Genomic DNA, 72,089 nt, shown 5'->3' with positions numbered 1-72,089 from the left:
CTCAAACTTTGCCATAAAAGTATTAGCAAATACTGGGGCCCCAGTAAAGCCCATTGATGTTCCATTCAATTGCATATAAAATCTTTCAGACCACTGGAAATAACTATTCTTTAAGCAAAACTGTGTTAGTTCTAATAAGAACACTGGGTTAATTTCCATTTCAGGATGTTGAAGCAACATCCACTCTTCGGCTTCAAGACCTTCAGTGTGACCGATCGATGTGTATAGTGACACAACATCTATGGTACATAAAATGTACTCCCTTCCTGCATTCAACTTAATCGATGCCAACCTCACTAAAAAATCCGTTGTATCTTGTATATATGTATGCCACTTTTAAATAAATGGTTGTAGGAAAAAATCAATTACTCGCCCAGCTGGTTCAAAGATAGAGTTACAACCTGCCACAATAGGTCGAAACGGTGGGTCTTCCAGTGACTTGTGCACTTTAGGCAACATATAAATCTTAGGTCTATTTGGATTTTGTGTCATGAGAAAATTTGCCATATTTGGTGTAATCCAGTCTTCGTCTATTGCTTTATTTATCAAAGCTTGCAATATCTTTTTTATCTCATTCGTTGGGTCTTGTTGTAACAACAAGTAGGTGTTGGTGTCATTAATGTGTTCTTCTACTTTCCTTTGATAGTACTCAGTGTCCATCAATACCAATGCACCACCTTTGTCCGCTTTTTGAAATGTTAGCTCAGTTTTCTTGGATAATTGAGTCAGGATGCTTTTCTCCAGTCTGTTTAAATTGTTCGGTGTTTTCCTGTTATGTTTGTAGTTCAATTTTTTTAAATCCTTAGTTACCAATGTCTCAAAGAGATCCAGTGTTTTATGTGAAGCGGGTGCTTCAAATGTGCTTTTTGGTCTGAAGATTTCTAACTTTTTCTCTCCTTGGTTTTCATCAGTAGAGACCACATTATCAAAAAAGTTCCTTAATCTCAAAATCCTCATAAACTTGTAGAAGGCTATCTCATCTTCAAATTTCGAGCCCATGTTGGTAGGGACGAATGTTATGCCCTTGTTAAGGATTCTCTCCTCGTGAATGGTTAAAGGATGTTTAGAAATATTTATTATGAGGGTTTCCCCTGGCTCCGTAGTCCCTTTTTCAATTGTTTTTCTTTTTCTTTGTCCTCTCCTTGTTTTTTTGTTGTTTGGTCTTGTTCCGGTGGTCGATCTATTTCCACAACCTCGGTTAAAAAAGACACCTGCGGACTTGAGGTACTGGCTTTATCTGTTTGAGTTATGCTTAGTGCATGTGTTGTCTTTATTGGTGGACGTGATGCATCTATATCTTGATCTGTGGCTAGACTTTCCTCTGAAGAAGTTGTAGTTGTGGTTGGTCGTCGGGTAAAGCGTCTTTGGGCATACACCTCTGCCCAGGTGTATGCCTCATTCAACTTATAGTCGATTGTGTCTCGCTTAAACTTCCTCAATTTTGTCTCCTGCAGTTCTTTGCCATATTCATCCAGTTTGATATTCAAATCGCTCAAAAATCTGCCAAGTTCATCCTCAGTCATTCGTTCAGATAGATCAGACCTGATGGTTGAGATCTCAGTTTTAAGTTCATCTATTGTTTTCGCTAACTCTTCGATAATGAGAAGAATTAAATCCAATGAACATTTATTCAGTATTTGATACCATTTTTCCATAAATTGTGGATTATTTTTTAAACGATATAGCATGGGTTTAATTGATAATCTGAGTCCCCTCGGGATTCGTTTGACCTTGTGGTATTGAACCAAAGTTGATGCATGTAATCTCTGATTGAGTTCGCGTCTAGATGCAAATTCCAATTGTTTTAATTGATGACCTATAGATGCACTATGCGCCTGTAAATTGGTGACTTCACTGATTAAACCATATACTTCTGCTGCTTGTTCTGTTGTATATCCTCTTGTAGTCGCCCTATTTTCTGTTAATGATGCTATTGCTTCAAAGGACATCTTGATTCTAACGTGGGTGCTCTGGTGCTATAGTGGGTAACGTGAAAGGAATTGAACTGTTGTGTACCGAGCACACCTGATTGATAAAAAAACTTTAACTGTTTTATTCTGATCTGTGTGCTGTAACTGAAAGAGTATACCCTAATACTCTACTCATAACATGGAAAATTTGGCTGGCCAACACACTGTTGACGCAGGCTCAGTTACGCACAACCTTAATACAATTTAACGATCAAACTACACTTTAAACATAGTCTTCATATTTTTAATTCATATGCATCTTGACATTCAGTCAAATTTTTCAAAGGTATTATGTGTGCATATAGTCATCACAATATTAACAAAAAATTCACTATAATATATACAATGTAGAACATTCATTTTTGGTAGCCTATGCCTGTTGTTATCTATAGAGTTGGAGGTTGCGTAGCGTCGTATTCGTTTACATAAGTTTGTTGAGGAGTTGGTATATGTGGTAGAGTGATCGATGTAGACTCACGTTCTACTAGTGAATATCAAATGTTGCATAAATAGAACACGGCATAATTACGGGATTTAAGCAACTTTTTGATTAATATATGGCCGGTACAATATCGATGTTTGTATTTTACTTTTGTAAACGGCGACCTAATGAGAGTCGTGAGGACGGTCACCATGGTTACCGGTGACGTAAATAGCAGGGATTGAGAACTCGTTTGCCATTGGCGCATACAATCAGGGTAGCCTCCAATAGGGTGAGACGGTTGAATTTTTATACTAGGAAACGAGATATCTCCACACACGCCGGTGTCTTCGAATGCTGGATAGTTTACACGGAGGTCTATATACGAGCTACGTCTTTGGAATTTCGGTAAGAACTGGTATTTTGACACTAAACAGTTTGGAGTGTTTGAACGCGGTTATGTATATTGACGACCTTTAAATGGGTTTACATTACACACAGGTCTTGAAGAGAAAGCACGTGTCTAGTGGGAGAGTGTCTACGCATAGTGTTTTGTTGGATTGAAAAGCAGGTATGCATTTTCATTGAGCTTTGTGAATATACTTTTGATGGAGCGTTTTTGTCTAGCTTTTTTGTCTAGTGTATCTATTGATAGACTGAGTTGACATATTTGTTGTTTTTTTCGTGTATCTTTTAAGAACTGTGTTGGACTTGGGAAGCTCAGACGAAGACACGATTTAGTTGTGTATATGTGAGTAGCATTTACTGTTTTCTTGAGGCTATTGTTTTCTCTATAGACACACGTTGGGTGTTTTCTTTAGGTGGAGGTTTTTTTAAAGTGTAATGAACCATGAAACCTGGTCTTATTCATACAACTGTACTTATGCGTCTGTATATGTTATTTTACAGCATTGCCCCTGACGAAGGGACCCTACTTTTGTCCCGAAATGCATTGGGCGAATTATGATGTACACCAAAGAATCTAATGTTCTACATTGTATATATTATAGTGAATTTTTTGTAAATATTGTGATGACTATATGCACACATAATACCTTTGAAAAATTTGACTGAATGTCAAGATGCATATGAATTAAAAATATGAAGACTATGTTTAAAGTGTAGTTTGATCGTTAAATTGTATTAAGGTTGTGCGTAACTGAGCCTGCGTCAACAGTGTGTTGGCCAGCCAAATTTTCCATGTTATGAGTAGAGTATTAGGGTATACTCTTTCAGTTACAGCACACAGATCAGAATAAAACAGTTAAAGTTTTTTTATCAATCAGGTGTGCTCGGTACACAACAGTTCAATTCCTTTCACGTTACCCACTATAGCACCAGAGCACCCACGTTTGAATCAAGATGTCCTTTGAAGCAATAGCATCATTAACAGAAAATAGGGCGACTACAAGAGGATATACAACAGAACAAGCAGCAGAAGTATATGGTTTAATCAGTGAAGTCACCAATTTACAGGCGCATAGTGCATCTATAGGTCATCAATTAAAACAATTGGAATTTGCATCTAGACGCGAACTCAATCAGAGATTACATGCATCTACTTTGGTTCAATACCACAAGGTCCAACGAATCCCGAGGGGACTCAGATTATCAATTAAACCCATGCTATATCGTTTAAAAAATAATCCACAATTTATGGAAAAATGGTATCAAATACTGAATAAATGTTCATTGGATTTAATTCTTCTCATTATCGAAGAGTTAGCGAAAACAATAGATGAACTTAAAACTGAGATCTCAACCATCAGGTCTGATCTATCTGAACGAATGACTGAGGATGAACTTGGCAGATTTTTGAGCGATTTGAATATCAAACTGGATGAATATGGCAAAGAACTGCAGGAGACAAAATTGAGGAAGTTTAAGCGAGACACAATCGACTATAAGTTGAATGAGGCATACACCTGGGCAGAGGTGTATGCCCAAAGACGCTTTACCCGACGACCAACCACAACTACAACTTCTTCAGAGGAAAGTCTAGCCACAGATCGAGATATAGATGCATCACGTCCACCAATAAAGACAACACATGCACTAAGCATAACTCAAACAGATAAAGCCAGTACCTCAAGTCCGCAGGTGTCTTTTTTAACTGAGGTTGTGGAAATAGATCGACCACCGGAACAAGACCAAACAACAAAAAAACAAGGAGAGGACAAAGAAAAAGAAAAACAATTGAAAAAGGGACTACGGAGCCAGGGGAAACCCTCATAATAAATATTTCTAAACATCCTTTAACCATTCACGAGGAGAGAATCCTTAACAAGGGCATAACATTCGTCCCTACCAACATGGGCTCGAAATTTGAAGATGAGATAGCCTTCTACAAGTTTATGAGGATTTTGAGATTAAGGAACTTTTTTGATAATGTGGTCTCTACTGATGAAAACCAAGGAGAGAAAAAGTTAGAAATCTTCAGACCAAAAAGCACATTTGAAGCACCCGCTTCACATAAAACACTGGATCTCTTTGAGACATTGGTAACTAAGGATTTAAAAAAATTGAACTACAAACATAACAGGAAAACACCGAACAATTTAAACAGACTGGAGAAAAGCATCCTGACTCAATTATCCAAGAAAACTGAGCTAACATTTCAAAAAGCGGACAAAGGTGGTGCATTGGTATTGATGGACACTGAGTACTATCAAAGGAAAGTAGAAGAACACATTAATGACACCAACACCTACTTGTTGTTACAACAAGACCCAACGAATGAGATAAAAAAGATATTGCAAGCTTTGATAAATAAAGCAATAGACGAAGACTGGATTACACCAAATATGGCAAATTTTCTCATGACACAAAATCCAAATAGACCTAAGATTTATATGTTGCCTAAAGTGCACAAGTCACTGGAAGACCCACCGTTTCGACCTATTGTGGCAGGTTGTAACTCTATCTTTGAACCAGCTGGGCGAATAATTGATTTTTTCCTACAACCATTTATTCAAAAGTGGCATACATATATACAAGATACAACGGATTTTTTAGTGAGGTTGGCATCGATTAAGTTGAATGCAGGAAGGGAGTACATTTTATGTACCATAGATGTTGTGTCACTATACACATCGATCGGTCACACTGAAGGTCTTGAAGCCGAAGAGTGGATGTTGCTTCAACATCCTGAAATGGAAATTAACCCAGTGTTCTTATTAGAACTAACACAGTTTTGCTTAAAGAATAGTTATTTCCAGTGGTCTGAAAGATTTTATATGCAATTGAATGGAACATCAATGGGCTTTACTGGGGCCCCAGTATTTGCTAATACTTTTATGGCAAAGTTTGAGCAGGAACATGTCTTCGCTCACAAAGAATGGACAGAAAATCTTGAATTTTTTTGTCGTTACATTGACGATATCTTTGTTATATGGTCTGGAACAGAAACTCAGCTACAACAAAATATTGACATTTTGAACTCAAGGAATCCACGGATTCAAGTAACGCATACAGTCAGTAGATCCCAAATAGCATATCTGGATGTAATGGTTAAATTGGATGGAGTACAGATTAATACGTCCTTATATCGAAAACCTACTGATAAGAACAGTATGCTCCTTTTCCAAAGTTTTCACCCACAGAATTTACTGAAGAACCTTCCTTATTCTCAATTTTTGAGGATCAGAAGAATAGTTACCAAACAAAATGAATGCCTTGATGACATCCATGAATATAAAGAAAACTACAAAAAGAGAGGATATCCGATGGATCTTCTGGATGCAGCACAAAGTAAAGCAATGGATAAGAATCGTACTGACTTATTAGTACAAACACATAAGGGAACTCAACAACGGAATGTATTTGTTTCAAAATTTTCTGTGAATTCACAAAAGATCAAAAACATCATACATCAGAGATGGGAGCTTCTTCAACAAGAAAATGATTTTCAGAACAGCTTTAAAGATAAACCCTTGTTTGCATACACTCGTTCTAAGAACTTGAAAGAATTGCTCAAACATCCTGAGACTACAAAAAAGAAGGACTTCAAAGGTATGAAAAAATGCACAAACTGTGTGCATTGCAATAATGTTATTGTCGGAAACATGATCACTCACCCCCATTCTGGAAAAACGATTCAACTGAAATTTGAAGGGGATTGCAACAATAACCAGGTCATATACACTATCAAATGTCCGTGTGGACTTCTATATGTTGGAAAGACTGAGCGTAAACTGAAAATACGCATTTCAGAACATAAAAGTAGAATTCGAAATAAATCTCTAACATCACCCTTAGCAACACATTGGCTAGACAAAAAACACACTATAGCACAAATGAGATTCACTATTCTTGAAATAGTATCATTAAAAGAGGGTATTGACAAACATAAAAAACTACTACAGAGAGAATCGTTTTGGATTAAAATGTTGGGTACTCTGACCCCCGGGGGACTGAATGACCGGATTGAATTGAGTAGTTTTTTATAAAAAGTAATCACTGTGTTTCTAATTGACTAAACTGATATCTTTGTCTGGAATGTAAATAATTAATTGTTATGATTGATCAGAACACATATATGCAATAACGTTGGTTCATGACTTGTTTTATTTTTTCTACACCTTTATTTACTTTTTGTATAATGCGTTTATTTTTTCCTTTTCCTTTTCTTTTTCTTTTTTCCAATGAAAGTACTTATTTGAGGTAGCCAAGGCTTGTTGTTACCTGTAGAGCTGTAGGTAGCGTTGCGTCGTATTGATTCTATAAAGTTTGTTGATGTGTTGAAACACGTGGTGTAATGACCCGCGTACACTCGCGTTCTATTTTTGGTAGCCTATGCCTGTTGTTATCTATAGAGTTGGAGGTTGCGTAGCGTCGTATTCGTTTACATAAGTTTGTTGAGGAGTTGGTATATGTGGTAGAGTGATCGATGTAGACTCACGTTCTACTAGTGAATATCAAATGTTGCATAAATAGAACACGGCATAATTACGGGATTTAAGCAACTTTTTGATTAATATATGGCCGGTACAATATCGATGTTTGTATTTTACTTTTGTAAACGGCGACCTAATGAGAGTCGTGAGGACGGTCACCATGGTTACCGGTGACGTAAATAGCAGGGATTGAGAACTCGTTTGCCATTGGCGCATACAATCAGGGTAGCCTCCAATAGGGTGAGACGGTTGAATTTTTATACTAGGAAACGAGATATCTCCACACACGCCGGTGTCTTCGAATGCTGGATAGTTTACACGGAGGTCTATATACGAGCTACGTCTTTGGAATTTCGGTAAGAACTGGTATTTTGACACTAAACAGTTTGGAGTGTTTGAACGCGGTTATGTATATTGACGACCTTTAAATGGGTTTACATTACACACAGGTCTTGAAGAGAAAGCACGTGTCTAGTGGGAGAGTGTCTACGCATAGTGTTTTGTTGGATTGAAAAGCAGGTATGCATTTTCATTGAGCTTTGTGAATATACTTTTGATGGAGCGTTTTTGTCTAGCTTTTTTGTCTAGTGTATCTATTGATAGACTGAGTTGACATATTTGTTGTTTTTTTCGTGTATCTTTTAAGAACTGTGTTGGACTTGGGAAGCTCAGACGAAGACACGATTTAGTTGTGTATATGTGAGTAGCATTTACTGGTTTCTTGAGGCTATTGTTTTCTCTATAGACACACGTTGGGTGTTTTCTTTAGGTGGAGGTTTTTTTAAAGTGTAATGAACCATGAAACCTGGTCTTATTCATACAACTGTACTTATGCGTCTGTATATGTTATTTTACAGCATTGCCCCTGACGAAGGGACCCTACTTTTGTCCCGAAATGCATTGGGCGAATTATGATGTACACCAAAGAATCTAATGTTCTACATTGTATATATTATAGTGAATTTTTTGTAAATATTGTGATGACTATATGCACACATAATACCTTTGAAAAATTTGACTGAATGTCAAGATGCATATGAATTAAAAATATGAAGACTATGTTTAAAGTGTAGTTTGATTGTTAAATTGTATTAAGGTTGTGCGTAACTGAGCCTGCGTCAACAGTGTGTTGGCCAGCCAAATTTTCCAAGCTCCATATTTCAAGTCACGATCCTGGAACTGCTGAAGGGCAGAAGTGCCCTGATGTTCCTTAGAAGCAGGGTCATTAATGTGCCTGAGAGGACGACTTCTTCCAGCGGCGGTTGGCCTAAAATGGTGGCCGCAAAGCTCTGAAATTTTTCCGATTCGGGGCGTGTTTTTTTGCTGAGTGATGGATGATGTCACAGGTAGAAAGAAGGCAAAAAAACACGCCCCCGAATCCGAAAAAGACGGGGCTTCAACCGAGTGACGCCCCTCTCCTCCAATGGCTGGCCTCCGTTTAGGAAGCCAGCCAATGGAGAAGAGGGGCGGGTTCAAGCCCCCTTACTAAAAAACATTATTTCTTCGGAGCTCCGCCCCCACTGCTTACAGCAGTGCGACGGAGTCCTCGACCTAAAAACCTCAGGGGCAGATTTCTGTTTCCAGGCGCATCCCTGCAAATCAACAGGGATGTGCTAGGAAAGATGCGTGACGCAAGTTTAGCCTTGCGCCACCACAGATGTGCTGCATTTACAATGTGGCGCATCATGGCGCGTGGATAAACAGATGCGTGTCGCATCTGCTGGCGTAAGGTTGGCGCAGTGCTGGAGTTGTGTCGCAGGTGAGACGCAACTCCAGCACTGTCCCAACCTGGCCTATCTACAACATGGTGCGTCACTCCTTACGCCAGCTTCAAGCAGGCGCAGGGTTTTGGCGCAACATAGCCGTAAAAGTGACTAGTGAAATCTTGTAGATTTCACTGCATCACTTTTACGTAACGTTCCAGTGATAGAACGCCCACCATGCGCCGGTACGCTCACATGAAACCTAACGCAGGTTGCATGTGGCGCAGGGGTTTACAACGTGACGCATCTTCCTAGATGCGTCACGTTGTAAGTAAGGCGCAACGTGGCGCACTGTTTATGCCTCCGCTGTGTCACAAAAGTGACGCAACGGAGGCGTAAAAGTGTAGCAAGGGGCTTGTAAATTTTCCCCTCAGTGCCTCCACAAAAACTGGAAGCAGCAGCGGGACTGGGACATTTCATTTAAAAATACATAGAACTAATACATTGGAACTAAATCACTTTCAAGGAGAGTGTCAGGACCTGCGGCCCCACAGCTACAGCACCCTGCATGATGAACTCGCCAGTCTTCTCCCAGACTGAATCACTGACTCGTCCCCCGCCCGGCCGCAATACCTTGCGCCCGAGATGATCAACATCACCACGATGTTGATGCCTCTGTTGCGCGAAGGCCATGATTGTCTCTGTAGCAAAAATTCATCAGTCACTGACACTGGTCTTTATCTGGTCGCCCTCCCCGCCGGTCCAGCAACGCTGCAGGGGGGGGGGTTTATTCTATTGAGCAGCAGACAGCAGTGCACTGAGGACTTGACTCGCAGATTGAGTCCCCCGCCGCTTCTGTTCTGACCTACCTCATTTCCTCTTCCTTCAGGACGTGACGAGGCACTACGGCGGTCACATCCAGATTTGATCCCGGGCCCCCTGGTGTGCCACAGCCTGTAGCAACCACAGCTGAGGGCCGACCCCCGGGGGTCTTGGTAATTTGAGCACAGTCAGTGAGTCAGTCTCAGTGTGGCGTGCGTCTGAAAGCCGCGCCGCACCGTGGGGCTGGCTCCCGGGCAGATTTGTTACAATGTAGCACTCTCAGCCATTCCAGAGTTGAGCGCAGACATTTAACTATAAACTTACTGAGCCCAGCTGCTGGCAGCACGTCTGCGGGGAGCAGCAGAGCCGGTGGCAGGCGCTGGCACCCTGCTTAGCATAGAGTTTCAGAGTGGCATTAAATGCATGACAATGCATTTCAGTACGGGGCTGCGGAACACAGCACTGAAATGCGTTAGCGTCACACCTGATGCGTGATACTTGGCAGGCCTGAGACGCCATCTTGGGGATTCTCGATAAATTGCTCCAGACTATGTTGTCAGCCCATAAGTAGCAATTGTAGGAGCAATAGTGATATCCAAAGGGTTTCGTCACTGCGTCTGCACCACAGCTGGAAATACATATTATCTGTATTGTTTACAATTCATTTGTTTTTAGGTCGAAGGCCTAAAAGGCTGCGCTTGCGCAGTCTTAGGCCGGAGATTTAATGAGTCTGAGTAGCGGGGAATGTCCCGCCTCCGTGCCCCCTCTCTCCTTCATTGGCTGGCTTCCTAAACGGAGGCCAGCCATTGGAGGAGAGATGCGTCACTCCAAACAAGCTCCGTCCTTTTCGGATTTGGGGGCGTAATTTTTGATGTTCTTTAGACAGTGACGTTGTCCGTCACTCAGAACATCAAAACCACGCCCCCAAATCAGAAAAAATCTCGGAGCTTGTGTCCGCCATTTTCGATCCTTCGCAGTGAAGGTAAGATCGTGGCTGTTTCCCTCCGTGCCTTCTTCCCCCTGTCTGGTCTGTTTCCCGCCCCCCTCCCGCTCTCCGTGTATTTTCGCTGTCCGTGTGTGTGTTTCCCGCCCCCTGTTTGTTTCCCGCCCCCTCCCGCTCTCCGTGTATTTTTGCTGTCCGTGTGTGTGTGTTTCCCGCCCCCTCCCGCTCGTGTGTGCATTTCAGAGCGTCTGTTTCCCGCCCCCCTCCCGCTCGCCGTGTATTTTCGCTGTCCGTGTGTGTGTTTCCCGCCCCCTGTTTGTTTCCCGCCCCCTCCCGCTCTCCGTGTATTTTTGCTGTCCGTGTGTGTGTTTCCCGCCCCCTCCCGCTCGTGTGTGCATTTCAGAGCGAGATTACAAAGCTGCTGCGTTTCTACCGTAAGAGTCAATATAGCAATCCATACCCCCACCTCCGAAACCTCCTTCGGCTCTCCATGTCACTGCAGCCAATCGCAGCGAGAGGCACATTCGAAAAATCCCTCAAGGTCTTACATCCGTAACCTCTGCCATTCGCAGCGCCATTGGATAATAGTAGCGTCCACAGGAGGAAATAGCAGCCGTTGGTGCCTTCCACTTGAAGCGCCCGGAACTACGGTGTGATTACACAGCAGCACAGCTTTCGCAGGCTAAGAAGCCATGAAGGTGCAGCGGCTCCGTTCTCCGTATCACTGAAGCATGTTGGGTGCACCATGCAACACTAGACGTAAAAGCTAGGGACATTCAGTTTCGGAAAAGAAAAAAACCCCAGAGACTTTTGGTAAGTTGTATTTTATATACCTGTCGTGCTGAATTGGAAGTTGTATCTTCAGGTTCCACCTCCGTGTATGTACCCACCTGACTAGATGTGCCCGGGCTTCCACAGGCGTGACCAACAGCGCAGAGATTCCCCGAAATGAAAATCTGGGACAGACCATAATCCTAGAGGTAGGACTAGACATAAGCAGTGATCGCAGTCCACAGAAGTCCACTCGTTAACAGAAACGGGTGAAGGAGACTAATGTTCTAACATGGGAGCTTGTGTGGTAAATAAAGTCTCCCCTGGAGTGGGATTGTTTCCATGGCATAGAGCACCCGGGAGCTGCACTGCAGAACCCCGAATAGAGGCGCCTTTAAAATGTAGGGTCGAACCATTCTGAACGTGTGTTGCGGTGAACCCGGTGGAATTGAGAGCTGAACCCACACTCCAAATACTCGAGTATCACTCTTAATGTGTGAGACTTGAGGTCTGCGTTTCTCTGGTGTACCCCAGCACCCGTCACACTGTTTTTAAAGAGCCATGCCGCCACCATCTGCGAGAGGGATCGATGCAGAAGCCTTATATATATACTATACTATAGTGAATACTGTTTCAAAACTCTGTGGAAATAAAACAGGACACATATATAATTAGCGGGATTTCCCGGTTCTGACGTCTATGATTCGGACTCCTAAATGACCGTTTACCGAACATTACGTTTGTAAAGGGAAACTATTCGGATTTAGACTCATTTGCACCTCTTGTGCCGAGTTGTTACTATTTTTTTCTGTTTCACGCCATAATTTAGGTGTGCAGAAAACTAACCCTGAGTTTCCAGTTCTGCAAACATTTACATTTTCAAAGTCACTATTTCATCCGACTTGCTCGCTCGCTCTTGTGGCCTTTAAAGAAAGGCACCTGCTGGACACCGGAAAAAAACCTCGCTTTTTAATCATTCGTCAATACACCCATATTTCTTGAGCAGCATGACGTATTTATTGTGCTTTACTACACAGCCAAACTCCGCTACAACCTTATTGCTGCGCCCAGGGTCGGCTAAAAATAAAGCAAACCAGCCCCGCACTGCCGAACGCTGTGACTAGAAATTCACACTGGCGGAATTGTTGGCTTATTTCAGCCCCTATCTTGTTGCCTCTAACTTAGCCAGCAGCCTACGAGGACCCCCTGAACCCCCCCTATTTGAGTTAGCCTCCGTAACCCAGGGAACCTGGAGCTTGAGCGTTTTTAATTCGATTCAGAGATATTCGTCTGCCTTGTCGTATTTTCATTTAATCCTACTTGACATTTGTGCTACTTCTTCGAGGTATTTGTGGCTGTTTTTGTGACGTAACGCTGTTAAAGTTTCGCCGCTTTTGGGAAAAGGAATAGTTCAGTCAGTTTAATTGTGTTTTTAAAACTGACAACGCAACATTTTCTCGTACTCTAGAGGGGTAACTTGACTGTCTACTACACCTTCTGATTCAGTCATTAATTAACTCCAAATGTGCCTGTGGAGTGGATACAAATAGTTCAAGGTAATTTAGTTCAATTCTGTTTATTCACTGACTTGCTCCTTGTATTTAGGTTCTTTTGTGCCCCGTGACTGCACTTTTTCCACATCCAGTATTTCTGATTCATCACCGGTGCGCTGGAATAAAAGAATGGGATGCAACCTTTCTTGTATCTCACATTTGTAAATTCAGTCTCATACCTTTACCATTAGCAGTGCCCCCACAAACTGAAGTGTAAAATGGCATCGACTTTTTAGGTCTGGTATTAGTCAAGGCCTTTTAATTTTTCTAAATTGTGTAGTATACTTATAGGGGGCTTTCAGCCAGCCTTCTTCATCCATTGGTCTGTTATTGTCATTCTGATTTTTCTGCTGCCCAACACAGCATTCAGTAGTGCGGCTCTGTGTGGGTGTAAATGCAATAGGTCATGCACATGTGAGCGATTAAGCTATTGGCATTGTAAATGACACTGCCATTTAACGATGAAACTATTGGCAATGTAAATGACTATGCTATTTATTTATGATTTAAAAAAAAATGTCATAAGCAATGCCAATAGCTCTACCTTTAATGATGCCGAGACCATTGCATTGTAAATGCTTGTTTTATCTCCTTCTGTGAACACAATTTCTTTCAACTCTAGCTTACATTTTTCCAGTGGGCTGTCTGTTGTGAGTGCATTAATATTGGAACCTCGCCAGGCGTCACTGGTATAAATGTTCTATTTACTGTCCAATATGCAGGTGGTCACACCTCCACCATTGTTCTTGGAAGGAACCAGGCAAATTTATACTGTTTAGCCTGCATTGGAATCTGGTGTTATGGATATCCCTTTTCAGAGCTGTGGCAGTTGATCTGGTGGTGGCAGCGGAGAAGCTCCTGTGCGTCTAACCTCCGCTACCGTAGCTCATTGTGTAGTAATAGAGTTACCTGCACAATCCTGATGTCTCAAGTTCATTACTACAGTGGGTTGAGTCTTTCTCTACTGCTATGTATGTGATGTAATGGGAAGGGTAAAACCAATAGTGCGCAGAGATACTATAGGTCTGGATCAGGTCCCTGGTGGAAGGGCATCGTAATGGTCTCCAACCTCATTCTAGGCTGTTTGCTAACCCATGTTAATTTAGTTAATTGGGAGCGAATCTGGACGAACACTGATTAGGTGAGAGGTAAGGGGATGTTAAGAAACATATAGATAAGTTCGGACGGCAGCACTATTTTAATGAGTCCTAATGTCCCGCCAGTGATAGTGAAAGTGAAATCCATTAGGCCTTCTCCTCAGACCCCTTATTGAAAGCAACCCCATAATTTTCCTTAATGCTGGACTTCATATTGCAATTTACCCATATGCCTAATTATTTATGCAGCCCGTTGCACCATTTCAGTGGGAATTCCAGGACTCATATAGTTGTAGCATCCATAAGTGGGAATATCTGTTACTTGGACCAGTGGCTATGCCAGACGGAGCTCCAGATCGAAGATACTCCCTGAGAATCCTGTTAAAACATAACAAAGGGTTGCTGAGATTCAGCGTCACGTCATTGGCATAAATGGATATAATGATTTTCTGGTTAATGTATCTTAGGGCATGTGCTGCACAGTGCTACCAGAGCTTAGCTACAAGAGGCCTGAGGGCTAACACAAATAGAATCAGAGAGAAGGGGTGGCAACTCTGTCTTGCGCCTCTGGAAACACGAATGGGAGTAATAGACAGGTATTTATACCAACTGTAGGTGTTGAAGAGTGATACAGGATTTTAATACAGCCCATAAATGTGGTTGGCAGACCCATCCTGTGTAGAATTGTGAAAAGATAATCCTGCTCCAGAGAGTCAAACACTTTTCAGGCATCTAGAAATACGGCTACTGCATCTAGTTCTGGGTTCAAGTCCTTCATAATGGCAAATGTACACACATAGTGGGCAATGGAGCGGCCTGGAAAGAATCCAAGGCTGATCCAGCCACAGCAAGTCTGGTAGCAGCAGATTGCGGTGGGTTGTGATCATGTTAGCTGGTATTTTAGTATCAAAATTGAGACAAGATAAAGGGTGGTAGGACCAAGGCCAGACAGGCTATTGGGCGTTTTGGTGGGCTGCCAAGCTGGGGGGCGATTTCACTGCAGTAGGGGCTGACTTTGTTGATGGGGACCTGCATGTGCTTCTAAATAAAGAAAGCAAAAGAAATGGTTTTAAAGCATAATGGATGGCTGTATGGATGGATGCATGGATGGGTGGATGAATGGATGGCGGATGGATGAATGGATGGCGGATGGATGGGTGGATGAATGGATGGCGGATGGATGAATGGATGGCGAATGGATGCATGGACGGGTGTATGGCTGGCTGGATGGATGCATGGATAGGTGGATGGATGCATGGATGGCTGTATGGATGGATGCATGGATGGGTGGATGAATGGATGGATGGCGGATGGATGAATGGATGGCTGTATGGGTGGATGCATGGGTGGGTGGATGAATGGATGCCGGATGGATGAATGGATGGCTGTATGGATAGGTGCATGGATGGGTGGATGAATGGATGGCGGATGGATGAATGGATGGGTGTATGGATGGATGCATGGCTGGGTGTATGGGTGGATGGATGCAGTCCTGGGTGCTGCATTGTTGTATAATAGGGAACGCGTTCTGTGACCTAGCTTCTTCAAAGAACATACCCGGTACCTCATATGGTGTCTTATGCAATACATAGACAAACCTCGGCAGGGTAAGCATGGCCTTACTTGAAAGAGAGAGCTGGAGTTTTTTCCAGTGCAAACATCTTTTTCTACATTAACCAGCAGCTTACAGTATTTGTGTTTGACAACCACTCAACTAAATTGCTTCCAATGGGCTTGAGATGCTGCAGATCAATTAATTATATTGATTTTCCATAACATATCATATTTCAGGAGATATGTTCACTGACTCCCCATTCGGGACAGAAATGGACCTAAACTTAGTTGCTAGATGTAAAAGCGCATTAATGGTTTGTCCTCCACCATTATCCCCACTAGCTGGCTTATCCGGTTTTTCCTTACTGTGCGCAAGCGAAGAATTAAGGCTTCAAAATAAAATGCTACTATGCACCCGCCTTACAGGATCACAGAGACAAGGAATCGGTCCCCCTACCCCATCCAACAGGCCTGCCAATTCAACAGTCCCTCTATTACACACAACCCTTGGGACTGTACACTGCAGGGCAGGCGCGGTGCGTCCATTGGGGCGTATGGGCGTAGCCCCCCCCGCCCACCTGCAGCGGCCCGCAGCTCCCTCGGCGGTTTACAGTTCAAAGTAAATACGCAGACACCAAGGCAGGCGGGCCTCAGGAGAACTGACAGCCCAATCATCATGTCAGTCAGCATGACATCACATCGCTCACCCCCTTCAGAGTCTGAAGGGGGTGGGCGGGGTGGCGTCATGTTGACTGACATGATGATATGTCACCAGGGCAAGCAACACAAGTGCGCATGAGTGGGGACGGAGGGTGAATTTTTTACCTGTGCCCACGCATGCGCACTTGTGTTTGCACTTTTTTGCGCATGCCCATTAGGAGCCCTTTGGGCTCTAATGGGGGTGCTCCAGGCGAAGAGATACCTGTGCCCCAAGCGCCAGGATTGGCTCCTAGGGGCTGCCAGTCCCCATACATGCATGATGTGAGGCGCCAAGGGGTTGGTGAGCAGAGATGGCGCAGACCGGTCCGGCTATAAACTAAGTTTCTTTTACTTTTTAAAATTAAATTACTTCATATTATTTCATTCCCCGGAACCTGATCCCCCTCACAAAAGTGGGGCCATCTTCCGTGCCGGTTCCCTGGGGCCTGCCTCTAAGGATAGTTTTTGTGCAGGAAAGTACCCCCCCCCCCCTCCCCCTTCCTTCCTCACAAAACTATCCTGCCCACAATGCAGGCACCCACGCACCATGGCACAAGGGTGCCTACATCAGTGATAAGCAGCCACAAGGGCGCCAGAGCAGGGAGAGAGTTGAACAGCACCATATCTTTGTAAATATGGCGCAGATCAGCTCCCTCCCTACAACGCAGCACAGTCTGATGCCTTGCCTTCGCTACGAGCATGAACTGTTTGTAAATCTAGGTCTAATGTTCTGGAAGAAAGAGACTGAACCCCGGGGATGGGTATGAGAGGGGGAAAGGTGAGAAAGTGAGGTCGCTGCGAGGAAGGTAATGTGAAAGATAACGCCGAAGACGAAAAGGATTAGGACATAGAGCTGTGCAACAGAACTAGATAGCAAGAAAGACAGCAGACTAGGTAGACTAAGTGAATTTGGGAGATATATCAAAAGGATAACCCCTCTGAAGGGCTGGTAGGTCTGGAATAGAGCCTGTCTCGAGTCATTCTCACCTCACAAGTGAATTACTGGATGTTTACTTCTACTTACCGCGCTTTCCGAGACTGTTGAAATCTCACAGTATCCTAGTCTAGAGACCCGCTACTGAATGAGCAGGAAGAGGGGGCGGAGGAGCGGAATGTGTACACAAACCTCGGCATATTTTCATTTTCAGCTCGCCCACGAATTCGGACTTCTGGAATTCTTCCTCCCCTAGGCCGCTGTTGCACAAGCCCGGCTTGGGATTTTCCATGACTGACTGAACGAGGGCATTCACTCAGGGCACCGGGCACCTCGACGCCTAGATTAGGCCCTGGCAAGATCTACACCTGGCCTGTAATAACCTATTGCAGTCACATAGAACGATATACGTGTAACTCATTAAAGTTTGTGAGCAGAATGAAGTGGTGGATGAAGTGAAGTGTTTTAATTAATGTCTGCCACTGGTTATTATTCAGAGTCACTTTCTGGATCAGCTTTGTTGCTCACTATAGGCAAGGACCTTGCTAGTGTTTATCAGTGACTTATAGAATAGGTGACCCACCAAAGAAAGTATGTATTAGTGATGTGGGGGTGAGCAGAAGAGGCTAGTGAGATATGAAATGTGTGGAATTGTTCAGAGGTAAGAGGCGTGTGATACTAGTTAGGTGCGAGACGGCAAAGATTGCAGAATTGTCTAAATGCAGGTGTTGCTTCCTACAGAGGGCACTGAGAGAAGTTGAAAGGCTCTTGTCGGGGAAATGTACAAAAAATTACTGCAAAGACATTCACTACTTTTTTCTTAAATATTTAACAGTTTTATTATTAAAATATCAATATGCCAAGTGGAATTGGAATGACACAGCAGTCTCAATACTTGGACAGCATAGCAACACGAATATTAATACAAATAGCCTCACTTACACATTTAAATACTTCTTATAACTTAAAAATAAACAATACACAAACTGTCTTTGGCGAAGGGGTTCACAAGCGACCAAAACTCAAAACACACTTACACAAGGAAATACCAATATTAGTAAAAAATATATTATGTTTCTGTGGATTTTTTTTATCGCTGTCACAATAGCTTGTTTTTCACTTAAAACAATTCGTTCTTGTAAACAATGGCGGGATATTCGGCGAATGCATTCAACCAGCGACTGCATCCCCAGGGAATGGGAAATATATATATTTATATTTATATATATAGAGAGAGAGGGAGGGAGAGAAAGAGATAGAGAGAGAGAGTGGGGAGAGAGAAGACTAAAAATGAAAAGTGTTGAAGAAAAGGGTATACATTTACAACATTGATAAGAGGTGTTCCACAGCCCTAAATCCCATGTTCAATGCTTTGACTCGCCTCAGGTGTCTAAAGTAGGCATTCCTTCTATTGATTTTTTATCAGGCACCACCAATAGGCTAATAGCACAGTGCCCGAGAAATGAGACCTCGCATATTCAGATTTGTCCTAACCCTTGTTTTAGTACAAAAGATCCCACACATAGCTTTCTCAATCCCCCAATCCTGACCCTCAGAACCCTCTATTTCACTAGGAGATATTCAATGACTCTAACTGTGTGCCTTCTACCGACCTACAGAACCCTCTACTATTCTAATGTTAAAACCCTTACACAGCTCTGACAATGCACATCAGTCCTTCTCTGCACAGCTCTTTATGTTCTGAGATCTTCTTACAGGAACCACAAAGTATATCATCTCTGGCCTGAGGAACACCTGCCCTCCCTCCCAGTTCTAAGATACTTCTACAACTCAACCCAGGCACCTTAATCCAGACCTGTAGACTCTTTTACTATTCCAGTATTGAGGTTTCCACACAGCTCTCCTCAATTAAATCCCGGAAACTCATCCAGTTCTGAAATCTTCTTCCACTACTGCCATTACACCTCAACCCCGACCTGCAGAACTGTCGACTGCTACAGTATTGACAGTTTTGTGCGGCTCAGCCAATATACTTCAGTCCTGTCCTGCAGAACCCTTCCTTTGCCATGGATATATTTCCCCAGGTCTGCCAAGTCATCATAATCATACACTGCAGGATGCTCAGTATTCTAGGCCTGCCCCAACCTTCAGCAGTATCTTATGATTTTGTCTTGTAGTGCCCATGCTAACCTGTCACTATGCTGTTAAGTATCTACAGCTCACAAGGCACGCGTTTTTTAAACATCTGGAAATATCCTGCTTAATAGAAGGAGAAGACAGGCCCTTTAATCTGTAACTTTCATGAGCCTGAAGTAGAAGAGAGTAGGGCACGGGTGATGAACGCCTACAACAGTAGCTACTAAAGGCCTCACTGCAAAGCAGTTGCAAAATGGCGGACTGCAGAATCAGAAAAACTTAGACAGAAAAGAGGAAGCGGAAAATGAAAAGAATGAGGCTGCAGACGGACATGGAAAGGGCTGATAAAAACACCTGGGCTATATAAATAGTTGTCTTTCCTTTCCGATTGTTTGTTTTACAAAAATAGATAAGTGATCTATTTACAAAAAAATGTTCATATATCCGAATCCAGCTGTTTGGTCCATCTTCAACAATGGGGGCTACGCAGTGTAAGGATTCTTGAATCATCCCTCCCCATGTTGGCCACCCAAGGCTGTCCAGGCAAACATTGCCAATAAAAGACTGGCTTGAGTCCTCCCCAACTTAAACTAAAATGGTCTCTTCCAGGAGCTCTTCTTTTTGCAACTTCTTTCGAAATGAAGATAATACAAGTGAAGAGTTTGAATCTCAGAAACATTCATCAAACCTGGGGGCCACCATTCCGGGAAGTGAGTGATCTGAGTGAATAAAGATAAACCAACTGGAAATTATTTCTTCCTTGTCACTCTTGCTGATGGCCCTTGGCACTTCCCAAAGGTGATCCAGAGTCCTGGTGTCTTAGAGAAGAGAGGACAAACACCTAGGCAGGTGATCATCCAGTCCTGCTGAGTCCCGTGTAAGATATGCTCCTGGCTATGCAGCCCACATTCAAGCACCAAATCAATTTGGATTGCAACCTCCTTTGTAGCCTTGTGGCGATCCATCTAACAATCTGTGCCCCGGCATTTGATCTCTGTTCCGGAGAATCCAGGGCTTTCGCTCTCGAGTCTTCAACCATCAGTCTCCATGACTCCTAGCTCTCGATACGCTTAGCTTGAGGGCGAGTTGCTGCATTAGAGAACTGCACCCAATGCCAGCCAAGTGAGCTCATGGCTTTCTCACTATCCTGTCTTCACAGCATAACATCTGCAGGCAGGGAGAGTGGGAGCGGTGTGGAAGATGACACAACCGGAATCCGCAATACCTTGCATGCTCAGATGAGTATCTCCACCATGTCAGAGTGATCTGGGGTCCTGTTGAGGGTCAGCGATGCCAAGGTCTCTGCAAAATAAGGAAAGGAAAAGATTATAACCAAGCCTCATTTTTGTATGCCAAGGTAACTTATAAACTAGCACTCATAGCCACAACCCACAAGGACAATATCATCACGAACCACTAGACTGCTGAAAGATTGAGTGAGGCAGATTTCTGCCGCAAAACAGAATAAGACACTGCTGTCTCCATCGGACAGTCCAAACCAGAAGACCGGGAATGTCTGTTGAAGAGAACCCAGAAGACCAGGCGGTTTCCAGTAGAGAACCCAAAAGCCTGCCATTCTAAAGCAGAGAACACTCAAGACGCAGTCTCAGGAACTGAAATCATCCTTTCTTCTGCTGTTAAGCTTGTGCACAAACTGTTCATTTCGAATGTAATAGTTAATGGCCATGGGGCAGAAGACAAGTAGTAGAGAGTGTTTGTATTAAAATGCAACAATGCAATAATGGATAGCTGCTGAGACTGCTAATGATTCTAAGTTTCCATGACTCACTCTTAAACCAGCCATTGGGGTTGGGCGGCAGGTACACCAAGGAAGTAGATTATTGCAGGAGAGCATGTCATGCTGTTATATGCGGAGCTGCCTGTAGGAAAAATGAGCACCATATCTGAGCCAGTCCCGCAGCAGACCTACTAGCTCCATCTATGGTCGTGGAATTCTTGAAGTAGGGTCTATGTAGTGTGAGTATCTCTCAGAGCTCCGTGAGGAAATATTTGGAGCTGATTCGGGGAACAAATAACCCACTTGAATGACTAGAAAGAGCCCGTACACCAGTGTTGCACATACATGGATTATAAAGTTTCATCTCCCGCAGTTTGAACTTACGTCACAACACCTTGATTACATTGGCTAGGAGAAAAAAGGCTAAGTAGTGTAGGGTGGGCGGAATCGAGGAACTAGCATTAAATATTTAAAATGCCTGTGGCTTGGAGCCATCCTACCACACAAGCACAAAACCAGCACAGGCTGCTCTGAGCAAATACCAGAGAACATCTGCTTCCGTTTTCCGTTTCATCCAACTCAAAGTGTTTCGTCAAATATGCTCGTAAATCTTTATGGTTGTAACTCTTCGTGGGGCTGTTGGTTTTTTTCGTGCTGAACAGGCTCTGTCCAGTATGTGGAGAAGGGGGGCATTGTAATCTACAATGAGTCCCTAATAGGAAACTGGTCTGCGCGCCCAAATACAGCAGGCTCGTGCAAAGCGTTAATGAGCTCGAGCAGCATTTCTAGAATGCTGGTCTGCCACGGTCCTCTGTGTTCCCCGCGTCAGCAGCACACTACGGTTCCAGTCCTGAGCTTTCACTTAAAAATGCACTGCATTGGGGTCGCAGATTGCCAGCCTCGGCTCTCAATACACAAAGAATACCAAGAAGTGTAAAAGGAATGCCCAGGAGTGAAAATGTGGTGAACCAAGGACATGGAGCCATATTGTAATGTAACCCTGCCACCAGACGCAAATCCAGTTCAAGCGCGGGTATGTGTGACCATGGCATGCCCACATACTTCCTAGCGCCTCAGTCGTATGGGCAGTCACTACCTGGAATTTGGCCAATCAGCAGCTGTAGCCGATGGGCGGCTCCTTTACATGCGATGAAGTGGTCCTTTCCACTCATGGCTTTGCCGAGGCGCAGAGCAGGCCGTCAGCCCCGCGCATGCGCGCTGGTCAGAGGTGCGCGCGGCACGGATTCCTGGGCATTACTCACCGGCCGCAGCGAGAGTACTCGGCGTTTACCTCAGAACTCAGCTATGCAGGGCTCGGTCTTTATCAGCCTTGGCAGGAGCGGGCGGAGGGTGGGGCTGGGAAGAATTACAGGTGACTGAGTTTACGGAGCGGTGCTCTCATGGGGCACGCAACATCACACCACCCAGGCCCACTGACGTGTGGGCGAAGGCCCAGGACAACCGAAAAGGGCAAGACTAAGCCTTCGTTTTTATAGCATTAACCGCTGATGGAGTAAGTGGGAAAATGTGGTTCTTCATCAACATTTCCGACAACATAGGACACTAAGGTGCGTTTAGTTCAGTACGAGTGCAGCAAAAAACTTGGCATGTTTCCAAGTCGTGTACCTGGCTGCTTCTGAAATGGGAGCTCAGTCTTTGTGCCCACTCACTTTTGAATCGCATTGTGGGTCCCTTTTGGAGGCCAGTGGAGAGCTCTAAGCCCCCTTCAAGCTCGCCTTGCTTTCATGCCAAAACGGCCAGATTTTTATCCATGACAGATTTTTTAAAACTTGTCCTACCTGTACTCTGTTCTAAACTTGTCACTGTTTAATGTTTGGTCTCATCAATACTCTACAAACTTAACCGACTGCCCTTTAACCACTACTCACAACACCATACTTATTAACTTTATCTGCCTGGTATTCGACTCCTTTCTTTGTGTCTATTGCACAGCAGATCAAACTATAATGGCAGTGCCCAAATATTTACATAGCGCTTAATTTCAATAGCCAGCCAGTTTAATAACCCTGAAGTATATGTGCTTTGGGATCGGAGGCACAATGGCATGCATTTCTTCATTTGTCCATGGTCAGGTGGTAAAGCTTAAGTTAGAATCCATGTAACCTAAAGTTTGGGGGCCCGGTTCACAGAACTAACTTAAGACAAAATCCAAACTTACTGCCATTTTGGTATTCACAGAAGGCACTTACTCATTTCGGTATTCACAGAAGTTAGGAGTCCTAACTTTAGGACTCCTAAATGCCTTCTGTGAATACCGAAAGTCTTAAAGTTAGGATTTTTCTCAGTTTAGTAGTAGTAAAGTTAAGACTCCTAACTTTAGGGCTCCTAAACTGAGAAAAATCCTAACTTTAAGACTTTTGGAATTCACAGAAGGCATTTAGGAGTCCTAAAGTTAGGAGTCCTAATTTTACTACTCCTAAACTCAGAAAAATTCTAACTTTAAGACTTTCGGTATTCACAGAAGGCATTTAGGAATCTTAAAGTTAGGACTCCTAACTTCTGTGAATCCCGAAATTAGTAAGTGCCTTCTGTGAATACTAAAATGAATAAGTGCCTTCAGTGAATACCAAAATGGTAGTAATTTTAGGATTTTGTCTTAAGTTAGTTCTGTGAATGTGGCCCACAGTGGGTAATTCTGCCTTAGTTCATTATATACACACCCTTTGCTCATCCTCCTAACACCCATGTATCTTTGGCTATACTCCCTCCTGAAACACTACTAGCAAAGCGTTTTGCATAGGTGATCTCAAGCACGGTGGGGGGGAACATTAGCTTTTTGTTTGCTCTTACCTAATGAGGACGCTGCACTGCCACTCAGTTGGTGCTCCAGGCCCGTGGTAGCCTGTTCTGCCGCTCGCTCAGTCTGGGTGCTTCCATCCTTACTGCCATGTTTAGAATGCCCGGTCTGAAGACCATTCGAAATTGCTGCAGTCTCCTCCGGCACTAGTTTTTCTGTCAAAATAAAAGACAATAGTAAGCATCAAGTCCAAGTCGTTTAGGTAGTATTCTACTCTACTGGATGTGTCAAACATTAAGCCAGAAATCGCACAATATGCACTATTCAGGGTGACACAGAGAGCAATGATAGAAAGACCAACAGGCCTATCTAATTCACCTAAATGGATTTCTGCATTACTGTCACTGAGCATGTAAGGCACTCCAGATGAGAGTGAGAACTGAGTGGGACTCTATTGAACTGTGTGATGTCAGTGATGTGATGAAAGGAACATGGTGAGAATCTGAGCAGATAAACTGACCCTCAAATCTGTAACCTTACATGTGCGCTATATCTACAGTGAAGTCAAGCAACCATAGACTGTCCACCTACCTAAGCTCCCTCTGGGTGCAGTGTCGGCAAGCCGCTCACGGAGCTGAGGTCCCTGCCAGCTCTGGGTACTTAGTGCAGCAAAGATGGATGGCACTGACTTGGCTGGCCGCAGGGGGCTCTGGAGTGCCCTACCGTTCTCCTTACGGGTGCGCTGATGAAGGACTTTGATGACGGCGTCCTTCTCTAGGATCTGAGCATGTAGAGTTTTGATCCTGGAAGACGCAAAGGAATAACAAGGGTTAGAGTCTGGTCATACACAGTGATCACACTAGGTCTAACATGCAAAATCATCTGATTTTCTTTGCAACAATTGTTTACATTTCACCAGTGAACAGAGGGACCCTTATACTTTGTATGGCAACTTGAATAGGAACCTTTACCTCTTGGTGTGCCAGTTATTTATGTAACAGAAGTCATAATTTAATGAGGGTTTCCTATCTGTACTCGTGGTTGACCAACTGTAAAAGTATGACAAAGCCTGGATGGCAGGGGGAGGCTTTATCACTTCACATATATCGGGTGCACCAATGACTTTTTATGGAACCTAATGCAACGGTTTGCGTGTGTACACACACACACATACACACCTGTTTTCCATCTCCTGATGCCGGTGGTTGGCCATCACAAGGTCTTCATTGAAGCTGCTGTTGGGTGAATTCCGTGGCGAGTGGTTGATTATGGTTGTGTCTCGCTGTGCAGCGGCTGTGGCAGCAGCATCCATGGCAAACTGCCTCATGGTGCACTCTTCCAGATACTTCTGCTCCCACTTGGTCATGTCCGCCTCCAAGGCCAGAATATGCTCCTCCTTCTCACGCAGCTGTGCTGAAAGCAACGAGGGGCTGAGCTCGGGGCTGGCACCGCTCTGCATCATCGTTTGCCTCTTCATGGACAAAGCAGGAAAGTGTGGGTTAGAGTAAATTCCACAACACTCTTTTTTCCCTTTCTACACTAATGCCAATTGAAATGTACATTGAGCCACATTACACTTATAACTTTTGAGAAAAAGTTCTTACGATCCACACTTTCTACAGTGTTCTTAAAGCATACAATATACTAATTTCTGAGATGGCCCTTCTCATCTTGAAATAAACACATTGAGGAAAAATAAAATAAAATACACGATATAATATATTTTTATATTTAGGGAAGCTTTTCTGATGATTATGCCCTCGAAAGAAGACTCTCGGGATGAGAACTGTGACAGAGGTTTAATTTTTCAGAGTGGTGTCCAGAGAGAAGATGAATATATGCCTTTCTCACCTAGGAGAAGACCACAGGAAATATATATTTATTAGGGAGGAAACCATAGAAGGGGATATGTCTTCTGCAATGTTAGAGGCTTTCAGTTGAGGTGTTCCCATAGGTTGTAGAACTAAACTGAATGAAAACTATTATAGGGTTGCTTTGGCCAGCCAAGATGGTGACTTTCAGTACATGATGTCAACACTCAGACCTGGTCCAGAACAGAACTCCTGGCCATGCCATCTTGACCACATAAGACCCCAAAGAGAGATCAACTCACCTGCTGGGATCTTATGATCTTCAGCTCCTGCTCTAGTCGGGTACGCAGACGTGTCTCCAGCTGCTCTCGCTTCTCGCATGCAGCCTGCAGTTGGCTCAGGGCTTGCTGCAGCCGCTCCACCTTCTCCACGTATGCCCGTTTCTTTCGCAGCTCGTCTTCCATCTTGACCGCCCTTGTCTGTGCATTGCTCAAGGCCTGCTCCAGGAGCTCAGCCCGCCGACGTTGATCCTCGCTTGCCCGCCGCAACAGGGACACTTCCCTCTCGAGCTTCTCGCGCTCCTGTTGTTCTTCATGGTCTAAAAACGAGAAAAAAAAGATATACCCTTGAGCCTGGTACCTGAGGGTTGAAACAGCCACAGTTCACATGCAAGAGCAGATTCTCACGGTAGACGTCTGAGCTTGGATTTCTTTCCTTTTAACCGTAGCATCACAAAATTAACCAAACAGCCTAAGACAAACACTGAGGCAGTCACGTGACATGGCCACGGGGTGGGGAACACAGTGCTAGGAAGGCATCAGTTTCAGGATGCAGATCCTGGACTGACTGGCTCCAGTTCAGTCTCCGCATTCCCTCTCTGGGCAGAGATCCATGCCCCGCCCCAGGAAAGAGGCAAAGCAGTGGAGCGGGACTTGATTACAGGCGAAGGACGTCAGGGAAACAACCTTCAAGGATTAACAGAACGACATGTCTTGGACACGACGTCTGCAGCAACCAGGGGAGAACTGTCAGGCCGCAGTTACATTGATGACGGCAGAGGTAGACACCACGTAAAGGGGCGTGTGCAAGAGAATGGTAGCGAAGCTTTGACAGCTTTCTGCAAGCACCCACAAAGCACAGCATTTTGAGCCTTTTGTGGGAGCACTACTTGAATTGTGTGAGACGCTTAGTAGTAATAATTAGACTTTTCGGTTGTTCTAAATTGCTCCAGAAGGTGACCATCACCAAAATGTTCTTTTTTTTAGGATCCTGTTCTAATGGAATGCCCTTTTTTGTTGCAGTGTTGCGGGGGGAGAGAGAAGGGGGGGGGGGCTTAATGTTGTGAAGTGTGAGCCTGTATGACAAAACAGATGGAGACCAACATTGGTGAGAGCCGGGTAGATAACGGACTCTTGCCCATCCCCATAGATTCTAGTCCTTTCTATATTCCCTTTCAAAGCCGAGGTAACTAGACCAGCCCAAGCCAGTCTCGCTGTCCTACAGGCTTCTCAGAGGCAGCAACCAGTTCCAAACCCTAAATTATCCTGCCAGCCACCCTTGTGAACGAGTGCCACGTTTGGACTGGGCAAGCCAGACTTTCTGCCCTGATTTCGGCATCAGGATCCGACCCTGGGGGTGCGGGCAGAAAAGAAGGCTTGGAAGCCCGGAGCACACAGGGCACGAGGCCCGAGAGCAGGGCCTGCCACAGTCACGGGGGAGAGGGCAGCAGGAGGGAGGAGGTCAGCTTCTGGGAAGGGCGGGAACAGCCCTTGGTATGTGTGGAATTCAGGTCACGCTGAGCTCGGGGCTGATTAATGGCCGACCCTGAGTGCCAAAGCACAGCTCAGTGTTCCCAGGGGGACGGCAAAGGCATTTCTAGGAGAAGGCTCCTCCTCAGAGGGGGTTGTGCCTGCTCCCTCCCTGACGCCGCATTGTTCCTTTCTGAAGGGCCCTGGGAAGCAGCTGCAGTACTGTTCGGTCTATCCTCCTGAGGAACGCGTACCTTTGGCAGACAGAGAAACACTGCCAGTGCCCCCCAGTACTGGTATGTCCTTGTTCCAGAAGCGTGACCCCCAGTAACCACGCTATCACCTGTGCTGACCTCATATCCTAGACTCAAACGGGTCTTCCAACGCACTTCAATGATGACGTTTTCAGTCCGGGCACACGGTTCAGCCAGTAACCCTTAATCTTGAGCTGAAGCAAGCGCTAATGTTTCAGCAGCGCAGGGAAGTTTTAATGTATGGGCAAAGTGGTCTGTGGCGCAAGCCCCCAGCCTTTCAGGGGGTCCCTGATAGAGCCAGCTCTGTTCTGCAGCAGAGTCTTGCCCTGATGACCTTAAATACTTCTTAAACATATTGGTTTAAATTAAGTTTTACCTTAATTTATTTTAATGTGGGTGAAGTGTGAGAGTCTATTACAGACATTTTGCAGATACATGCTTTTTCTGGATTCATGCAACTTCCATAAAAGAGTTATTTTATAGCAAAACCTGACCTCCCATGTGAGAAATGGGAGGGTGTCACAGAGATTATTTGCAGTAATACTAGTGATCCACTGTTGTACTACAAAATTGAAAACACACAGGGTCCCTGAACATTAGATGTAAACACATTTAGAATTTGGACCAGTGCACTTGTGCACTGTCCGTGACCTGGCCAAAAAGTGTGAGAGAGAGCTGAAATTGGATCATAAATTGAATGCTGTTCCAAAAAGGCCCCCAGAATTAGTTTGGCCCAAGGGCCCCAAAATCCCTAGGTTGTGCCTGCAGCGGTGGGGCCAGTAAATAGCTCAGTCACCACATCTAAACCATTAGTCCTATCCAGCAGTTCTTCCACACAGATCTGGGGGCGGGCTTTATTGAGCCCCAGCCTGCAGAACTCCCTGCTATTTTCGTGACCAGAATAATTTTACAGTGTGCTCTGCCAGTGCACCTCACCGCCCCCCCCCCCCACCCCGCCCGCCTGTATCAATGCCCGAAGGAAAATGCACTACAGTGGGAAGCACCATGTGAGGAGTACTTGGCATTGGGGCTTTGTTTTATAGAGACGTCATTTTTGTTCAGATCCACAGTTACTGGTTGTGCCCCAACAGAGCCACTCAAACATGGGAGACCCGCATCGAGAACTTACGCTGTGCAAGGAGCTTTGCCACCGTCCCTTGACTGTCATCTCGCTGTTCCAGGGTCTTAACAGCCAGATGCTTGCTGGCAGTCTCCAAACGATCTGTTCAAAAGGAAAATAAGGAAACACGGTTATAAATCACTAAATGCAGAAAAAAATTGGTAGTTGCTGCGGGCAAGAGGACTAAGCCAGACCCATTTTGCAACTAAACTCAATGCTTTTACATATAGGCACTGCAGACACTATCCAGCCACTCACAGCAGACACTATACAGCCACTCACAGCGCAGAAGCACATTAACCTATATAGCAAAGTCTGCAGAATGTGTCCATCTGCAGGCTCCATGTAGGCCAGCCTACTGCTGTCCACTGTCCTGCCACCATTGGCTGCATTTCTTCCTTATACTGTTCCATGTCACCACGGTGCCTACCTCGGAGCTCCAAGTTGAGGTCCTTCAGCCGCAGCACCTCTCCCTCCAGTTTATCGCGCATGGTTTTCTCCAGCATCTCCCGCTTGCTCGAGGCCTTCATCAGACTCTCATAGTCCTCCGAGATGCGTTCGATCTCTGTTTCCAGCTGCAACAAGAAAGTATAGCTCAGCATCATGGCAGCAAACTGGAGGATTAGCCGCGCGTTGCATGGAGGGATCATGCGCAAGGTTTGGCATGCAAGAGGGCATGTACAAGAGTTGGCATTGTGGGAGAGACAACACAGCTGGTTTACTATGTGATCCGTAAAATGAATAATCAAAACCTACGCACTGCAGATACATTGTACATCATGTGCTGGACTTTGTGGGCAACTTTAAAGAATCCACAGAACTTAATTCTATGGTATATGGAAAACATGATGATTTCAGGTAAGAGATTAAACCAGTGGCCTTAAGAAGAATGTTTTAGAATGAGGCCATTGTTAAATGTTAAGCCCCCATCAGCGACAGCCTTGAGGTACCTGCACTGGTTGTAAAGTGGCTAAACAATCCAGAGAATTGGACGTAATAAAAATACCACTACCTAAAAAAAATACGGATTTGGAGTTTAATTTATAGACAAATCGATTCACCTCTGCCTCTTTTAGCCCTGCTTTATGGGTCTGTTCCTTTGTTTTTCTTCCTACTTTGAACCATTTCCCCCCACTTGTGACTTTCTCTCTGTTCCTTTCATCCTCCCCTTCCTTCACCCTTCGAATGTATTATTACTTTTCCCAGATTCCCTTTTCCTCTTTCCAATTCCAGTTCCTACACATCAAGCCCCTCTGTCTTCATCACTCCATTCACGCTGCTGCTGCTTTTCCTGCCGCTGCTCATGTCCCCTTTCCACTTCATTTTAGTATTTTTTCTTGTTCCCTTTTTTTCTCTTTCTTTTGCCTGCCTTTTTTCGTTCCCGTCCCTTCTTCCCTGACATCCCATTTTTTCTTGTTTTTATCCTAACTGCTGGCCTTTCGTTATATATATAGATGTAGAGATCCCCTCTATAGTCTGTTCCACTGTTGGCCTGAGTAGCGACTCCCCTACTGACCACCTGCTCAAAGATGAGCAGACATGGCACCTTCAGACCCCCGTCAATCTTGCACACAATGGTTCTTCAGTAGGCGGTTGGGAATGGGACCAACTGCTGGGGTGCTGGTGAAAGAGTCTCTGTCCACACAGGCCCACATGTGCTGGCTCTGTCATTGTGCTACAGCATGCCTCAGCGACTGGCAGCTGTTTAAGCACGTGCAGGGGGTGCTGTGTGTATGTGGCTATGTCCCGGGGGACAACATACAAGAGCAGGCCAGTTATCCCCGCCACCTGCTGCTCTATCTATGGCTTAGTTGAGTTTCTTCATTCAGTCTACTACAAAATTTAGATACAAATTCCTCGAGAAGGGAGAGCTTGAGAACGTCGCCCTCATGTCAGAGACAATTAGTCTGACTGAATGCAATGAACGACACTGTTACAACAGTACATTCCTGCAAGCAAGGACGGCGCTCTCAATGGCCCAAAAGCCTTGCCCGCTGAAGCCTCTTGCCTTATTATAAAAGGTTCCCAACCAAAGGCATGAGAAGATACTTTTGTCTTACCTAGGGAGGTCTCTGGTATTCGTGTAATAGTACCCCACACATCTCCGCCACTGAAATTCATTCTTGACCTGCACCACCCTCTGCTATTCTAGTCTTTGAACTGATCACACAGCTTCTCCAGTGGATCTCAAACCTGACCTCTAGGAGCCTTAGATGTTAAGTGCTGAGACCCAACATGTTGCAAGCAGTCACGAATAAAGCTATTGGTTCTTTATTACCTGTTTTGGCATTTTCTTTAGCATGTTTTTAAGATAACCACTGACTGTGCGAATTATGACAATTTAGATTAATTGAACTGCTGCCTTTAAGGTACCAAATCCAAATGACAGAATGGAATTAATTTTAATATGTCTCACTCACGTAACATAAATGTATATCAAGTGGACATCTAAAAACTATGGAATGACTGGTAAATGTGAACCAGAATTGGACACCCTTGTTCTGAAAGCTTCAGTTTACTATGCATGCAGTGTCCCGTCAAGGGGAGGCATGGCACAGGCCGCAGCAATCGATCAAACTCTGTGTCCTTGCACTCCCATACCTTCTGGATACGCCCGGCTTTCTTGCTGTAGGCCTCCACCTCTCGTCGCAGCTTCTCATTCTCCCTCAGCAGGACATCCATCTGGGCCATGTGACTGCTGGCGGTGGCAGCCTGCGCTGTAACGAGGGCTTCCATGCCAGCCGGTGTAAGGGATGACAGGGGGCTGTAGCGTAGGGCAGGAGTTTGCGCTGGTGGTGGTGGTGAATGCTGCTGCTGTTGCACATATGGCATTTGGGATTGCACCACCCTGCAGGGGAGACATCAGAAAAGATACACTTGAAGATCTGTACTGACATGAATCAGACAACAAACTCCAATTGAGCACTATCATGTCACATGGGCTATGGATCTCGCGTTCTGATTGGGGGAATATAGAAGTTCACAAATGTTAGGAACTACATTTTAAAGAAAAAAGAGGCACCTACAATTAAGAAATATGCTTCCCACTGACAAGAAAATAATACAAGCCAATAGCAAATTATCAGCAGAGAACACCCTCTCCTCTATACTTAAGAAATGAAAACTGGGGAAAAACTGGGCTCAATAGGAGAAAAAGAGCTTTTGCAGTGGGGCACGCCAAGCAATATTTACAAGGTATAATGTTATGAATTTTGCTTTTTCAGGACTTAGAGAACAATACCATGCCGCTGCACATAAAGATGAAGTCAACCAAACTATAACCAATTACAGAAACGTTTTACTCCCCAGAAGAACAGGAGTAGACAGGCTATAATATTCTAAACAATCCATAAAAAACACAAATATGCTCTTTTGTTGTAGTTCTTGCTCGTTGTGGGACTGTGAAATGGCCAAATATGAAATACATTTGCCTAAGAACTCACAATTACCCTTGTCACGCCATTACCACCAATAATCTGCCATCTGTACCTAATATTAAACAACTAGCCCTATGAGTAAGAATATTCATGTCCGACCAACACATCAAATCCAATTGTATTTCTAGATAAACATGTAGCAGTCAAAGAAGCCTCCTTGTTGCAGGCATACTGTTCTACTGTGACAGTTGTCATATCTCTTACTTAAAATACTAATTTTGGTTGGACAGAAAGCCCTAATCTTAACGCACATGGATTCCTAGGATATGCAACATACTGTGTACTATTTAAGTTGGCTATTTTTGACGTCCATAGCTAAATGAAGTTGGGGCCATTCTTGCTCTGGCGACAGTCGGGAACTCCTGGAATCTAAGATGGCGGTCGCCACCAAGGGCTGGCCTCCTCAGGCATTTCCTACAGTCTTCGCCTGTCTGCGCACGTTGTTCTAAAACGAGAGACTAGAATTCCTCGGCAATGAGCTGACCCCTGAACAATAAATAAATATGTCCTTCTCTTTTGTTCCCTTGGAAACCGGGGCATTTCCCGTCCAATATTATCGCTTCCTGTCAGTGTCCTACAAGCCAGGGGAGAGTTCACGGCTCATTCATCCAAACTATAGCTGTGCACGTACCCCGGCTAATGGGACAAAGCACTTTCACTACTGTTGGGAACGTGATGGGTGCAGCATCGATTAAGTAAGTGAAGATTTTATATGTATGGGTACCATCAACAGGAAAGGAGAGGTACCTCTGCATGGGTCTGTGGTCCATGTAAATCTCTGGACCATAGGTTCTGCAAACCAGTGCGCACTGGCAGGGTTGTTGAGGATATGAAACAGCGAGAAGGGCCACCCACCTTCCTTAAGGGTGGTGGGGACGCAGCACCTCTAAGCACCCCGCCCTTTGTATTTTTTTTATTTTTATTTAAAAGTTTTGTATAGCGCTAGCTAGACCCATAGGTATCAGAGCGCTTCACATACACATTGTGAAAAACAGAAGGGCCTTACATTACCTAGAAGGCTGACAATAAGTAAGCAAACCACGGATAAAGAATACAGCATGAACAATACATAACTGTGCAACGGAGGGGAAGAGAAAACAAGGTGATTAGCATAGTCTGTTCACCCACAATCCTTGCAGAAATCGGACAGCTCAAGGACTAGGTGCCGGAAGTACCAGCACAGACCTGCAGTATTTTTGGGCTATGAGACAAGAGTAAAAGTACTTTATGTACTGTGCGACAGTTAGGGTCACTCACGTCTGCCCTGGAAGGGACTGATGGACTTCAGCGACTGTGGCAGAGCCAGCACCTGTAATTCCCGCCTGGACTGTAGTTATTGTGGGGAAGTGCGTCTCTACGCCCCTCTCTGACACACTTTGCGAAAGTGAGCACCATCTCTCACCTGCAGGTCTGCTGAGCATGCGCCATGTGTTTTCCTGCACTTCCCTCACAGTGTAGGCACTCTGACACATCTTTTATTCCAGAAATGGTTAAAAAAACTCAGTCCACCACCCCTTCCAGTCTGTTCGTGTAGGGGGTGATGTCCTCAAAGAGACCTCTTGTTCTCGTGTGACTGCATGGCCTGGAAATATAGAGCTTCAGTATGAAGGGATGTGACGACAGTCACTTTTCCCGTCTCCCCTCCCTGGGCTTTCACTCTCCCACATTCCTTGTGGAAAGGAGCCTGCTAGACTGGCATGGGAGAGGCACAGGGCCATAGATTCTCGCACAAGAGCAAACAAGCCCAAGAGGGCACGGGCAGGCCCAATAGGTGCCACTGGTGTGACGCCCACTCTCACTGCTTGTGAGCACCATTTACTTTGGGCACCTGTCTAACAGGTCTCACTGGGAGGTGCCCACTTCATTAAGGTCCTAACGAAGGTTTTATGGATCCTGTTTTTTACTCTTGGGACACTGTATTGCCTTGGCACTCAATAATGCTCCAGTGTAAATACACCTAACCTCTGCCTGCAGCTAGGAGGGCTGGGATGGCAATGTTTCACCAGTGCCTGGATTGACGTTAGTGCCCGTTCTCCCAACAATATCTACACTTAAATACGTAGCCCTACTCTGGGTTCAACATTCCCTTACGCCTGCCTCCTCTTGCACCCTCTGTCTCTGTGGGGACATCTTGAGGACCACTCCAAGAGCTTTTTGTTTCTTGTTCCCAAATGGAAAATAAACTAAGAGTTGAAACATTCTCGCTGTGGGTTCGGGAACTCCTCGGACGAATTTTCCCAAATGACCCTGATAGGTTGATTGCTGAGATGGTGTCATTATGTACCTGTGCTGTGTGTCAATTTTCTGATTAAAGTTTAGGAACTGGTTAAACCTCTACATAGGTAATGTGATTGATTGATGCTAAATGGTAAACATGAAATACGAACTATAAAACTTCACTCACCTGACTTCAGGGTGATGGTAGAAGGGCGCGTCTCTGGAGTAAGGCTTAGGCTCTGACTGGTACCCCTGTTGGTATGCTGGATATCCTGGAAGAGCGCTGTGTCCCACCTCGGCATAAGGCCCCTTGGAGGTTGGAGGCTGGTGGTGGTGGTGCTGATGCCTGGGCAGCTGTGGGTAGCTGTGCGAGGAGCTGAGCAGGCTCTGGCTCTTGGCGCCAGCGCGCTCCAGGGATAGCTGCATGAGACGCTCACTCAGAGACCTCACGTGCCCATGCTTCAGTTCTTTCAGGGACTCCTCTTGGTAGCTCTCGGCGGGTTGGGTGGCTGGACCACGCTGAGCGGCATAGTATTGGGATTGAGCCTTGGCCTCCTCATAAGTGGGCAGCTCTTCCCCTTTGTGCTGCGACTGGTACACCCTGTACATAGGGTTCTCTGTGTAGAAATGGTCGCAGTGGTACTCCTGCCCCTGGGGCTCCTGGCGCGTAGACTGTGGCACGACTTGGCTCTCCTCCTGGTTCAGGTTCTCCAGGGAGAGGCGAGGGCTCCCAGGACTCCCGCCACCTCGCAGGGCCTGCTGCTGTATGGCCAGCAGCGTGCGGTTCTCCGTCAGGTTGCCATACCTAAGCTGCTCCTGGATGAGCCGGTGAAGGACGGTGCTCGACGAATCCTCCGCTGTCCTCATCATGGATCAAAGTGCTGGACCGCCGAAGTAAGGAAAAGAAAAATCTTGAAAAATATCCCTTAGTAAAATTAAATCCAGATGCTCCAAAGACCAAAAACACCTCTCGGAGACCTGGGGAAGAAAACAAAGACAAACGTCACAAACAGAGCATGGATAAATTCCCCACTAATAACCAACCTCGAGTTTAACTAGGACTGCGCTTACTCCAATTCCTAATGGCATTACTGATGCAGATTCAGTCAAATCCATACCTTTTAACAGCAAATGCTTCAAATATGAACGAATCTTCCTATGATAGGCCTCTTGTGAAAACAGTGGGGCATAGACCTCTGTACGAGATATCTAGGCAGATTGCTACTACTCAAGGCGCACTAGACCCAGCAGGCCTACCACACGGCATGCACACAGGTATTTCAGCAAGGGCCTTCTGTGCTGTCTATGCACAAAGATAAGTGTTAGGATACATCATTATTCAATTAACAATCTAGTATTGCCATGCCCCGTGACGTTGTCACGCAGTGCCGAACCTGCTTGCGCATTGACCATTGGTTGATGATGCAGCTGCCAGTTCGAACTCACTATCTCATTAATATACCTGACCAATCAAATCTCTACCCTGGATCGACTGTCATTTGTGCTTCCCAGAACAAAGCAATAGCATGTGCATGAACATGTCACCAGAGAATGCTATAAGGCCCACAGCTGGGCAATTATAAACATAGATGCCCCTCTAGTTTTTTTTAATAACAGGTCAATTCAGTGTTCGAATTCAAAGGATTCTCATCACAGTGCTACAAGTGGCGCAACCTTGCATACCATAGATTTTCTCATACAGAAGGCCAGCTCACGCATTGTCTATTCAAGAGAGAAGGTATATGAGCCGCTCTAACTTGGGCTTCCTAATCCTCTAGAGACAAAATATGCTTGCATTTCCTACAAGAAGCAGGTTCTTCTAAGCACCTTAACACCCCTCCGCACATATATTTGGTGATCCCTCAGTACACCGTCTACCCACATATGCAATCACTCAAAACGTTCCTATGAAACCTTCAAAACACTTCTTTACATTTAGGATTCCCCAGACTTCGCATACAGGTTTGTAGGCATTACTTTCCACTCACCCCTGAGCACAAAGGGGGTCCTCCTCAGAAAAGCTATACAAACGTAGGGACCTCCTCCTGCCCATTGATAATGTAGGCCTCTCTCTACAGAGAGGAGTACCCATAACACTAGGGAAAGGTCTCATTATAAGCTTGTATGTGTCCACCAGGATAACCAAGGCTTCTGTTAACAACAGGTATGGTACAGAAACATCACTGTACAGATTTAGAAGAGGTCCTCTTGGTTTCCTGACACACAGAAAGGCAATGCCTCATAAAGTTCTAACGCAGATCTTATGGGAATAGCACATGCATAAAGAACTATTAAGCTGTGGGGGGACAAAACCGACCGCTGTCCCCTGCTCTGAAGAAGATTTTTTTCCTCTTTTGGCAGGTTTTCTTTTTACAAATAAATATCGAGATTTTTTGTCATTATCAAACTCACAAACGTTGCACTTCGCTGAACATCAGATGTATGTGCCATTAACACGTCAGATATGTTCACACCCTGGCTCAGTGTTTACCTGGCACTCTTTCTCGCACACAAACACACGGCCTTCTTCTGTGTTCACATCAAATAGCTGTTGGTTTTCGGTCTCTCTTCGCCGGGCCCGCTCCTTTGTGCTGTGAATACCTCGGGCCTGACATCATCCCAGAGGCATTCAGGCAGTTAGCATTCCGGCTGAATGGGGAACAAGGCCTGGATAATCTGCAGGCCTCGCAGAGCATTGCACACAAGGGAGAGGCCCGACCGTGCCCGGCCCGGGTACGTAGAAGCTGCACCTGTACACAGGCCCGCCAGAAGCAGCCTGGGACTGGGGTATGGAGGTAGGCCTGTACAAGGGACGTTGTCTTTGAAAGGACGGGTGAAGGCAGTGGGGCTGGGTAGAGCCACTCAAACGTCAGGGGCACTAACCTGCCTAAAAGACTCAGACTGCCTGGCATGTGACTGGTTCTACCGGCCTTCCCGAGGCACCGGCGAGTGAACAACTCCCCAATTTGCCTGCCATGTGTCTGTGCTTCCCAAGCCCCACAGGCCTTTCATTCGCATTGACATTCTGGAAATCTCAAGCCAATCACCTCTACTTCCGATCAGCCCTGCCACCCCCATACAACACTCCTGCCGTGGGACATTTTTCAGCTCTCTCTGGGAGTGTTGCAGCTTCTCTGAAGGGCCCTGACAAGCACATGACGCAGGCAAACCTGTCTCTCTTGAAGTGTGTCTAAGAGGGAAAGTATGCGAGGCGGGCCGAAGAGGTGAGCAACATCCACCCAGGTGAACAACACAAGCAGCCGTGAAATAAATCCACGCGGAGGCCGCCATGTCTCCTTCCCAGCCTTGCACACTAGGTGGGCGCACGGGGTGCGTTGAGAACGTGTCAGGTAGATGTGTGCCTTCATTTCAAAGCGCTATACCCAACGTTTTCATTTTCCTTCTAACCATATTTACCCTATGTAAGTCATACCTACGTTGCATGCAAACACATCGACGTGAAATCTCATTGTAGCTACGTGTCCATGTGTCTGGTTTATTCAAAGCAATCATCAACACATAATGCTATGTGGTTAGGTTATGAAAATAATCATTTCAGCTTGAAAATAAAAAAAACCGAAGAGGTTTCCTCTCGTCCCATACTACTACCAGGCACCCCCCAAACAAGAAGAGCCCCACACGTGTACACCGCACCGACGCCAAAATATGCACACGTGAGGCATTTGAGGTTCACATAGGACGTGGTCCGGCTTAACGGATACATATATACCTTTTTTTTCAACACGTGGCTGGGGGTGTACACGATTTGCTATGTTATGTCTCCAGTCAACACATGGCTGAGTAATCCCTGGTATTTTTACACCCTCGTTATATTCAGCACAACGCTAAAACTATGTTTTTATTTTTTATTTTATTTTATTTATTTTTATATGTTGAATGAAGTAAGCGTTTTTTAAACCAAAAAAAACAACACAAATCGCGGTGCTGCTGTTCATCACAGTAACGTGCAGGGACGTAGCCTGCATTGGTGCAGCAGGTGCAGTGGTCCCTGAAGCTCGAAGGGCCCTCTGAACCCATCATTTCTTTTTAATTTTACAAGTTGTATATAGCGCTAGCTTGACCCGTGGGTATCAGAGCGCTTTACATATACACAGGAAATAAAGGTTGCATTACAAAGCAAGATCGAGGAAGCAAAAAAGATATAAACAAACACATAATAATTAGGCAAACAGTGCGGCAGAGGGAGACAAAAAAAATGTTTTTTTAGTGCTGTGTTTTATCATTCACACCGCGGCCAGGAGGCACATTTCCCTTCTTGCGCTAGGGCCCATGGCACATTGGCTACGCTACTAGCAAGGTGGCACTTGGAGTGCACACCGGTTGACGCGTTGATGTATGAGTGAAATAACAGCGGCTGGGTGTCCCCCTTAAATCAATCTAAAAACAAAGCCTTTGGCCTCAGTTTCCTCCAGCACACTGGTTAAGCGCCTTGAGGTAATTCAGATAAAAGGATGTATGCAAGAGGAGCGTGCACAACAGCACAGAAAACACAACATTACACGATAAAATAACCCACGAACATGGAACCTCTTAGGCCAACCAAAGAATACTGTCTTCACTCATGACAGAGTAGTAATAAATAACATCGTACACTACAGGAGTTGCCGCAGTCGCTATATTCTATGTACATAATTCCCGGCGCGCGAGCACTCCAGCAGAGCGGTATGTAATGGATGCTCACCAAACCATAGCAGAATGCGCGGAGGACAGGCAGGGTGTTTCTTGATTCCTTCCTGGCTGTGGTGCAGTGTCCCGCTGCTGTGTGTCCCCGGGGCTTGTTCCTGTGGGGTGCTCTGGGCTGCAGTGCCTGCTGCTGAGGTCCTGCCTCTCCGCCGCCTGACACAGCTCTGAGCTCCCCGCAGAGGCAGGAAGGCTTGTTCAAGGGCTGAGCTATGCCAGGAATGCGAGCGGTTCAGGCTCCCCTTGGCATCAAAGCCGAACCACAAATAACCTTCCTTGCTCCCGCCCAGCCGGCCCCTCCCCCAGCTCGGTGCAGTGCCGCTGGCGGGCCAACAGGAGGAGCCAGTAGCAGCCTTATGGAGACCCGTGTGGCATTCACCCAGAATGCTAACATCAAGTTCACTGTATTTGTGTTTTTATTTTATTATTTGCATAGCTCAGAGTCCCCCGGGGCAACCTCTGCAAATTGTAAAACAACACGAACAGGTTTCAACAGCTATCTGTTAGAAAACGGGTCTATTTTGTAAAGCACCGAACGATTGCAAGGAATTGTCGAGTGTGAACAATGGGACAACCCCTTTCACTGTAACGAGGCGGAGAGAAGGGCGCCTCGAAGGTCCATGGAGCTCGAACACGCACTCTGCTGCAAGCAAGGTTCTCGCGCGGTATCAAAACGCATCCTTTCTCTTGACAGCATCTAAAAGTGATTTCGAGCTCCTTCATTTTCAGAGGCATCAGATCTCCAAACATTCTTACTCAATCTCTAGTTTCTTTCTCTCATGCTCTCTCTCTCGCTCTCTATCCCTCCTTCTGTCTTTCTCTTACTTCACCTCCCTCTCAGCCTCCCCACTCCCTTTACATCTGCATACATGCCAACATTTTAGAACGAGAACGTGGGAGATTTTGAGGTAAAAATAAGGTAAATATATTTTCCCAAATGACTTCCATAAAAGTAGAGACTTCAGGAGGGAGATAGTTATAATAAAGCACATGTTTTGCTTGACAAACCGGGAGTCTCCCGCGTGAAACGGGTCTATTGTCTTATATCCATCTGGGTCTCTATGCCTTTTCTCTCTATGCAGGTAGGCATAGTGGATGGAGGTTCTATGAGTCAGTTGGACCCCGTCGGGTCAAAGTAGCAAGAGGAGGGTGATAAACTGGACCCTCTTACACAGTAACACATATCCGACGGTCGGGTGAGGAGAAAAACACCTTACGGCAATATCCAAATACAGTGTAGCCAATGTGGTTACACAATAACTCATTTCAAAATCAAGTCTCAAGTTAGTAAGTTTTATTCTAGATTCAAATTCAAAAACACATTTATGTAAACTAATCTAAGTATAATAGTATACAAGTACAATGCAAATAAGATGAAGCCAAATCTTCGAAAGCGGTTCACTCTATATAATATAAAGAAAACCACTAGGTCAATAATTGAGATGTAAGTAATAAGGAAACAGAATTTCGCATCAGATTGCATTCATTTGTCATTAAAGGTAAGCATGGACTCCCTGTCTGTCCCTACTCTACTTTACTCTAACGTGGCAACCCTAAGCTAAGGCAAGGTTTAGGTAAGAAGGGAATATGGAAAAAGGTATCAGCAATAAGAGTCCTCTGTAAAAGAATCGACCAACATGGGTCAAGCAGCATAAACCACAAAAGTCAAAGAGATCTGTACCTCAAGGCGCCCTAAGCCAGAATGCTACCTATCTCTCACTACGTTGTATCATAATATCAGTTGCATCCAAAGTACGTCCCACAAATCCATCTTGTAATTTTCCATTCTACCACCACACATAGGTTTCTTCACACCATCTTGTTATTCTCATGAATCCAGTAGCGGCTGCTAGTAAGTGTGGGGTGGTGGGGCTGGGGGTAATACAAAAAAAAATGGACTTACCTGGGTGATGCCGGGTGCCACCACCTCTCCTTTGTCATCTTCTGGGGCAGCAACAGGAAGCATACAGCCTCCCAGAATCCCCTTGGAGACTGGGCATGTTCCTCATCAGGCTGTGTAATGCAGCCTAGTGGGGATGATGCAAAGTGCACATGACAGTTGGGCCGACCCAGGGCCAGCCAAGCAGTCATGGGCACTTAGGGACAGTGCTTAACACTCCTTCCCCTTCTCCTTCCCCTGCCCCCTGCACTGGCCAGCCCCACCTGCCCCGCCCTGCAGCCAAGCAGGAAGGAAAACAATTTCCTTTATACACTGCTCTCAGTGGGGTGACGCTCCTCCGCTATAGCGGAATAGCCGATGCTGCATGAATCACTATCCTGGCCATCCTTGGTCTCGTCTCCTTCTCCCATGAGAACTCTCCTCCCATCTTGTTATCACTCTCCTTGTACCAGTTGCCACTTCACATGCCTCACTATTCGCTGAGAACAAAGACCTTCTTCTTTCCGTTAATGAAGCCTCATTCACCTGCAGTGGGAACACAAATTACATGCATAACCACACAAAGAATTCTATGGTTAAACTTATACTGTGAGCTTGTATCCAATTGCATCTCCGTCTCACAACTCTTTTAAACACAAGTGAATTTAAATGTCTCTACACATACTTTTGAAGTTAATGCAGTAAAAACATAATTGTTTAATTAGAGTTTTAAGCACATGAATCCCATTTAGTAAACACAGCACTATTTCTTTTGTGTATAAACATGTTTACAGACATATTCACGAAGAATCACTATTCTGTCAGTTAGGGTTTTAAACTCACATATAAGTTGTATTAGATTCCAGAGATATCGTTATATATATGCTATTTCCTATTATTAACATACGTCACACTGTATATACGCGGGGGAAGACTATATGAGAATATAATGCACCGCTAAAGTGTCTTTCGGGATGCAGTCACTTTCACGCTCCTCCAAGGGCAGCCCCATGATGGAGGGAGTGGGGAAAAGAGCCAAGTAGAGGGCAAAGAGGTTAGTGTCAGAGTGAGGTGGCGGGAAGCTTCCAGCGGCACAATGTGGGTCCTGGGGGTGGCATCCAAAGGATGTCTTCCTCCGGGGTTCTTCGGGAGGGTAACACAGTGTGGGCCAATGGGGATACCCATTGGGTAGTTAGGCTAGAGGGCGAGGCACAGTGGCAGTTAGAGTCCCCCGCGAGTATCCTAGTCAGTTTAAGTGGTCCTGGAGGTAGGCTGTTTAGGTTTTTGTCCACAGTTTAGATTTTTTGTCAGGTTTGAGGTTAGCAAAACACACAAGGTGATGGACGGAATGTTGCACAATGGCAAAACATTCACCTCCAGTCACAGATCTGGGTTGAATCCATCGTTATTTTGCTCACTACCCCAACCCAGTTCAGACATGGCCACTTGCAAATCAGTCTTGACCCTGTGACTCATGGGAACAGTACAGACCGAACTGCCAAGCCATGTCTTCACTGGACCGGAATCAAGCATCCTAGGACTGGGTTCTGGCTATCAGCTGTCTTCACCCAGGATAGCTTGACTCCAGTGGTGTAGTGAGCACAGGTCCCACATCTGAGCATACGCTTCCCACTTAGGGTGAACAGCAAAACACACAAGGTGATGGACGGAATGTTGCACAATGGCAAAACATTCACACCCAGTCACAGATCTGGGTTGAATCCATCAATATTTTGCTCACCACGCCACCCCAGTTCAGACATGGCCATATGCAAATCAGTCTTGACCCTGTGCCTCATGGGAACAGTCCAGACCGAACTGCCAAGCCATGTCTTCCCTGGACCGGAATCAATCATCCTAGGACCGGTTTCTGGCTATCAGCCGTCTTCAACCAGGATAGCTTGACTCCAGTGGCGTAGTAAGCACAGGACCCACGTCTGGGCAAACCCTTTCCACATAGGGTGAACAGCAAAACACACAAGGTGATACACGGAATGTTGCACAATGGCAAAACATTCACCCCAGTCACAGATCTGGGTTGAATCCATCGTTATTTTGCTCACCACGCCACCCCAGTTCAAACATGAACATATGCAAATCAGTCTTGACCCTGTGCCTCATGGGAACAGTCCAGATCGAACTGCCAAGCCATGTCTTCCCTGGACCGGAATCAAGCATCCTAGGACCAGTTTCTGGCTATCAGCCGTCTTCAGCCAGGATAGCTTGACTCCAGTGGCATAGTGAGCATGGGACCCGCGTCTCGGCATACCCTTCCCACATAGGGTGAACAGCAAAACACACAAGGTGATGGACGGAATATTGCACAATGGCAAAACATTCACCCCCAGTCACAGATCTGGATTGAATCCATCGTTATTTTGCTTACCACGCCACCCCAGTTCAGACATGGCCATATGCAAATCAGTCTTGGCCCTGTGCCTCATGGTAACAGTCCAGACCGAACTGCCAAGCCATGTCTTCTCTGGGGGTGAATGTTTTGCAATTGTGTCCATCAATTGTTGTTTTTACATTTGTCACCCCAAGTTGGACGGGTATGCTCAGACGTGAGTCCCGTGCTCAGCATGCCACTGGAATCAAGCTATCCTGGCTGATGAAGGCTGATACCCAGAACCCGGTCCTTGGATGCTTGATTCTGGTCCAGGGAAGACATGGCTTGGCAGTTCCGGCTGGACTGTTCCCATGAGGCACAGGGTCAAGATCTGTGACTGGAGGTGAATGTTTTGCCATTGTGCAACATTCCGTCCATCAATTGTTGTTTTTAGGTTTGAGGTTAGTCAGGTTTAATAATGCTGCTATCATGTCAGGCAAGGTGAAAGCTATGAGGGATGCACTGAAAGTGTTGTCCTTATAAAGCCTGGGGTATTCTTTCAGACTTTGGTGGGCTTCACCCACTAAGCGTTCAGCCATGAGGGGCTTGGGGGCGGCAGTATTGGCTTGTTCACCACCAAAAACCTAGATAAAAGTAAAAGTGTAGCACAGTAAAAAATTGAGGCCGAAGGAAGGGAGCATGATGCGCATCACATTATGGTGGCACCTGCATTTGCCCGGGTGCTCCTTGACAACATTCAGTTGGGTTCGGTGAGGTCGGATGCACAGGGGAGCCCATCAGGTAATAAAAAGCCCATGAGTGCAATGCGGCTGAGTGTAACAATGCAGGTTGAAGCAGGGACGGAGCACTCAGTAGTGGCTCTGTCCACGCACAATGCAGATCTACTGTGAAACCTCCTCCATTGAAGACATCCAGAGACTCAACGACACTCTTAGAGAAGTCCAACACTGGCTCTCATTAAACCATTTGAAATTGTATCAAGACAAAACAGAAATCCTCCTAATTTCCAACAAAATTGAAACCCCCCAAGTCACAGAATGGCTAAAAGCAATTGATGCTCTCAACGACAATCTCTCCCTGGCTGACTCCGTCAAATTGTTGGGAATCACCTTGGACCCTAAACTAAGTATGGTCAAACACATCACAAACACAGCAAAGAGTGCCTTCCTCAACCTGAAACTACTAAGCAAGATAAAACCATTCATCCCGACCAACGACCTCAAACAAGCAACACAATCCTTGGTACTTTCCAGATTGGATTACGGAAATGCAACCCTCACAGGCACAGCAAAATCACACCTAGCTTCCCTCCGATCAACCTTTAATGCAGCTGCAAGAATGAACACCGGAGTAAGAAAATATGACCACATCTTGCCCGCACTCAGAGAGTTGAAATGGCTCCCAGTTGAAATGGTGCCAATTTCTGAACTGCCTGCCTCACGCACAAAGTCTTTCACACAGGGAAACCTGCATACCTTGCCTCCAAACTCACGAAGGCCGGTCAGACAAGGACAGTCAGGAGTTCTAACTCTCTACGCCCCATCCCGCCGAAAACACGTAAACAAAAAAACGCAGCACGATCCTTCTCTGGAATTGCGCCCAAAATCTGGAACTCCATCCCAGCTCATATCAGGACCATCCCCTTCTTTCCAAAATTCAAAAGGCAGCCCAAAGACCTCTTCCTCAAGAGCACTTTTCAAATGGATAGAATGCCACTAAAACTCAAGAGCGTGCACACTTTGGCTCAATGACACTTTGAAACTAAGACCCTTTACCTCACGCCTAGCCCAATCCTTCCCACTATCCCCCCGTTCGGAAGGATGCACGGCTTGAAATACTGTGCTCTCTATTACGAGACTATGCAACTTTCCGGCCTCTAGCATCATACAATGTGCAAAGTCTCCTTCTGCACCTTGTGGCTTCTTGTTTTACTACTGCTATAATACCTGTCTGTTTAATACTGCTATAATGTGTTCTCCTCTACCAATTGTTGTAAAGCGCTCCGATACCTTTGGGTCTGGCTAGCGATATATAAAACACCGAAAATAAAATAAAAAATAAAATAACACTGCAGGTTGGACAGAGCACTCAGCAGTGGCCCTGTCCCCGCACAATACAGTTGCTGCAGTTCACCACCAGGGGGCAGCAGAGTGCTCTTGGTTGCAGAGCAGCACAAGCACTCGTTCTAATAAAGGTGCAGAAGTGGTGTAGGACTACCATAGTTAGTGGCAAACGGGGTAATCTGTTGAAGTTCAACAGCAAGCGGCAGATTATGGGAACCAGGAGCGCAGCTATGCTGTACAGTTCAGCACAGTGGGGGCACCTGTAAAGACAAAAGTTATTGTAGAGTTTGGTCACATTCCCTTACCTGACAGTATTGACACCACCACAAGCAGGCCAAAAGACAGGCATATGTCTGGGTTTCTGGAGACGCATTCAGAAGGGCTGCATGGAAGGCAGAGTGGCAGAGGCTTAGTGTTTCACAAGGTATATGGGTGGGGGTGGATGATTATGTGGCCCACAGTCCAGAGAAGTTGCAGGTAGGAAGGTCAGGGACCAGGGCCATAGATACCGCAGGTTGGGGTGACCTGCAGGTAAACAGCAGGAGGACACAGCAGAAACATAGCAGCTGTGGTGAGCAAGATCCAGCCAGGTTAATGGCAACCAGGGTCAACCGGCCTGAAGAAAGGAGAGGTTCTGGGCAAAAATCCAGACAGCGTGGGATGAATCTCCAGCATTTGCAAAAACTCCATCACTGACCTAGCTTGACTGTGAAATGTTTTGATGGGGGTGTGGGGAATGATGAGAGGTATGGAGTGAGCAGTTTCTGAGGAAGAAGAAGAGATGGACTATGATGAGGATGAAGAGGAGTTGGGGGAAGGGGAGATATCACATTGGCAAAAAGTATGGGTTGATAAGGTTGAGTGCAACCACCGGGGGGACCACTAACATTTCTAGCACCAGTGCTGTATTGCAGGAGGGGTTGGGACCAACAGCTGAGACAGAGCAAAGAAAGCACTGAGACTGTTCAAAAGGAGAGGTGAGTGTAGGAGATTGGCACCTGAAAGGACAAGGCTCGAACCAGGTGAACATTGGTGGAGTAGCTGGGAGTGGGGTACGGCTAAAGATGTTGTTTCCATGGATATAGGGGTGGATCCTCTATGGAGGATAAAGGGGTTGGCACAAATGCCAGTGGTGTAGCCGCAAGTACAACAAAGTTTGCAGTCAAGGACAATCGTAGTACACAAGTAGATGAGAGGGAAGAATTGGAGGGGGAAAGAAGGATTTGGAGGACAGCAAAAGAAAAAAAAACTAAAGTATGGGAGTGTGAAACAAAAGTAAGGTTGTAGGTTTCAAAGATTACACTACATGTGGGTTCATATGCCGATGGGGGCACATTTATCTAATACAACAATGAAACGATTTTGAAAAGTGAATTTTGTAGTCACATCTAAATTACTTCAGAGAATTGCAGTCGCACACTTAGGGTCACACAAACCCCCGTAGACTAACAACAGGCCAGCTCCCATGAGAGGCAATCATCCGGAGGTTAGAGGAAACCACCCTGCAGGTGGTCTGTCCCCCCCCTTTTTTCCACTTCCTTTTCCTCCTTTCACACTTCCTTTCCAGTCTCTCTGGCCTACAGATACGTCGACTACCAATATCAGCCACCATGCCTATATGCCGTATGTTTACCACAATATGCCTGTATCTCATCTGTATGTGCCCCGCATAACAACAACTGTACTGTATCTGTATCATATCACAACATATCCTCAATAAAAACCTTGAAATAAAGAAATAAAGAGGAGTTCCGGGAGGAAGCGTGGCAACTAGCCAACAGGCCAAGGGTTCCAACTATGATTTATATAGGGAAGTCAGCAATTTTCATTTAGGCTAGCATCTACCATGAAAAGTCCCCAGAATCATCAGTAGCAATCTTCGAGTACATGGATACCATTAGGAAGGCCCATATAGGATTTGGGGGATTTGCATGGTTACATTATGGGGAAGAGCTCAGGATGCGGATTGTGTTAAAAGTCAGAAAAGCCCTGGGGAGAAGTTGATAGTGAATTATGGGTGCAATAGATGTATCATCGAGGACCTCCAACAACCATGCATACCGACAGTGGATTGGCAGTGTAGTATCGGTCCCTTTCAAGGATTGCCCTCATTGGGAGCTGGGGCAGAGTTCAGAACACACACCCAGGAGGTTGGGGGCTTAGTGTTACCTCAGGAACCCTTCTAAGTACAAGTGCACGTGGGTAAAATCTGGGGGTAGGCATGCAGTGCTGCAGTGCTTTGGGGAAAAAAAGGACATTTCAGTGTCAGTGGACACAGCAGAAGAAGGGGAACATACATGCCTGGGCACAAGAGTTTTACTCCATTTACTGAAAATCTTGAAGAAAGTGGCTATTGTTCTTCCCCAATGAGTAGAAGCCTGGTTTTTATGAAATTGAGTTTTTGAAACAGGTTTTTATCTATGCTACCAGAGTCAGAAGATTTGCAGACAACCACCAAGGAGCATACGACTAAGGTGAGTGTGAAACTGGAGGAGGAGATTAGAGAAGACAGGATAACAGGCCCACCTTTGAGTCTTCTTCCCTGGGGGTTGTACTAAGGAAGAAAGCAGGTGAATTTATATTAATTCATTAGTTGTCTTGGCCAAAGGGGTCATCTGTCTATGACTTCATTGCACAGGAGGGTACCTTCATTTAGTTTGCATCCTTGGTTATGGCTATAGCTTTGGTGAGGAAGGTCGGCCTGGATGCCAAGTTGGCCAAAATGTGATATAAAGTCAGCATTTCCATTGCTTCTTGTTTCTCCAAGTTTTTATCTATTGGGAATTCAGTTCCAGAACCGTTTATATATAGACAGGCTAGTAAGTATGGGAAACGCCATATCTTGTGCACATTTTTGAAACCTTCAGCTCATTACTGCAAGGGTGTTTGCATTCAAACAGGTCACTAACTTGTCACTTACCATTTAGAGGAAGTTTTTTTCTATGGTGTTTGTGGCAGTATTGTATGAGCTAATGCATTGCAACATTTTTAGAAGTTGGTGGAAGAGATGGGAGTACATGTTTGGTCTTTTTAGGCATTTAGCCCGCTATATTTAGGATGGAAGGAAGGTTACAGAGTCAGAAAGCGCAGGAATTGGTGGAGGCAGAACATTTTGTCGTAAACTTGGTTTTGTAATGGCTGGTACTAAATTGCTGCACTATAGGGTAAGAATTTCAGTGCACTTACGAGCAGAATTCGAGGTGTGGTTGATGTTTCTGAAAGGTTGAAACGAGAATCAATATCCATGGAGAAGCTGGTGTGGACTAAGGGTTGGTTTTTGTTATTCACATTTGAAGTTCTCTTGTTTAGGTTTTATTTAGGTTGGTTGTTTTTTAGGGCCTTTAAGATTTTTGAGATACTTGGCAGATCAGGTGGGGATGGAGACGACAATAGTGTTTAACAAGATTGGGGGACCGGTATGCCCAGTGGAGGCATGGCATGGCATTCAAGGTTTTGGATAGGTAAGGTTTTTTTTATTTTCATTGTGACATGGTGCACAGTGGATGACAGGGCAGGTTTGGCAGTGTTGAGGAAGGACCCAGATAAGCATGACACGCTTTCTATCGGGAATGGCTTGTCGGCCGAAGCGGCTCGGTTGGGGGGTTTCATTGTGAGATGTGAGGAATCTGGGTAGATGGTCATCGAATTGTTGTGTTAGATGCATCATGATGTACATTTTCTAACATTTTCTTTTCATTCCTGGGGCCTTATTTATGAAAAGTGACGCATCGTTGCGTGAAAACAGCGATGCGTCACTTTTCACTGCGCACTCCTTGCGATACCAATGATGCGTCATATTTACAGTATGACGCATCATGTCGCAAGGACTTACAGATACGTCAGTATTTCTGACGCATCTGTAAGCGCAAAAGTGACGCATTGCTGGAGTGTGTCACAAAAGTGACGCAACTCCAGCAATGAGTCCTTTCACATGGGGAAAGCCCCATGTGAAAGGGCTTGCGTCAGTCTTACGCCTGCTGTGAGGCAGGCGCAAGATTTTGACGCAACAGCATCCTAAAAGTGACGCAGTGAAATCTCATAGATTTCAATGCGTCACTATTACGAGGCATTTTGCGGGGGAACGCCCCCTCTGCATACATTATACCTGGCGCAGGTATAATGTGGCGCAGGGGTTTAAAAAGTGACGCATCTACCTAGATGCGTCACTTTTTAAATATGGCGCAACAAGGCGCATTTTTTACGCCGCTGGTGCGTCACAAAAAGTGACGCACCTGCGGCGCAAAACTGACGCAAGGCCTCATAAATAAGGGCCCAGGTTTTTTAAGCAGGATGGGTTTCACCGCTGTTTCCTGGGGAATGCGCTATATTTGGTGGAAGTCAGGGAAAGGTTAGCAGTGGCATTGGCTAACACAGGTTGTGGTTGAAAAGCTGTTGTAGCGACAGCCAAGTTATATTGAATTGTTTATATCAAGGTAAAGTTGAAGGATGTTGTGGCGACATACCCCGCATTGTTGAACAATGCATCAATCAAGAACGATAGGGGTGGGGGACAGGACAACCACATTAGCAGGGTTTTTCCTGGTGGCAGAAATGGAGGAGCTCACAACAGACTGGAAGGGTTGGGGGCCTTGCAGGTTAGGCATGGCAGTGGGAATACAGGAGAGAGATGGTTGGGTTGAGTGCGAAGGACAGCAAATGGAAGGAAAGGGGATGGCAAGGAATTAATGTTTGGATGATGGATTGAGGACTTTTTATTGTTGGGGGAGGTTTAATGATGGAGGGCAGGAATTTTGTTTGGATTAGTGAGGCAGGGTTTTGATAAAATGTTTTGTAATATTCAAAGTTTAGAGTCTGTGTGCCCGTCTTATAAAGCAGCCTTTGCTCTAAAGTTGATCTGGTTATTCTGTGCCTTCTCGCCCAAAGAAGCAGACTGCTCCCACCTAGGCAGAAGAGGAGTGCATTGTGGCAGCAGGACGTAGGGGCAGATTTACGACGTCTGGCGCATCTCTGCTAATCAGCAGAGGTACGCCAGAAGAGTTGCGACGCATCTGCCCACCCGTGCGCCACAACTGACGCGCCGCATTTACAATGCAGCGCACCGTGGCGCTCGGATGGGCAGATGCGTGACGCATCCCCGGTGGAAATGCGGTGAATTGCTAGAGTTGTGTCGCAAGCGCGATGCAGCTTCAGCAAGGCTCGGGGGTGCCCTATCTCTAACATGCTGCATCAATCCTTACGCCTGCTTCAAGCAGGCGCAAGGTTTTGACGCAGCATGGCCCTAAAAGTGACTGAGTGAAATCTTGTAGATTTCACTCAGCCACTTTTATGAGGTGTTCCCCCCTGCACCAGAACACCTACATGTGGCACAGGGCTTTACAACGTGACGCGTCTCCCAGATGCGTCACGTTGTAAATACCCCGCATGGCGCTAGCTTTACGCCGCCGCTGCGTCCCAAAAGTGACGCAACAGCAACTTAAAAGAGGCACAAGGGTGCCTGTATATCTGCCCCTTAGAGTCCAGTGTTGGAACGAAGAGGGAAAGGGGGAGGGTCCACCGGGGGAAGTCACTGTAGAGAAGCAGGATGAGCAGGAATAGGAAGAGAGCAGCTTACCACCAATGGGCTCACAGAACAATGGGGAGGTGAATATGCTTTGCATTCCAGCATTGGCAGGGGAGCAAGCCACGTAGGAGTGGAGTGAGGGGGAGGAGGGAGAGCAGGATTTATGGCCAGAAGTTGAGGTACAGGGAGAGATAGTGGAGTTGTTCATCAGAAGAGAGGCACCTAAGAAACCTTTGAAAGTGTATGGGCGGATGGCAATGAGGAGGGACAGTACGGCAGCACCAGGGGTGGGGTAGCATGCCAAGGAGGCAGTGGGGCAAGGTGATTGGGAAAGGTGAGAAAAGTAGGAGGAGGAAGGAATTAGGGGGTACAACGAGGGACAGGGGTGTAAAGACAGTGGGTCCATGCAGATGAATCTGGGTGAGAGACAGAGAAGAGGGTGTGGAGCTGGAGGCAGCATTTACCAGCACACAGGGCATGACCATTCGGTTATAGGTGTGGACTGCGCAACAGACTTAGAAGAGTCAACTGTGGCTCAAGTACCTAAAGGGAAAGAGAAGGCATAGTTTTGGCCGAACTGACTGACAGCAACGCCAGATGATGACAATACTGCCTGGGGAAGGTCTGGTGGGGCCTCGCAGGACCAAGGCTGAGGGGTCTAGTGTGGCCCATTAGCGGAGGATGAAGCATCAATCACCATATGCTTGGTGGAAAGAGAGTATTTATGATGCAATGCCAGGCCTGAGTGGGCAACACAGGATGGCGAGGACAGTGGAGGATGACTGTGCATTGGACTGTGATGAAGAGGAGATTGAGGAGGGGGAGTTGATTGAGCCGGATGAAGGGATGAGGTGCACGGAAAGGATGAGAGGCAGAAAACGGTGAGTGATGGGGTGGGTGATTGCACCAATGAAGTGTCCTTAAGTTCTTTTCAGGATAGAATGGGGGATACGGAAGCTCCAGTGCATCAAGCCAGGGCAATAGTCACCAGGCGAGCAACGGGATGCCATGCTTCAGTGTGGACATCCATTTTGCTGCCAGGTAAGCAGACATTGGCAAAAATGTGGCCTGTCATGATTTCAACAGGAGTACGGGTTGGCACGAAAGACATCCAGAGAGATGCCTGATGCGTGATTGAGTATAGCGATACCAAAGGGGATGATGGACGGAGCGTTTGAGCAAATCACCCCCAGTCAACTGATCATTCTTTAGCTCACTCCACCAAATCAGTCTGACCCTGTGCCTCATGGGATCAGTCCAGCCAGAACGTCCAAGCCATGTCTTCCCTGGACCGGAAACAAGCATCCTGGGACCGGTTTCTGGCTAATCAGCCATCATCAGCCAGACTAGCTTGAATCCAGTGGCAAAGTGAGCAAGGGACCCACGTCTGGGCATACCCTGCCAACTTAGGGCGAACAAAGCAATACCAAAGGGGATGATGGACGGAGCGTTTGAGTAAATCAAACACTCTTGTGGGTGAGTTTGATTTGCTCAAACGCTCTTTGGGGCTCACCTAATGGAGACCACGAAGGAGCGGTTATGGCAGGGGTAGTAGAACAAAACATGTGTATTTGTAAAGCTCATGTTCACCTGTAGACATCTTGGTGCTGAATAACATATGTTTATTGTTACCTGTTAGAAATGGGATCTCTGGTTGGCTAAGGCTTGTGCCAAAACCAGGCAGAGACAACCACTCTACATCAGGGCAAGGGAGTTACATGCCAAGATAACCCCTGCTCACCCCCTTGGTAACATGACACGAGCAGTAAGGCTAATCTCGGAGGCTTTGTAAGTTAAGCGTTTGCGCGCACACCCAGCAACAACACCCAAGGCCCACCACAAAGGAAACTCCACACAAGGTTATATATAAAAATAGCCATTGTATTATACCAAACACATTAGATAATAAACACACACTTTACAATGTGCCATAGGCATGGGCAGAATTTACAGGGGATTATGTACACGGGACAAGGCCACATGGACCACTGTCAGGAGGAATATGTGCTTCAAGAACTAGCACTTGGTAGAATTAGCACTTTGTAGTAATAACACTTAGAACATAGCACATATAATAACTGTAGCACCAAATAGCAATGGCAGCACATAACCAGTAATCACTGGTAAAAGGTAAGTACCACCTACGCAACCCTAACCACCGTAGGAAAATATCACGCACGGAACTATGAACTCACTAGTATAACCCATACTAGATAAAACAACCTCCTAAGCATAAACATATTCAGAGGTATAGGCCAGGAGCTTTACACATGATGCATACAAACACATTCAGAGGTATAGGCAAGCAGTGTGGCACATGATGCATAAAAACACATTCAGAGGTATAGGCAAGCAGCTTGGCACATGATGAATGAAAACACATTCAGAGGTATAGGCAAGCAGCTTGGCCCATGATGCATAAAAACACATTCAGAGGTATAGGCAAGCAGCTTGGCACATGATGCATGAAAACACATTCAGAGATATAGGCAAGCAGCTTGGCACATGATGCATAAAACACATTCAGAGGTATAGGCAAGCAGCTTGGCACATGATGCATGAAGAAAGCTTTACACATGATGCATGAAGACACGTTCAGAGGTGTAGGTAGAAAGGCATTACACATTAGGCAGGTAATCACAATTGTGCAAAAGAACAGGCCTAAACGGAGCAGCTCCCCACTAAGTGCTGGGCAGCTGGGGATAGGAGTGTGGCCTGGGCTCTCAGTAGCCCCGTGAATAAATTGCGCCACGTTGGAGCTCTCTGGCTCAAGAAACAAGATGCCCCCTGGAGCCTCGAGGGCTCGAAATGACTGTGTGCCCACTGGGGGAGCGGCCCACAGCCAACCGGAGCCGCTCTACCCTCAGAAACGCCCCCAAAGTACATGGGAGTCCCGCTCGGGGGACTCAAAGAACAATGGCCCCCAGACTGGTGGAGCCTCTCGGGCTCAAACAATAATGCCGCCGAGTAGGTAGGAGCCTCTCGGGCTCTAAAGACAAAATGGCCCCAAATGCTGGAGTCCCGCCTCTGGGGACTCGGAATACGAAATGCCCCTGTCGTTGGAGTCCTCCTCTGGGGACTCGGAAACAATGGAAAACAAATGCCCCGGAATGCAGGGGCGGCCCGCTGCAACGTGGGGCCGCCCGTGAGAACTCCCAGAGACAACCTGAGCCCCCACCTTACCGGGCTCCTGTCTTCGGGTATCCTGGGCCACTCGCGGGGATCCGGTCTTCAGGCAGGGCTCTCTCCACACACGGGAGCCCTGCTTAGCAAGCCGACCGTCGTCCTGGATGTCCCGGTTGCACCCAGGAGCGCGGGGTAGGCTCCTGCCGCTTCCTGCTTCTACTCCGGGATCGTCCTGCTTCCTGGGTGCGCGAGGGGAAGCTCTTGAGGCTCGACCAATCGCTGCGCGGCCCAGGGATGGCGCGGCGGGAATCCTCGAATCCGTGGACGAATCCCAGCGCGGTCTTAGGAGGCGGGCACAACACTCTGCCCGGGAGCCCCGGGGCCGGCGGCGGTGAGGTTTCGGGGCAAACGAGGGGTAGGCACCCTCTTAACGATGTGGTCCCTGGCGGGGTGGGCACCCGCTAGGGTTAAAGGTCAGAAGAACGTCCCTGGTGGGGTGGGCACCCGTCAGGGGTTAAAGAAAGTATAAATGCGCAGGGTGGCACCCGCGCCAAATCGGCTCCCAATGCGGGCAAAATGCAGGGTGGGCACCTGCTTCCTTAAAGGGCAAGTGGCCAGTCAAACAGCGCTCCTCTGGGGGAAACAAAGCGCTAAAAATAAATAAAAGCAAAGCGCTCCGAGGCGCTTAAGAGGCATGGCCCAGGGAAGTCTTTCAGGAAGGTAGGCAGGGGGGGCAAAGGCTGGGCCCAGGGGCCAGCTCACAGGGCCCTCCAGTCAGGGAGGCAGTCCCCAGTGGCGGTCCTCCTGATGCCCAGCAGCAGGTCCCCCTCAAGGTTGAATCAGCAAGAGAACCTTTTCATGGGGTCACAGCCCCTCTTTTATACACATTTTCCCTTTGTCTGTGTCTGCAGGGTGGGGAAAACCAGTCACAGCTGGTTTTGGAGCACTCTGGTGTGCTCAACCCCTCTTCTCATTCACTAGCCAGGCTAGGGACATTAGACGCACCACAGGGGGGGAGCCAGCAGTGTGTGGGGAAAGCCCAGCCCCATTCAGGTCCCAGGTGCACTCCTCCCTCACATCAATCATGCAGATCTCTCCACTCACCACCGGGGCAGACCCATCCTGACTCCTGGAGCCAGGCTCACCAGCTAGCTCCAGCCAATTACAAGCCAGACAGCCAATTCACATAAAGTACACAGACATGCCAACTTCTAGAAGTGGCACTTGCACACTAGACACAATAACGCCGCACTCATCATCGCGCAGAATTTAATCACACGAGTCCGCACATACCAAACTCGCATCTGCACTCCCCACGCATCAGGAACTACTAGGGTCACATACATTCCCCATGCATTCCTATGGGAGGGCAGGCCAAACTCACCACAGGCACGCACTTTACCCTGGGACACAGTGGTAAAGTGTGCAGAAGCCAAAAATAACTAGCAGCAAGTCACATATCAAAAGCAAAAAGTTTAGGGGTGAACCTGCCAGAAGGGCCAAGTCCAACATTACCCAACTTAATGGTACTAATTTTATCGATCTCTGATGGATGAAAGGCTGAGTGGCCCCCTCGGATTTTAACCTGTGACCGTTTAAGTTTAAGTACACAGATGTCATAAATAAGACACACGTCACTTATGGGGGGATACTTATGGGTAAGATATGGTGAGGAATTTAGAGCAAATCTAATGGAAGATTCTGAGGGAAAGTGGGGTGAGCTAGATAATGATTTGTGGCTGCACACAATGTGACCTGCACAGTCGGTGCTGCCAGTTGGTTGCCAGTCATATATCAGCCCTGTCAGGGGCGTCCTACCAAGGGAAGGGTGGGGACTGCAGGAAAGGGACAGGGAGGAAAGGGAGGAGAATGTTGGACATATAACCATGGATTGTGGACTAGGGAATATTGCAATTTTAGACATGAGTGTTTGAAATGCACTGCCACAAATCTCCTCATACATTGCGGAGGATATATGAGAGGATCACAGGGGCCGCAAGGGGGGCAGTGACAGCAAGCAACGCAAAGAGGGAAAGGAAGGGGGGGGCACAAGTACCTGTGGAAAAGGGCACATCGCCCCCTCCCAATTTTTCCAAGCGACTGCAACTGTCACCATCTATAATAACGGAACCATCCTCATGCAATCTACAGATCGTAATCTAAGCCTTTTAGACAACATCTTCCTACTCATCAAAGAGCAAGTGTCTAACCCCCAAACGGCCACTCAGGCCACCCCCTCTGCTAAAACCCACACCGTATCCTTACCAACATCAACGCTACTCCTTCCCGACCTCTACCTGCATGTGACCTATCTGATACTCCCCTAACTTCCGCCTATACCAACACACATCAATCCACCACACTGAACCCCCAACACAACTGAAGCTACCTACACGCCTATTCCCAATTCCCAACCATCCATTCCCACAACCCACCCACCGTCATCCACAACTCTACCCAACCCAGCAGCCTGGCCACCCTCCCCCACAGTCCACCTAACACACACACTCTCACCTGCAACACCCTTACCGCCCCTGCATACAGTGGCCCCAAACCTCACTCCAGGCCGGCCCCCAGAGCCTACATCTACACCGTAACACAGATCCATTCCCCACTCGTAGCCACTCCCACAGCCCTCCCAACTCTCACACTCCCACCAGCTGCACCCCTCCTATCCACACTCACACATACAACACACTGTACACCAGGCCAGACTCCACTGCATGCTTCCATATCCACACCCATAACACAGCCACTTACCACATTCCCGCCTGCACAAAACGACGACAGACTTGATGAGATCATAATCTCTTTGAATCAAATCAAAGGAGAACTCCAAGCACTCAAGGATCGTTTCCCGAAACAACCTTGGGGCATAAGAGCAACAAGACACCCCAAAACTAGCTGGCCCAGAATCCAACCTACAACGAACATGAATCCCTATCATCCCAATTGGCCCTCAGTCCCCTCCTACAACAATTCATCTCGACCAATTAGAAGCACCAATCCGCTCTCAGAGAGCAATATTCTCTCCCTGGTGAGTTCATATGTCTCCGCTCCCATGAAGCCTACCACACCTGCATCATTGCTGATTCCTACTATCACCTCAAATCCTCATAGGACCAGTAAACCAAACACTAGAGGCGTCACAAACAACAACCTTAGAAGAATTCCTATCACTCAGGAACCTTCTTCAACCATCAGTATGCCCAAACTCAAATGTATATTCCTAAACTGTAGATCGGCTGCCAGACATGCAGCGGACATAGCTGACCTCATCCTCACACATGAGCCAGACCTGATAATACTAACCGAAACCTAGCTATAAGAATCCTCCACACAGAGAGGAGCTAGGCGGGCATCTAAGATGGTCGCGTGAGCACAGAGCTCCCCGGACCCTCGCCGCTCCTCGCAATTTATCCTGATTTCTTGGACATCTCTTCGAAGATGACCCTCAGCTGAGTCCATAACTCTTCTCAGAATTGAAATCGGACATCGATGGCCGAAGTTATGGTACTTTGAAGTTCTCTGGCCCACCTGGAGGCTGTGCCGGGGTCTTGGCCACTTGTGGATCCGGGACGGAGTTGAACAACAACGGCAGTGGGCCTCCCTGGAGACCGCATCTCTACTTTCGGTTTCTTTCCCGGGTCCCCGCACGGTCTGATTGATAGACCGCTTCGCCCGGTTGGGGACCAGTCCAGCCCCCACTTAGCCTCTGAACGCTTTTCTCATTTCAACTCTTTTGTACTACATCGTGCTTTTTCTTGGTCCTACGAGCCAGCTCTCGTGGTTTGTTGGCACCCGGACTGTTGGCGGCCATTTTCACAAGGTCGTGTGGTCCCCTCCGGAGAACAGTTTCCAGCATGGCGGGCAGGGGAGATGCCGAGAGGAGGAGGACAAAACCATCTCTACGTGGTGGACCGGTCCAGACCAACGTTATGGATCGGTACACCCAAGCTAAAGGCTCCCCTGGGCTTTCCAGCCGAACCCCGGAGGACGCCCGAGACGACTCTTCCGCTCCTGCCGAGTTGTCCTTGCAGGACATTATGGGCGCCATCACCGGTATGAGGGAAACCATCGGCCAGCAATACGAAGCCCTGGCTAGTAAAATTGACACGGTCGCAGTGGATGTCACCTTGATCCGGGCTGATTTGTCCAAAACAAATAAAAAGGTTAAGTCGCTCGATTTGAAGACCTCCAGCCTCACGACTGATGTGGTGGAACTCCAAACGGAACTTGGGAATTTGAAATTGGTGAATGACCAAATGCCCCATTGGCTGGAGGACTATGAAAACAGGGCAAGACGCAATAATATCCGTGTCATTGGGGTCCCGGAAAACCCCGAGTCTCACTCTGTGGACCTCTGATCGAGGATCTGATCCTCACCCATCTTGCTCCCAATGACCTGAGTAAATTCTTCGCGGTGGAGCGTGCACACAGAGTTCCGGGCAGACAACCCAAGCCGGGCGCCCCTCCGAGGCCCATTATTGCGAGACTTTTTCACTTTAGAGACCGCAATGCAATTTTGCAGGCATCGAGAGTGCATGGCCCAGTGAAATTTGAGAACTCCTCGATTAACTTTTCCCCGGACTTTACACAACTTGTGCAACGACAACGGATGGGTTTTCTGGGAGTGAAGCGACGTCTCCGGGACCTGGGCCTAAAGTACGCCATGCTTTTCCCTACCAGGCTTCGTGAGGAATATCAGGAACAGACCTACTTTTTCGATCAACCAGACAGTGTGAGCGACTGGTTGGATTCCCTGCCGGGGCGAGGCGAACGTACGGAGCACCCTGGCGGTGCCGAGGGTGGTGAGCCTACTCATAAGTGACTCTTCGGTCCTTGATCTCTGAACATTGGACATTGCTCAGCTGGGTGCTATCTTTCTATTTCTGTTGCCTTGTAGTAGTCCACATTTGGGTGGTGGGTGGGAACGGGCCTCTTTCCTCCTCCGGGGTCTTTCTGTAGAATGGGGTTGTTAGGGCGACAGGCACACTGCATTTTGGGGTGGTTTCTTGTTCTTTTGCAGGGGTGCAGGGAGGGGGGTGTTGAAACGGGTTCCAGTTGGGTGGGGGGGGGGGTGTTTCTGTTTGTGTTTTCCTTGCTCAAGGCGGCGTATTGATTCTTTCTCTGATCCTGATGTCCTGCTCTTCATGGGGACCCCATGTAACATGTTTGGGAATGGGGGGTAGTGGGCTGAAGATTATATCGTGGAATGTCAATGGTTTGGGTGATCGTATAAAACGGGGCGTTGTTTTGCAATATTTACGACGTTTGTCCCCTGATGTGGTACTCCTGCAGGAGACGCACCTAGTTGGCAATGTGTGTCATGCGATGAATAGATGGGGTTACAGACTGGTAGCACATTCTGGATTTACCACTGGTTCTAGGGGCGTGGGTATTTTGATCCAGTCTTCCATCCTTCTTGAGATCGATAGCGTTACTCCTGATGACAGGGGGTGCTATATCACCCTCACTGGTAGGTGGGAGGGTAGGACTCTTTCTTTGGTTTCTGTTTATGTGCCCCCGGGCCTCCGGGCCTCTATTTTTTCTGATGTGGGTTGGTTGCTGCTGGGACTCCCTGATGGTCTTCTCCTTGTGGGTGGGGACTTCAATTCGGTACTTTCCGGCGACATGGACCGTCACCCCCCCAGGGACCTTCCCGCGTCTCAATCGTGGTTGGGCGGGTTCTTGGACACCCTTGGTTTGGTGGATACCTGGGGGATGATGCATTCGACTCTACGTCACTATACCTTTCACTCTGGTGCTCACGGGAGTCTCTCCAGGCTAGACTACTTTCTAATGCCCGCTGCCCAGTCCTTATACATCGGGGAAATCAGCCACTTGGCCAGGGGTATCTCAGATCACTCTCCTGTTTCGCTTCTTTTTGACGTGGGTTTACATACTGCGGGACGGGTTGCCCCTATCAACCCTTGGCGCCTGCGTAACCCTAAGACTCGTGCCAGCCTCACTAAGTCACTTGATCACTATTTCCTTGAGAATGAGGGGTCTGTCTCGTCCTCGGTGTCCTTATGGGAGGCCTTTAAAGCTGTTATTTGCGGACACGCCCTATCGTTAATAGCAGAGACCAAGAAAGCGAGGGACGGGGAGGTCGAGAGTCTGGAGGCTGAAATATTGGGCCTAGAAGACGACCTGGATATGGGTGTCACCCGGGATAGACTCCACGCCCTTAGCTTGAAACAGTTTGATTACAAATCCCTTGTGACCGAGGCTGCCAAATCGATGTACAGAGAACAACAAGGTAGAGTGTATGACGTTGGTGACAAGGCGGGTAAGCTGATTGCCTGGCTTGATAAGAAGGAGAGAGCGAATCGTGTGGTCCCTATGATTCAAAATTCCGATGGTGTGGAGGTGACTGACCTTGGTGAGATTGTGGAATGTTTCGCTGACTATTTTCATGTGGTCTACTCCCCGGTGTCCGACAGGGACGAGGATGACTCTCGGCTTTTGCTGAGGGATATCATGCTACCCTGCCTGTCCGAAGAGGACCGGGAGAATATGGAGGTATCGTTGTCAGTCGATGAGATAGCAATTGCCATTCGTTCCCTCTGTTCCGGTAAAGCCATGGGGCCAAATGGCCTGCCCATCGAACTGTATAAACTTCGCCCGGACAGGGTCGCACCGTACCTCCGTGACATGTTCGCGGAGGCGCGTGACCTTGGCTACCTTTCCGTTGATCAGCGCCTGGCCACCATAGTGGTGATTCCCAAAGAGGGCAAACCTCGTGACCGCTGTGCCTCATACCGGGCTATCTCTCTACTAAACGCAGAGCCTAAAATTCTCGCGAAGGTTCTTGCCAACCGCCTCCTCACTGTTATTTGTGACCTGGTCCATCCGGATCAATCTGGCTTTATCCCGCACCGGAACACGGCTCTAAATCTGCGTCGCCTTCATGGCATTCTTGCAAGGGCGGAGCTTCTGTCTGAACCGGCCATTTTGGCTTCATTAGACGCCACAATGGCCTTAGATACAATAGAGTGGCCGTATCTTTGGGCCACACTTGAGAAGTTTGGGTTCGGTGCGGGATTCATTAGTTGGGTGAGGCTACTGTATGCGGACCCTCTGGCCTGGGTGGTCATTAACGCTAGAGTCTCCCAGTCTTTTGCTCTTGGGAGGGGTACTAGACAGGGGTGTCCACTGTCCCCCCTGCTCTTTGCCCTCGTCCTGGAACCACTTGCTGCCTGGCTTCGATGGGAACCCTCGATAAAGCCCAATCGCCTTTAGTACAGCATGTAAAATCCCTTGTTCCAAGGACATGAGATAATGTTTAACCCAATGCATTTCAAGCCTTTCTGGCCCTTCGTCAGGGGTTTCTATCTGTAAGGTTAAAATCAAATATATTGCCATTAGCATCTTAAACTTGTATTCACATCACAATTAGACGTTATCAGGCGATTTTTCGTGCCCTGTTGCATGTCATGTTGTACCTCCCATAACCAGCGTTTTCCCGCTATAAGCAAAAAATGCCATCTACATGAGTTACTTAGATGTTTTCATACCTTATGCCCTCTATACTTCTAGCTTTACAATGAGCGGTCTATACTGCCGATATGCGGCCGATAAACATGTGGTATATTGACGTACCTTTCTTCGCTAGTCAACTACGAACATAACGCTCTGAATCTTCTCCCCCACTTCCTGTTCAAGTCCTTCTCTAGTTTCGTCTCTGGTTTTTAACATCTTAATCCCGCCCACGTTATTCACATTTTGTTAACCGCGTCATTCCTCACAGGGTTGAAACCTGCCCTTCTACCAAATCTTCCTCGCCTCATTGTATCCCTTCAAACTCACGTCATACTATGATCCAACCACCTTCGGTCACCATTCTTTGCCCCGCCCTACCCTCTGATGTTTTAACGCTACGCTGTTTACGAAATAGGTGTTTACACAGCACAAACTAATAGATATGCAAAATGTTTAAACAAAATCAAATGAGTGAAACATTTCATGATGCTTCATTATATCCAATGTTACAATATACAGATTTCAAAGTGTATGTAATTAAAGTTCATGCGTTTTTCATCGTTCTTCAAAATTCCACTTTTTTGCGGGTGCTGAGTCAAGTAGGATGACAGTTCATACAAGAAATTGAGATGGTGACTCGCACACCATTTTTAACAAGTTCATCATGGTTTATTCTCTTATGGAGCTATCCTGGTGATCGCTTCATCCAAAAAGCGCCAGACATGTAAATCGAAATGGAGCACTGATATACAAAGTACTATCAGTTCCAGGATGCATCACGTTGTACAGGTTGGATAACCTTCCTCGTAAACCAATTAATCCAAAGACCACTTTTTATGTTCCAAATTCAACACAGTTTATTGTTCGTTTGTCGATGTTCAAACCAAGGTGATTTCAATTTTCAAATGCATGCATAATGCCCAATCGCCTTTAGTACAGCATGTAAAATCCCTTGTTCCAAGGACATGAGATAATGTTTAACCCAATGCATTTCAAGCCTTTCTGGCCCTTCGTCAGGGGTTTCTATCTGTAAGGTTAAAATCAAATATATTGCCATTAGCATCTTAAACTTGTATTCACATCACAATTAGACGTTATCAGGCGATTTTTCGTGCCCCGTTGCATGTCATGTTGTACCTCCCATAACCAGCGTTTTCCCGCTATAAGCAAAAAATGCCATCTACATGAGTTACTTAGATGTTTTCATACCTTATGCCCTCTATACTTCTAGCTTTACAATGAGCGGTCTATACTGCCGATATGCGGCCGATAAACATGTGGTATATTGACGTACCTTTCTTCGCTAGTCAACTACGAACATAACGCTCTGAATCTTCTCCCCCACTTCCTGTTCAAGTCCTTCTCTAGTTTCGTCTCTGGTTTTTAACATCTTAATCCCGCCCACGTTATTCACATTTTGTTAACCGCGTCATTCCTCACAGGGTTGAAACCTGCCCTTCTACCAAATCTTCCTCGCCTCATTGTATCCCTTCAAACTCACGTCATACTATGATCCAACCACCTTCGGTCACCATTCTTTGCCCCGCCCTACCCTCTGATGTTTTAACGCTACGCTGTTTACGAAATAGGTGTTTACGCAGCACAAACTAATAGATATGCAAAATGTTTAAACAAAATCAAATGAGTGAAACATTTCATGATGCTTCATTATATCCAATGTTACAATATACAGATTTCAAAGTGTATGTAATTAAAGTTCATGCGTTTTTCATCGTTCTTCAAAATTCCACTTTTTTGCGGGTGCTGAGTCAAGTAGGATGACAGTTCATACAAGAAATTGAGATGGTGACTCGCACACCATTTTTAACAAGTTCATCATGGTTTATTCTCTTATGGAGCTATCCTGGTGATCGCTTCATCCAAAAAGCGCCAGACATGTAAATCGAAATGGAGCACTGATATACAAAGTACTATCAGTTCCAGGATGCATCACGTTGTACAGGTTGGATAACCTGCAAACCGCAAAAAAGTGGAATTTTGAAGAACGATGAAAAACGCATGAACTTTAATTACATACACTTTGAAATCTGTATATTGTAACATTGGATATAATGAAGCATCATGAAATGTTTCACTCATTTGATTTTGTTTAAACATTTTGCATATCTATTAGTTTGTGCTGTGTAAACACCTATTTCGTAAACAGCGTAGCGTTAAAACATCAGAGGGTAGGGCGGGGCAAAGAATGGTGACCGAAGGTGGTTGGATCATAGTATGACGTGAGTTTGAAGGGATACAATGAGGCGAGGAAGATTTGGTAGAAGGGCAGGTTTCAACCCTGTGAGGAATGACGCGGTTAACAAAATGTGAATAACGTGGGCGGGATTAAGATGTTAAAAACCAGAGACGAAACTAGAGAAGGACTTGAACAGGAAGTGGGGGAGAAGATTCAGAGCGTTATGTTCGTAGTTGACTAGCGAAGAAAGGTACGTCAATATACCACATGTTTATCGGCCGCATATCGGCAGTATAGACCGCTCATTGTAAAGCTAGAAGTATAGAGGGCATAAGGTATGAAAACATCTAAGTAACTCATGTAGATGGCATTTTTTGCTTATAGCGGGAAAACGCTGGTTATGGGAGGTACAACATGACATGCAACGGGGCACGAAAAATCGCCTGATAACGTCTAATTGTGATGTGAATACAAGTTTAAGATGCTAATGGCAATATATTTGATTTTAACCTTACAGATAGAAACCCCTGACGAAGGGCCAGAAAGGCTTGAAATGCATTGGGTTAAACATTATCTCATGTCCTTGGAACAAGGGATTTTACATGCTGTACTAAAGGCGATTGGGCATTATGCATGCATTTGAAAATTGAAATCACCTTGGTTTGAACATCGACAAACGAACAATAAACTGTGTTGAATTTGGAACATAAAAAGTGGTCTTTGGATTAATTGGTTTACGAGGAAGGTTATCCAACCTGTACAACGTGATGCATCCTGGAACTGATAGTACTTTGTATATCAGTGCTCCATTTCGATTTACATGTCTGGCGCTTTTTGGATGAAGCGATCACCAGGATAGCTCCATAAGAGAATAAACCATGATGAACTTGTTAAAAATGGTGTGCGAGTCACCATCTCAATTTCTTGTATAACCCTCGATAAAGGACATTCGTTGGACCCCTGACTTTGAAGACCGGGTGCCGTTATAGGCAGAAGATATTCTCCTGTACCTTACCTCCCCCCGTAAGTCCCTTAATGTCCTCTTTGATGTCCTAACTTCCTTTGGCAAGAACTCCGGGTTGATTATCAACTGGTCTAAGTCCTGCGTATATGTTATCTCTGGTGATCTTCCTCCCCTACCGACCAGGTTTCCCATTCAGGTCTCCCACTCTGGCTTTAAATATTTAGGGGTTCATATATCGTTGGATTCGGCTGCCCGTTAGGAACATAATCTCCTTCCTCCTTTGCGGCGCTTGAAGCTCGACGTGGATCGTTGGCGCAGATTGCCGCTGTCCCCACTTGGTTTAGCGGCGCTGTTCAAAATGATGTCCCTACCCCGATTTCTCTATGCACTCCAGAACTCCTTTGATATCATTCCTGCGCGCTACTTTCGGGAGGTTGAGGGACTCCAGAGGAGACTTGTTTGGGATGGCCGAGCTCGCATTGCTCTCTCGAAACTGACCCTCCCCTGGTACGATGGGGGTATTGCTCTCCCGGACATCAGGAGGTACTATTGGGCTTCCCAGTTGTCCGTCATTAACCATGCCACGTATGCTCCCGGGCCAAATCCTGCCTACGCTATGGACAAATACTTGTTGCCCGGTGGCGACTTTAACAGAGCACTCTACTCTCGGACGGCGGGGAGGAACCTTACGGGACCCACTAAAATTGCAGTGCGTGTGTGGAACGATGCAAATGTGGCTCTGGGATGGAATGATCGATTGACGCAGGCGACCCCTTTGTTTGCTTCAGAACGGTTGGGGTGCCTCTGGAAGACAAAAGGTTTTGAGAACTGGGATATGATTGGACTTAGCAGAGTGGGTGATCTTTGGGTGAAGGGTGCAGTGAAAACATTCGCGGAGCTTCGGAGTGAATATGAATTGAGTGAGCGGGAGTTCTTCAAATACGCACAGGTGTGTCATGCCTTACTGTCGGTCTTCACGGCCGGTACTGTGGTCCCCGAATCTTACCCACTTGAGGATCGTATACTTGACGGTCATCTGCCCGATAGTACGATTTCCTTGATTTATAAAAAGTTGATCAGCAATCGGGCAGATCTCCTCCTGCGCCTCAGGGAGACCTGGGCTAGAGACGGGTTGGAATTGGACGACGAAGACTGGCAGTCTGCTCTATCCTCCCCTAAAGAGGTTGCCATTCCGGCCCGTCTCCGCCTTGTTCAGCTTAAAATTCTTCACCGTGTGTATGTAACTGGTCCTCGTTTGGTTGCCATGGGTTTTTCGTCGGATGGGTTGTGTAGGCGAGGCTGTGGAATGAGTGCCACCTTTCTTCACATCCTCTGGGAGTGCCATGAGGTCGCTACGTATTGGCGCCGTGTGCATGCTGTGATGGAGTGCTTCACTGGGGTCGCTCTGTTGCCTGAGGCTCGAAGATGTTTGTTGAATGTGTGGGAGCCGAATGACTACAACGTTGCCCAGACCCGGTGGGCGGCTCTTGGGAACATGATTGCCAAAAGGGACATCGCACAGCTCTGGGGATCCCAACGGCCTCCCACTGTGTCGAAGTGGAAGGAGAACATGGACTGGTGCATGTTCAGGGAGAAGACAGTATATTTGGCTAGGGGCAAGCCTAGGGCGTGAAGTAAAATTTGGGGCCAATGGAATGCGTACCGAGGAGACATCTGCACTCACCCTTCGTAGATATCCCTGACGTTTCCCTGTCCCCCTGACCTCTGAGGTTCCTCGATACCATATTCCTTGATTGAATGTCCTGATCTCCCCACTGCTTCCCCCCCCATTGGTTCTTCAATGTCCTCCTGATTCCCTATCCGTTATGGTAGGTCCCCAGAGTCGGAGCTCGACTTCATTTATCATGCTTCGCGCCTTGAGATGTTTGTCTCTTTGTTTTTCATTGTTCCTTTCATAAAATAAAAAATTGCGTATCTTCCATGCATCCTGGTTGCCGATTGTGTATCCTGTACTTTTGTTGGACCTACCCGAGACCTGCTGCTGTTTTACTGACTGCCTATTTATTTGATGATCACTAGCGGCCGGCCTCTGGGTTGTAGGCCCATACTTGTAATTCTTCTGTTTTGCACAATAACGTTTTTCAAAAAAAAAAAAAAAGAATCCTCCACACCAATCATTGACATTTTAGTCCCACCTAATTACAACATCATCAGACTAGATAGAAATAGAGCTGATAAGACTGGGGGAGGTATAGCCTGCATACACGTATGACTATTTCAGTAAATAGAGCCATTTCCCCTTCTTTCTAGTCATGCGAATACATGTGCCTCAACATCACTAGCAAGGGCAAACCTGTCTGTTCTCTGCACATCATCTATCACCCACCAGGTGAAAACCTCACCTTCATTGAACATTTCATGGACATGGTATCTTCAAACACGGGGCGACAAAATACCCAAATATTCCTTGGAGACTTCAATCTCCATTGGGACGATCCTAATGATACAGCAGTAAACAATCTCAAGAATTTCCTTCATCCATTTTCACTTTGACTAAGGCACACGCCGCATGCATGAGCAGTTTGCTGGACCACGGCAAACTCCGGGAGAGCACTTTCGGTTTGGTTCTTCAGGTCACAGAGTTTACGTAATCCCCTATCTCATCACCAGTTGTAGAGTAGTTGTAGGGTCCTACCCCAGCCTGGGTAAATGATCACTCAACACATGGAGCTTGGTATTACACATCTTTATTCCTTAGCATGTAACCATAAACTGAATATTCTACATCTTGAAGTCCATCACCCACCAACTTTCTTCACTGTTCTACTAAGTCCATTAGGAACTTAAAGGGTCCATCATCTTGAACTCACAAGACGCTACAAGTGATAGATAATACTTCATGAAGAGAGATGGTAGAAATTTGAGTAAAATACTCATATTACATCTAACGGCAACTGGAACTTGTTACCGTACAATTTACAGGTATCTATGCAGTAGCCTCATAAATCCCGACTTGTAGAGCAAATTAGATCTCTCAGTGGGCCTAATACCAACTTGCGCAATTTAACTGTGATGGGGGCATGACACCTGCAGTAAACACACCTCTCCACAGTAAGCAAATCAACCTCCAGCTGTTTTACTGGTATTGGAACTGGCCACTTGCAGGGTACATAAAAAGTCTCTTCTGCAAATGCATACCCAAATGAACCTAACTCACTGATTTAGAAAGGTGCACAGAAAGGTTAACACAAAAATATCTACAGGAGGCACACAAGCATGACATGCTATCGTACTGGGATTGAAAAATGTAATCCACAGATTACCTATCACTATGATACGCGTATTAACCAACTAAGTAATATAACTCACATTAGAACTCGTACATTGCAGGTTACACACAGATTTCTGCTGCAGAGATTCTCGAATCTAAACTGCACAAATTAGTTTTTCTTCTGCTGGGCAGAATTTTATGATTTTTTTGGTATGTGTGAAATTTCTGCCCTCACCACCCTCATATAAACCAATAAATCTGCATATACCAGCACAAAATAAAAACATTTTCTGGGTTTCGCAAAGGTGGGAAATTGCCATAAAAAGGTGTTTCTCATCACATTTCAGAATCCGAGGACTGTACATTAACTTTGTATAGGTAGCTTACATTAAACTATTTTTAAGTGACAGAGAGTGAAATGCCAGCATATGTTTTAAGGTCTAGATGCTCGTGGTGCATCCATGAAATGGACAGTATTTTTAGTTGAAGCCTATCAGGCAGTTTAGATGTCTGGTTTGGTATCCGCTTCTTGTGGACATTCTAAAACCTTCCCTGGAAACGCATTTCACTTGTTGCGTACTATTGGCTTTGTGGTTTGTAACTCACACATGCTTGCTTTCATTTTCTGGCTTTGTTTGCTTTAGGCTGTCCAGCTTGAGTGCGTCACACGGTAGAGCATCCTTGTTTACTGTATCCTTCGAGTACTCGCTTTCTGTAAACAGCCCTTTAAATCTTGTTCTTATCTTATCACATTTGCTGTGCATTCAAAGTCAGAGGGCAAATGTCAGGCTCTCTCTTCAGAGAGAGCTTGGTGTTTACTGTTCAGTCTCTGACTTTAAAGTGAGAGAATTTATATGTCTATCTTGCTGGGTACTTACCCATGAGAGAGGAGAGGCTGTAAGATGTTTTTATCTAGCACAACACAATGTACAGTGGTGATATTTCAGAATATATCAGAATTAGACAATTACAAATGAAGCACATTGTTTTTTGTAATTCTGAAGTGTGTTGGAAACAAATATTTGAATACAAAATACATCAGTACACTAGGTGATGACATTTCCACACATTATCGATTGTGCTCAGTAAAACTGTATGTCTGTGCAAATGTAATGATCATTTCAATTGAAAATGTGTTGTCAGTAATGGTAATGTGCTACCACAACAAGCATACTCCACTTTACACCACAACACTCTACAACACTCTACTCTACTCAATGCCCCTCCACTCTTTGCCACCCCATTTCATTCTACAACACTCCACTCTACAACATGCCACCCCACTCTCCGCCTCTCCACCCTAAGACACTTTATGACATGCTCCTCTATTCCACACCACTTAGCCCACTCCACACCAGTCTACCTTACTCCACCCCAATCTACCACAATCTACCCCACTCCACTCTAATTTATTTTATTTATTTATAGGTTTTATATAGCGACTGAATCACCCCCGAAGAGGCATCTCTGCGCTTCGAACTGTGCTGCAGGAAGGCTGATGGGCTATGTTAGAATAGAGAGTCTTAAGAAGCTTTCTGAATTGAAGATAATCAGAACATTGTCTCAGATGAATGGGGAGCTAGTTCCATTAAAGGGGAACGAGAGAGGAAAATGCTTTCCCACCTAACCTTGATTTCCTGATCCCGGGGGGACCAAGAGAAGAGGTTTGGTTCCTGAGCGGAGCGTCCTGGAGGGGACATAATAATTAAATTTCTCAGCTAGATAGGAGGGGCCATTGTTATGCAAGGCCTTATGAACGGCACGGCAGATTTTGAGCTTAACCCGCTTGCGCACTGGGAGCAATGAAGCTGTTGAAGGAGAGGGAGGGAGGCAGTTTTCACGGGGGCGTTCAAGACAAGGCCCTCCCATGTGAGGCGCAAATTAACTTTCTTCTTGATGAGGTTAAAACTGGCATTGAGGGATTGTACCAGAATAAGGCCCCAGGTCCAGATGGGATTCTTACAGACCTGTTTCGGAATAATCTAGATGTGGGGACCCCAATCCTGACTCGGGTCCTAAATGCAGCAGTGTTATCATCTATACCCTAGTCCTGGTCAACTACCATTATTGTCCCCATCCATTAGAAGAGTGACAAGGATAACCCTTATTATTATCACCCCATATCCTTGATAGATTCTAATGTTAAGGTTATGGTCAGGTTTTACTAAATAGGCTATCCAAGTGGGCAGATAAAAATCCAATTATTTAGGAGGTCCAATATGGCTTCCGAATAGGGAAATCAATAGTAGGCCAATGCCTGACCCTTTATCTCTTGATATCCAAATATAAAATCGCCAAAGCAGGTTCTATTTATCTAGGTTTTATGGATCTCACTGCAGCATTCGATAGAGTGAACAGCAGTAAATTGTGGTCGCTACTAGATGAGTTAGGTGTCGAGCGCACAATAATAAATGTTCTAATGACTTTATATGCCCATACATCAGCTACAGTCCGATTTACACTAGAGGGGGGGACTCACTGATAATTTTAAATGCTCAAGGTGTGCGTCAAGGGTGCATTCTTGCCCCTTTTTATATCAATGGGTGAGAATCTGCCCTGACATTACTACAGGCCAATACTCCGAGAATAGGCAGTAGACCTAAATCTGTTGTATGCGGATGATGCTGCACTTTTTGCACGTACTTCCAGAGCATTGCAAGTCCCAATTGATGGCTTTGTTTCCTTCATGAATGGGCTGGACTTGTCCCCCAACTTTACCAAGTCGTTTGTGATGGAGCTAGGATGAAGATGGATTAGTTTAAAAACCTAGAAGGCAGGTACTTTTAGCTTAGCCAAAGTTTCAGCTTTCACATATCTTAGTGTTCTATTTGACTGCAAATTAAATTGGAATAACCTGAAGGTAGAGAAGTTAAGGGACATGAAAAAAGCCTTGGGCGCTATTGCAAATTATGTACACAGATTAGGCACATGGGGCCAGATGTACAACCAATTTTAGCATGCGCAAATCGGTTAGCGACCCGTTTGAGCATGCTAAAATTGGTATGGCCATGTACCCACACAATGTTGTGAGTCGCAAATGAATTCGACTCACAAAAAAGAGTTTAGAGACTCCCTATTTGGAAGGGGCGTTCCCTTCCAAATAGCGACTCTCTAACCCATGTATGAATGTTTTGCAACCGCAATTGCGATCGCAAAACACTTGCAAATTACCACCCTCTTCAAGAGGGTGGTAATGAAGTAGCAATTTGGAAGGGGTCCCCAGGGGACCCCTTCCACTTTGTGACTGTCTCGAAAAATATTTTTAAGGGCAGGCAGTGGTCCCAGGGACCACTACCTGCCCTTAAAAAAAACGTAAACGTTTCATTTGTTTTTTTAATGCATCCCGTTTTCCTTCAAGGAAATAAAACTGCTTTATTTAAAAGCAGTCCCAGACATGGTGGTCTGCTGAGCCCAGAAGGCCACCATATCTGGGAGGACCTGTCATTCCCAATGGGCTTTCAAATTGCGAGAGGCTCATTAATATTAATGAGCCTCACAATTTTGCGACCCTATTGGGAATCGTAAACAGTGTAAAACACACTGTTGTACATGGCGAATTGCACCTCGTAAATTGAGACTCGCAAAAGAGTCGCAATTTGCGAGGCGCAATTTTGTTGGTCGTACATCTGGCCCATGGTCCCCGGGGGTGATTTTAAAATTAGATCAGTCCTTTGTATTTCCAAGGCCTTGTACAGGACTGTGATTTGGGGTTACAAGGCAGCTGATAAATTACAGCCTACACAAAATAAATTTCTAAGACGGATTTCAATAGTCTCACAGGGAACTCCTGCATACTCTGTACATGAGGAGTTGGGGTTAAGTATATCACTGATTTAGTGCAGTTAAGCCTCTGCTTTGCTGGGTGAATGTTTGGTCAAACAAGGAAGCATCTTTTAACCAAGCAGTAATTCTGGACTGCCTCTCATTGGACCAGGTTTTTATTATTCCATGGTTAAGATACATTAAGGAAACATTCTGTGCCCTCGGAGGATCAGACAACTTCACGAATTATAACACAGTGAAGCGAGT

At 46.1% G+C, this 72,089-nt stretch overlaps 1 protein-coding gene across 1 annotated transcript; it reads right to left on the bottom strand.

Annotated features, from left to right (window-relative positions):
- Positions 1 to 18,172: 18,172 nt before the first annotated feature.
- On the bottom strand, positions 18,173 to 39,416 carry AMOTL2 (angiomotin like 2). Its single transcript, XM_086943934.1, has 10 exons — positions 39,245 to 39,416; positions 34,730 to 35,520; positions 31,490 to 31,736; positions 29,319 to 29,463; positions 28,898 to 28,990; positions 26,069 to 26,364; positions 25,134 to 25,426; positions 24,547 to 24,758; positions 24,009 to 24,170; positions 18,173 to 20,761 (listed from the first exon to the last, which is right to left on the bottom strand). Exons 2-10 carry the CDS (start codon positions 35,410 to 35,412, stop codon positions 20,694 to 20,696), a joined length of 2,199 nt encoding a protein of 732 aa, XP_086800060.1. The 5' UTR covers positions 35,413 to 35,520; positions 39,245 to 39,416; the 3' UTR covers positions 18,173 to 20,693.
- Positions 39,417 to 72,089: the final 32,673 nt, after the last annotated feature.

The sequence above is a fragment of the Lissotriton vulgaris genome, chromosome 11 (assembly GCF_964263255.1).
Source record: "Lissotriton vulgaris chromosome 11, aLisVul1.2, whole genome shotgun sequence".
In the NCBI taxonomy this organism is placed as follows: Eukaryota; Metazoa; Chordata; class Amphibia; order Caudata; family Salamandridae; genus Lissotriton; species Lissotriton vulgaris.
Note: the sequence above shows the minus strand (reverse complement) of the source record. Positions and strands in the feature narration are given on the sequence as shown.

Bases quoted from the DNA above. Each gene is read 5' to 3' on its own strand.
- AMOTL2 (XM_086943934.1), bottom strand. From the start codon at position 35,412: ATGATGAGGACAGCGGAGGATTCGTCGAGCACCGTCCTTCACCGGCTC. The intron at 25,427-26,068 runs GTGAGTTGATCT...TTGTCCATGAAG, and splicing joins AGATCATAAGATCCCAGCAG to AGGCAAACGATGATGCAGAG. The intron at 24,759-25,133 runs GTGTGTATGTGT...TGCGTCTTCCAG, and splicing joins CATCAGGAGATGGAAAACAG to GATCAAAACTCTACATGCTC.